This window comes from Melampsora larici-populina (genome assembly GCF_000204055.1).
Source record: "Melampsora larici-populina 98AG31 unplaced genomic scaffold MELLAscaffold_39, whole genome shotgun sequence".
NCBI classification, from domain to species: Eukaryota; Fungi; Basidiomycota; class Pucciniomycetes; order Pucciniales; family Melampsoraceae; genus Melampsora; species Melampsora laricis-populina.
Genome location: NW_006768803.1, coordinates 372,955 through 443,115, shown reverse-complemented (window position 1 = coordinate 443,115; position 70,161 = coordinate 372,955). Strand labels below are relative to the sequence as shown.

The 70,161-nt window shown below is 40.7% G+C and overlaps 12 protein-coding genes and 1 pseudogene across 13 annotated transcripts; 8 read left to right on the top strand and 5 right to left on the bottom strand.

Moving 5' to 3' along the window:
* Positions 1-12,377: 12,377 nt before the first annotated feature.
* MELLADRAFT_66069 (uncharacterized protein) lies at positions 12,378-14,517 on the top strand (the record flags this gene model as incomplete). The annotated part of the gene is made up of 6 exons (XM_007413902.1): positions 12,378-12,539; positions 12,602-12,937; positions 13,002-13,400; positions 13,426-13,617; positions 13,815-14,146; positions 14,205-14,517. The coding sequence occupies 6 exons, from the start codon at positions 12,378-12,380 to the stop codon at positions 14,515-14,517; spliced, it is 1,734 nt and encodes a 577-aa protein (XP_007413964.1).
* A 492-nt stretch (positions 14,518-15,009) lies between these two features.
* MELLADRAFT_66068 (uncharacterized protein) lies at positions 15,010-15,873 on the top strand (the record flags this gene model as incomplete). Its single annotated transcript, XM_007413903.1, has 4 exons — positions 15,010-15,057; positions 15,172-15,561; positions 15,614-15,766; positions 15,844-15,873. The coding sequence occupies 4 exons, from the start codon at positions 15,010-15,012 to the stop codon at positions 15,871-15,873; spliced, it is 621 nt and encodes a 206-aa protein (XP_007413965.1).
* Positions 15,874-16,797: 924 nt separating this feature from the next.
* Positions 16,798-18,787, bottom strand: MELLADRAFT_90672 (uncharacterized protein; the record flags this gene model as incomplete). Its single annotated transcript, XM_007413825.1, has 4 exons — positions 16,798-17,465; positions 17,557-17,936; positions 17,999-18,140; positions 18,205-18,787. The coding sequence occupies 4 exons, from the start codon at positions 18,785-18,787 to the stop codon at positions 16,798-16,800; spliced, it is 1,773 nt and encodes a 590-aa protein (XP_007413887.1).
* A 4,538-nt stretch (positions 18,788-23,325) lies between these two features.
* Positions 23,326-24,090, top strand: MELLADRAFT_124547 (annotated as a pseudogene; the record flags this gene model as incomplete). Its single annotated transcript has 4 exons — positions 23,326-23,533; positions 23,607-23,749; positions 23,822-23,880; positions 23,961-24,090. Coding segments are annotated over 4 exons (540 nt in total).
* A 676-nt stretch (positions 24,091-24,766) lies between these two features.
* Positions 24,767-26,410, top strand: MELLADRAFT_117481 (uncharacterized protein; the record flags this gene model as incomplete). Its single annotated transcript, XM_007413904.1, has 2 exons — positions 24,767-25,606; positions 25,701-26,410. The coding sequence occupies 2 exons, from the start codon at positions 24,767-24,769 to the stop codon at positions 26,136-26,138; spliced, it is 1,278 nt and encodes a 425-aa protein (XP_007413966.1).
* Positions 26,411-26,872: 462 nt separating this feature from the next.
* Positions 26,873-28,881, bottom strand: MELLADRAFT_109821 (uncharacterized protein; the record flags this gene model as incomplete). The annotated part of the gene is made up of 3 exons (XM_007413824.1): positions 26,873-27,015; positions 27,536-28,144; positions 28,530-28,881. 3 exons carry the CDS (start codon positions 28,879-28,881, stop codon positions 26,873-26,875), a joined length of 1,104 nt encoding a protein of 367 aa, XP_007413886.1.
* An 8,047-nt stretch (positions 28,882-36,928) lies between these two features.
* MELLADRAFT_66064 (uncharacterized protein) lies at positions 36,929-37,932 on the top strand (the record flags this gene model as incomplete). The annotated part of the gene is made up of 3 exons (XM_007413905.1): positions 36,929-37,055; positions 37,153-37,722; positions 37,805-37,932. The coding sequence occupies 3 exons, from the start codon at positions 36,929-36,931 to the stop codon at positions 37,930-37,932; spliced, it is 825 nt and encodes a 274-aa protein (XP_007413967.1).
* A 4,073-nt stretch (positions 37,933-42,005) lies between these two features.
* On the top strand, positions 42,006-43,433 carry MELLADRAFT_109819 (uncharacterized protein; the record flags this gene model as incomplete). Its single annotated transcript, XM_007413906.1, has 6 exons — positions 42,006-42,150; positions 42,220-42,446; positions 42,520-42,576; positions 42,653-43,176; positions 43,251-43,342; positions 43,423-43,433. The coding sequence occupies 6 exons, from the start codon at positions 42,006-42,008 to the stop codon at positions 43,431-43,433; spliced, it is 1,056 nt and encodes a 351-aa protein (XP_007413968.1).
* Positions 43,434-48,672: 5,239 nt separating this feature from the next.
* Positions 48,673-49,448, bottom strand: MELLADRAFT_66061 (uncharacterized protein; the record flags this gene model as incomplete). Its single annotated transcript, XM_007413823.1, has 3 exons — positions 48,673-48,914; positions 48,985-49,267; positions 49,329-49,448. The coding sequence occupies 3 exons, from the start codon at positions 49,446-49,448 to the stop codon at positions 48,673-48,675; spliced, it is 645 nt and encodes a 214-aa protein (XP_007413885.1).
* A 1,451-nt stretch (positions 49,449-50,899) lies between these two features.
* On the top strand, positions 50,900-53,738 carry MELLADRAFT_117480 (putative carboxypeptidase KEX1 precursor; the record flags this gene model as incomplete). The annotated part of the gene is made up of 10 exons (XM_007413907.1): positions 50,900-51,145; positions 51,222-51,367; positions 51,434-51,501; positions 51,597-51,665; positions 51,752-51,902; positions 51,972-52,134; positions 52,225-52,333; positions 52,420-52,492; positions 52,564-52,829; positions 52,915-53,738. The coding sequence occupies 10 exons, from the start codon at positions 50,922-50,924 to the stop codon at positions 53,524-53,526; spliced, it is 1,881 nt and encodes a 626-aa protein (XP_007413969.1).
* A 54-nt stretch (positions 53,739-53,792) lies between these two features.
* MELLADRAFT_109816 (uncharacterized protein) lies at positions 53,793-58,243 on the bottom strand (the record flags this gene model as incomplete). Its single annotated transcript, XM_007413822.1, has 8 exons — positions 53,793-53,863; positions 53,951-54,018; positions 54,229-56,173; positions 56,256-56,530; positions 56,590-56,745; positions 56,850-56,909; positions 57,245-57,334; positions 57,426-58,243. 8 exons carry the CDS (start codon positions 58,241-58,243, stop codon positions 53,793-53,795), a joined length of 3,483 nt encoding a protein of 1,160 aa, XP_007413884.1.
* Positions 58,244-60,344: 2,101 nt separating this feature from the next.
* Positions 60,345-63,440, bottom strand: MELLADRAFT_66058 (uncharacterized protein; the record flags this gene model as incomplete). Its single annotated transcript, XM_007413821.1, has 5 exons — positions 60,345-62,631; positions 62,706-62,852; positions 62,952-63,044; positions 63,123-63,266; positions 63,316-63,440. The coding sequence occupies 5 exons, from the start codon at positions 63,438-63,440 to the stop codon at positions 60,345-60,347; spliced, it is 2,796 nt and encodes a 931-aa protein (XP_007413883.1).
* A 3,541-nt stretch (positions 63,441-66,981) lies between these two features.
* On the top strand, positions 66,982-68,778 carry MELLADRAFT_66057 (uncharacterized protein; the record flags this gene model as incomplete). The annotated part of the gene is made up of 5 exons (XM_007413908.1): positions 66,982-67,134; positions 67,203-67,481; positions 67,558-67,839; positions 67,872-68,003; positions 68,074-68,778. 5 exons carry the CDS (start codon positions 66,982-66,984, stop codon positions 68,776-68,778), a joined length of 1,551 nt encoding a protein of 516 aa, XP_007413970.1.
* Positions 68,779-70,161: the final 1,383 nt, after the last annotated feature.

Genomic DNA, 70,161 nt, shown 5'->3' with positions numbered 1-70,161 from the left:
ATTGAGTAACATATTTGTATAATAGATGATATAACTATCACTAGCATAGAGACTTTGAATAGATAAACTGAATCCTTTCCTTTTAAATTGTGATACTAGTACCTTTCTTTTAATTTAGTAATTAATTTGATGAGAACCTATCCTTTTTTTTTATTTTTCAGACCTGCTATATAGGATTCAACTGCCTGTGACGCCTCCTCAAAAATCCCATCCGGCACAATTCCCTCTTTCATCCACGCTTGAGACCCCACCAGACGCTCCATTGTCTTTGGGAGCATACTGCCCCTTGAAGGTGTGCAAACATCGGCGGCCGCTGAGAAGGTCCGCTCACATGCGCATGAAGTGGCTGAGATGGCTAAATAATCGCGTGCAAGTTTAGCAAGGGTTGGGAAATGGTGTGCATGATCCTGTGAATTAAGAATGACAATACAAATAAAACATAAACAAATGAATGTTAGCTTGGCTAAGATCAACAATAAAAATACTCGGGCTCACCTTCCACCAACCAAGCGGTGTCTGCTCCTTTTTGATTGGGAAGCGTCCAGACATGTATTCTTCCAGCTCAGACTTATGCGAAGTCTCAGTGCCTCCGTTCGCCACTCCAAAGATATTGAATTCATCTACCTCGGCATTATCACAGTTGGTGGTGTCAGGTGGAGGGCTTCCTATGCGTACCTGTGATGCTTCTACCTCGGTGGAGTAAGCATTTTCAATAGCTGAAAGGGCCGAGGCTTCATAATTGGGGTAATGAATGGTGAAAAATTTCCCACGGAAGCGAGGATTGAGAATTGTTGCCAAGACAATGGCTTCAGTGTTTGCCGCCTCTTCTTGATACTTGGTAAGCCACTCAATCATGATGTTGATAGAGTTGTTGAGACTGGGAAAGGTGGATGATTCGTCTTGATGGGACTTGAGCTCCGATATTACACGTCGATACTCTTGTAGCAATATACAGCCAGTAGGGCCATTGCCCTCAACACAAGATGTTGCATCGACAAAGGTCTAGCAAGTGAAATTGTTAGTATATCACTTTCAATACATATTAAGGTAATGAAAGGCAGACTGACCTTCAGGACCTTGTTTACCATTTCAACAGCATGCCATTCTTCAGGTGATATCGTAACACCTTTGAAAAAACAAGCCTTCCGATTGGCGGCAATCATCGAGTTGATGATCTGAAATGATAAATATATATCAGCATAATTTAAGAAATGAATTGAAAAATAAAGATAGATTGAATGAATAGAAAAAAGGATGAAGACTTACCTCTTGAGCCTCCAAAGCTATCTGCCTACTCTCGTAATGGCTGTTCCACCGAGTCTTACAAGGTCTTTTAAGCATGCGACCCTGGTAACCCATTCGGGTTGCACGCGTCTTGAAATCATTGCGGCGAGCCGCACTACTAGCAATTTGGCCAGAGATTGTATCGACCTACATGAAAATGTAAAAGGTATTAGCGCTGACCTTTAGACAGGAACATACAAAAAGATTAAAATGGCTACTTACCTTGACAAGGGCCAACGCAACAACATCCTCGGGCACATCCTTACTGGCTTCATCAGAAACATCATCCTTGTCATCAACTCCATCAGGCTTCTCTGGAAGATCAGCTTCATCTTCTTCTGAGTCAGGATCATCTACTTGAACGTCGCCATTGCCATCATTTACCTCAAGAGCCGGAATTGGGAGAAGTACATTATTGGGAGTTGTTGGTTTTGATTTTCCTACCTTCTGACCTAGAGCTTTCAAGCCATGGCCAACTGTCAAGTTTAATTTGTGCGCATAACATCGCATGTGATGGCCGGAAGCATTCCAATAGATCGGATCTTCAGCTTTCAGGAACATCGATTGCATCTCGTCAGCCATCTCAGGTGGTGGGCGCGGCGCGATTTTGGCGCCCTGAGCAGCGCCTGGGAGCGGGTTTTTTTTTGAAAAAAGGGGTGGGAGCGCCCTCAAACCTAAGTAGGTGAGAAAAGGAGGTTTCCACCCTTTCTCACGCCCACCTTCAAGGAGTTCCCACTCTATCAGCGCTGGGGTTGGCACCTTTATTCATTCACCTATCAATTATGTCACCTAAAGCAACGTGGATTGAGCCTCCTTCAGGTAGCCAAGTGTTGTCAATGTAGTTTGCTGATGCGCCCACAAAGGCAAATCGGTTGCCTTTAGTGGTCCAGACGTCGTGGATAAGGCAAAACTTGCCTTCGTTTTGCTATTGACGTGCCAAATGAAACAATTTAGAGTTTTAGAAACATAACAAATTGAATGTAAGTGAAAATGTTAAGCGGACAACACTTACTTGAAGTGTTTCAATCACCTTGTTGTGCAATCCAGCAAACAAATGCACCGATTGCTGTGTTGCCCACGTTTTTGACCGGACCACAGCACCTCGATTTACGCTACTGAATGCTGCTCGTAGGAGCGGGTCTTCGAATCTGATCCAAGGTAGAGCATGCCGAACTACCCACATGACTAGGATCATGTTGAGGAGATCGGGTGAAAACTTGGGTCCAGAAAGATATGAATCTAATTTTGACTTTCCTTGCTTCTCTGGCTTCTTCTCAGCTTGCATTCGTTCTGTGTATGAAGGGGGAAGCTGGACACCGGCAGCAATCACTTTGTGACGGTTCGGGCATTGAGGTCGACCTTCGCCTCCATCGCGATGGCGCCAAAGACCCCAGAATGATTTGTCCCCGGCACTGTACGACTTAGGACACCATTTGCACTTGTACAGTGGACCCTAATGAAATGCATCTTGAGTCAGCTACGTGCATGACAGACTGAATGCGATATTGTTGACAAAAACAGAAAAGAGATGTACTTACTTTAGGCCGATGAAAGTAAGTAAGCAGGTCCTGAACACGGGCTGATCGAACCGTGTTGTATCCAGGTTCCATCTGACTGACAAACTCTACATCCGAATCCTGATCGAGATCCAACTTGTCTGGGACCTCAAAGGCCTAAATAAAATTGTAAAAGCAATAGTGAAATGAGATATTCAAAAAAGCATGTGAGTTGAGAGCCTTGACTTACGTCAGTTTTGTCCGATTTGGATCTCTTAGATGTTTGAGGTGAGGCTGTTCCTACACTACCAGACGGTGATCTGGTTCATTTGCTGGTTGAAGAACGTGACTAGAATAACAGTCCAAAACATAAAAGTTAGTCAATCAATATTGATTAACATATTGATTAGAATAAAAAGACTCACTTTTTGTTGTGAGGTAGGTTTTGCGTTGGGTTGAACTTGTGCTGGAGCGTCTTTTTTCTTGTTGTTTGATGAAGCCGGGGGTCGAGGTGAGGCCAATCGATTAGAAAGGGGGCCTTCAGGTGATCCCTCCTCATCTTCATCAACAGAAAGAGATGCACGTGAGTCTTTTGGAGGAACGATAAAACCTTCCTTTTGTCGGTCAGGGCTGGGTGGACGGAGTTGTCTCGATGAAACCTGACTGGGAACCTGGAGCGTGATCTGGGTTGAACTGTTGGGAGTTTTTTTGGAGGGTGCCATTGATGTTGATGATAGAGATTGGAAAAGAATAGAAAGAAAAGGGGTACAAGCAAAGGAAGATCAGATAAGTGTGTTGTTATTGAACTCTTATCAGATTCAAGCGACTCACCGAATCATTATTTTCAACCAAGAAGTCCAAAAAGAATGATAACCACAGGCCAGCCACGGTCGAGATACTTGCCAGGGGTGGTCCATGTATCCTAATTGGGTGAAGCGCCACGAACTGGTGTACTGTTGGTGTTTGAAGAGAGATGGTTGGTGGAATGGATCGTGATCAAGAGTGACGAGCCACCTGTACAAGCCTGTACCCTTGCCCCTGGGTACAGGGCTTCTGCTGCGCTCTATAGAGCGGGGAGCGCGCACCCGGGGCGGGGAGTGGAGCGATTGCCCCGCTCCAGGAATTCCCGGGCCCCGGGAGTGGCATGGAGGCTCCGCTCTAAGGTGCAGTGCGCGGACCGCCAAAAACAGCGCTCCGCTCCCACGCCTTTGAGTGGAGCTGTTCCGGTATTGCCTGGTGTAAGTCTGCCCAGGTTCCTTGAAGATAGTCCTTCTGGACTGTGTCTACATCCAAGTTATCCACACCCTGCATATTTTGTGAACACCCCAAGGACTTTGGTGGGGCTCTTCAGATAAATATCTGGGATGGCACTTGCTGATGAGGATGGTTCATTCTTCCTGCCTTTGATTGCGACATTTCTTTCTTTTGAAGTAGCTTGTGCTGGGATATGTTGAAGGTTGATGATTACCAATACTGTTTCACACCAGAGTTGTTTACCCAGGTATCTCCTCAAAAGTCCGTGGGCTTTGTTGTTTTTGTCTCTCCTTGACATAACAGCCTAATCCTGTGAGTAGCCTGTGCATGTTTTCCTACTTCTCATTTTTCAAGGGAGCTTTGAGTTCCTCTTTTTTTATTGTTGACTGGGTTGTTGTATTGTCAGTATTGTATCTACCCAAAAAGCCTTTCCTCTCACCACCTTGAGCTTCTCCAGGACTATCAGGCCAAGTCAAATTGTGATGGATGGTGAGACAGCTATGCATAACTACAATACAAGACATGTAATGTGTATAAGGTAGCTTTATTGGCTGTATTGGAAAATCTAGCCAGGACTTATTGTACCTCTGAAAAATACCCTAGCCCAGATAAAGTAACTTCCTTCAAGTCTTACAGGTATTGAAAATTGATAGCTTAACTATTTCTGCTACATGGCTCAAAATCACAAAGAAACACAACACAAGCACAAAGGCTGTCTTTGATTACTACCATAATCTATCTACAATGTTCTTGAACATCTGTACAAAGATTCCCACAAAGAGTCATGAAGATGGGTCATTTGTATTAGTGAGATTGTTAAGATATTTACAAAAAGATATGTAGATGGGAAAGAAGCAACACAACAAGTACAATGATGGTATAATTTCTGACTTAACTAAGTCCCAGCATAGGGGTAACCCTTGAAGTTTAATCTTCTCTAAGGTAGTAAAAAACTTTGTTACTTTGTCTCAATGTCCAACATAGAATGAAATGGTTTATTCTGTGTATGAAAAATGTAAATCTTGAGTCCATTTTATCTGACCAGAAGAATGGAGTCATAAGGAGACTGTACAAGGGATCTAAAAAACACCTTTGGGAATCTGTCCATGTGGCAAGTGCTCCCCAAGCGGAAAATTGAAATCAGTCATCTCTCCAAGCTCCTCTCAATAGTGCCTCATTGCTAATTCTACGGGTTGCCCAATGCTACTTCCATTATCACCAAATCCTAAATAGTATGATTGAAAGGATTTCACCTATCCTGTCTTTGAGCTTCTCATCACAAGGCATCAATTCCACTCTAGACTTGGACATCTGGAAATGAACTTTGAATCATTTCTAAGTCAATTATTCAAATGGATTGCAATCGGACCTTGACCCACTCAATCTTTTGGGGTATATACAGGACCCCGGAATGCCCCTACAAAGGGTAGCCACAAAAAAAGGTCTTTTTGAGCTCTCTTGGGGCCCTGATTTCCTATCATAACCCATAATTCCAGTTAACTATCAAATAACATCTACAATCTCAAGACGACTTGATTCAAAGCAAGAATCAATCAGGAAAACACTCAAGGGGTGCTTTGGCGAGCCACTAGCTGTTCCTCAGCATTGATGAGCTAGTTTCAAGTAGCCAATGTGTCTGTTATGATCCCTAACTCAGGATCACAGGGATGTCACAGAATCGTGACATGTAGAGAGTCTGAGCCGCACTTGTACCAAACCACATACCATCCAGACTTCTCTCCTCATGCTACAATAATCATATCACGTAGTGGTCACCAATAGTCTCTCTCCCTCTCTGCCCTCTCACGTTGACCCAGAGGCCGGTCATAACACATTGTAGCATCTTTTCATACAACAGACCGGGAAAGAAATTATTACAAGATAGATCACTAAAGAAGAAGAAGATTAAAATTTTTTTTAAACAGAAAAGAAGAAGAAGAAAAAATTGTTGTAGTAGCAAGAAGTCAAGCTTAGTTTAACCTCAGAAGAAGAAGTATTCCACAATCAAACCTTTCACATCACATATCTCACATCACATCCCCACCACGCCGTCCTTTCAACCACCATCGGAAGACCTCACGTCCACGGAAGACGATACTTGGCACGACGTCGGACAGGATACTTTTAGCCCTACATCCCCAATGGCCACGGCGGACGATGTCGCACGCATAGCGGCCCAGCTAGCAGATCTCAACACTCGTCTGACTGAAGAGACTGCCCTTCGACAAGCTGCTGAAGCCCGGTTCGCAGCATCTGAAGCCAGACGGACCGCACAACCTACTAGCGCTCCTGCCCCAGCGCCCACCCTTGTTGCTCCTGCCCCAACACCCAGCGGAGAGGCCCAAATCCAAGTCGCTCGTCCTGAACAATTTACCGGGACACGAGGCGCCGCAGCTGAAGCCTATGCTAGTCAAGTGGGATTGTACGTGGCAGTCAATGCCAGTTTATTCGCCGACGACAAGACGAAGGTGATGTTTGCTTTGTCTTACCTCGGAGGCGATGCAATCCAATGGGCCCAGCCCTTCCTTCAACGGACGCTAAACCCCGGTGATGACCAGCCTCCCACTTATCAGGAGTTTACCGAAGCTTTTGCAGCTGTGTTCTTCGATTCCGACAGGAAACAATGTGCTGAGAAGGCCCTTCGTGCCTTGAAGCAAACAAAGTCAGCGGCCGAGTATACGATCCAATTCAATCAACTTGCGCCTACTTCTGGTTGGGAACTTCCTACGCTGATCAGTCACTACCGCCAAGGCCTGAAAACGGATGTCCGGGTTGCAATGATTCGGGAGCACTTTGAACGTTTAGAAGACATCACAAAATTAGCCTGTGCGATTGACGGTGAACTCCGAGGCGAGACGGTAACTTACAATGCTCCAAGACCAGTCGCCTCCGATGCCATGGACATCTCTTCGGCTAGATTCGCCATTTCGTCTGACGAGTACGGTAAACGTGTGAAAGAGGGACTATGTTTTTCATGTGGGAAAAGTGGACATCGAGCAAGGTGGTGTAAGGGGAAAGGAAGGAGAACGGGGGGTGGAAAGGTGGCAGAATTAGAGGCAAAAATTGCAGCAATGGAAGTAGAGATGAGAGGAGGAGCAGGAGGATCAGGAGGATCAGCAGCCGATAGGTCGAAAAATGGAGACGCTCGGGAGTGACGGATGTGCCACCCCCGGGCTTAGGCAAGGATAACTTACTGGGAGATATAGATACCGTTAGTGACAATGCAATTCAGGGTACTGACCCACGCGTGTTCACCTCTATATCCCTATCCACGTCTCATTTTGCCACATCCCCTGAATCTAAAACCACCCCTGCTCGAGCCCTCATTGACTGCGGCTCGACACACGAGGTACTTGGTACCAAGTTTGTTGAGCGTAGTGGGTTGCCTGTGACGAGCCTTAAGACCGCCGGTGATGTATACGGCTTCGATGGTGCGCCTCGTACCGTTGCTCACGATACCTCCCTTTACATTGACGACGACGAATCCAAAACTCGATTCCTCGTCACGAAAATCAAGGATTCGTACGACGCTATCCTTGGCATGCCTTGGCTGCGAGAGAATGGTCACCGAATAGATTGGAAGACTGGAACATTACGACCAAAGACAGAATTTACTCAGATCGCCGCATTAGATCACCCACCTGAAAAGGACATCAAGACTGACAAATGGAAGAATTTACCTCGACACCTTGCTGCCATCGACCTGGCATCGTCCAACCCGAAAACCACCCCGGATCGCTCGATAGCTCGGAAGGGGAAAGCTAGGGACAGTGACGAGGGGATTGTTAGTTTTACTAGCGCTAAACCCCCGCAAGGTGAGTTCGATACAACCATGAGACATACCTTAATTGCCACAGATGACGACCAAGTACATTTTCGACAACAGTTATCAAAACAAACCGAACCACTGGGGACACAGGACCATCTTGCTGCCACTGCATTGGCATCGTCTGACTCGAAAACCACCCCGGATAGCCTGGATGCTCGGATGGGGAACGCTAGAGATCTTGACGAGGGGGTTGTTAGCTACGCTGACGCTAAACCCCCGCAAGGTGAGTTCAATACAGCATTAGAACCCACCCTCAGTGTCACAGATGACGACCAGGTACATTTTCGACCACAGATCCCACCGTACGAGATGCCAACACCCAGAACCGAAGAAGCCACGATCGCCACTGACTTGCAGATTGCACATGCAGTGTCGCCGGTGCCGAAAACCACCCCGAATGCCGTACGTATGCAGATGGGGAATACTAGGACACTTGGCGAGGGGGCTCTCACTTTGAATGAGACAAAGCCCCCGCGATGTGAGTACCACAACATTGAGACTACATCCCTCGAGGCAGTTGACAAGCTGGTTGTACCGGGATCACGTATAGGGAAAATTGCCTCCGCGAGCGCGACCTGGAACGTCTCAGCCAAGTTAGCAGCTGATGCGACGAAGGACAAAGAGGAGAAGCCAGTAGAGGAACTCGTACCAACCCGATACCACCGCTTCATCAATATGTTCCAAAAGACGAACGCTATGACACTCCCACCACACCAACGCTATGACTTCCGTGTCGACCTAATCCCTGGCGCCACACCTCAAGCTAGTAAAATTATACCGTTATCCCCTGCTGAAGAAGTCGCTCTTGACACCATGATCGACGAGGGGTTGAGTAAAGGCACAATTCGGAGGACAACATCCCCATGGGCAGCCCCAGTCCTGTTTACCGGAAAAAAAGACGGTAACTTAAGACCGTGCTTCGATTATAGGAAACTTAACGCACTTACCGTCAAAAACCGATATCCACTACCCCTAACAATGGAACTAATCGACAGCTTGAGGGACGCGGAAGACTATTCGTGCCTGGATATGCGAAACGGCTATAATAACCTGCACGTTAAAGAAGGTGACGAGAAAAAACTAGCGTTCATTTGCAAAAGGGGTCAGTTTGAACCTTTAGTCATGCCCTTCGGACCAACGGGGGCCCTAGGACATTTCCAATTCTTTATCTCTGACATACTTAGGGAAAAGATCGGGAAGGAACTAGCTGCTTACCTTGACGATCTACTGATCTACACACGAGCGGGGGTGGACCATGAGAAGGTGGTTGAGGAAGTCCTTGAGATACTACGATCGCACAACATCTGGCTCAAACCTGAAAAATGTAAATTTTCCAGGAAAGAGATTGACTACCTAGGATTGCTGATATCAAAAAACAAAGTCCGAATGGGTCCGTTGAAAGTCTCAGCCGTTACCGATTGGCCTGTCCCTACAAATGTAACACACATCCAACGGTTTCTAGGATTCTCGAACTTTTACCAAAGATTCATTGAAGATTTCTCTAAGATTACCCGACCATTGCATGACTTAACTCGTGATAAAACGCCTTTTGTATGGGGGGAAGCCCAAGACAAAGCCTTCCAGACCCTCAAGACCTCATTCACCACGGCTCCAATTTTGAAAATCGCAAATCCATATGAGCCGTTTATCTTGGAGTGCGATTGTTCCGATTATGCGTTGGGCGCTATCTTGTCTCAGAATGATGATGAGGGAGTACTTCATCCCGTCGCCTTCCTGTCTCAATCGCTGGTGCAAGCTGAAAGAAATTACGAAATATTTGATAAGGAACTGTTAGCGGTAGTGGCATCTTTTAAGGAATGGAGGCACTATTTGGAGGGAAATCCAAATAGGCTCGAAGTCACGGTCTACACGGACCATAAAAACCTCGAAAGCTTCATGACGACGAAACAACTAACTAGACGACAAGCCAGATGGGCCGAAACCCTTGGCTGTTTCGATTTTCACATTTGCTTTAGACCTGGAAGTGAGTCAACAAAACCTGACGCTTTGTCGAGAAGACCGGACCTTGAACCATTGGCGAAGGACAAACTCTCCTTCGGAAGTCTATTGAAACCAGCAAACCTATCAGAAAAAACATTCAATGCGGAACTTGATTGTATTGAGGCTTGGTTCGAAGATGAAGATGTGATCCATGAGGATGTCGAAAGCTGGTTTGAACAAGATGTAGTAGAACCGACATTTAGTGAAACTCTGGAGATAGATGCAATTGAACGGGCAACAGACTCACCGATTTGGACTGACAACCTAATAATTGACCGCATCAGAGAGCAATCCAAACTTGACCCAAGGATTGAGGAGCTGATGAAATCAACACTGGCATCCAAAGAAAGTATCAAGACGCCAAACGAGTACAAAGTTCATAACGAAATCCTATACAAAGACGGCCGAATCGAAGTACCAAATGATAAAACTTGTAAATTTGAGATACTGAGAAGTAGACACAGCAGCGCATTAGCAGGCCACCCAGGAAGGATGAAGACACTAAATCTGGTTCAACGGCAGTACCGATGGCCATCGATGAAAGCTTACATTAACAAATTTGTCGACGGCTGTGATTCCTGCCTGAGGGTGAAGTCATCGAACAAATTACCGTTTAGATCATTGGAACCATTACCAATACCGGCAAGACCCTGGACGGACATTAGTTATGATCTGATTACCGATCTGCCAAGGTCGAATGGAAAAAACTGCATACTCACCGTGGTAGACCAACTTACGAAGATGGGACACTTCGTGCCTTGCACAACCAAAATGACATCAGATGACTTGGCCTCCCTAATGATAAAGCATATATGGAGATTGCACGGATTACCTAAGACCATTCTTTCGGATCGTGGGAGTATTTTTGTATCAAAAATCACTGATTCCCTGAGTAAACAATTAGGTATAGCCCTACACCCGTTGACGGCCTACCACCCACAAACAGATGGGCAGTCCGAAATTGTCAATAAAGCTGTTGAACAATACCTACGTCATTTCACTTCTTATCAGCAGGATGATTGGGAGGAGCACTTACTGTTAGCTGAGTTTGCATATAACAACAGCACACACATGTCCACGGGGGTATCACCCTTTAAAGCCAACTTGGGGTACGACCTAACTTTTGGGAGGATCCCATTGGCCGACAGATGCATCCCGACAGTGGAAGAGCGCCTACAAAAGATCACCGAAATACAGAATGAACTCAAGGAAGCGTTAATTCAGGCTCAAGATACAATGAAACGAAACTATGATGCTCACGTTCGCCCAACGCCAGATTGGAATGAAGGTGACGAAGTATGGTTGAACAGTCGTAACATATCCACGACAAGACCAAGTGCAAAACTGGACCATTGATGGTTAGGACCCTTCAGCATAGTGAAGAAAATATCAAAGTCAGCCTATCAACTAGCATTGCCAATCAGTATGAGTAAAGTACACCCCGTATTTCATGTCTCAGTCTTAAAGAAACACTCACCGGACTTGATCGAGGAAAGATTCCAGGAGTTACCACCACCAATAGAGATCGACGGCGAAACCGAATGGGAAGTCGCAGAAATACTGGATAAACGACGTCGAAGGATGAAGGACAAGTACCTGGTGTCTTGTAAAGGATTCGATAGAACTGAGGATTTGTGGGAGCCGGCTGAGAACTTGATGAATGCAAAAGAGATGATCGACGGGTTCAATTTAAGGTTTCCGAAAGCATCAGAAGAACATCAAAGATCAAAGAGGATGCGGGGGTAAGGGAGAGGGACCGACGCTTTTTCCCGCCGGGTTTTTTAATGCCAGGTCCCGGGGAGAGACGCCCAGCCGCCAAGAGGGAGCCGGGGCGTAAAGGGGGGGATAGTGTTATGATCCCTAACTCAGGATCACAGGGATGTCACAGAATCGTGACATGTAGAGAGTCTGAGCCGCACTTGTACCAAACCACATATCATCCAGACTTCTCTCCTCATGCTACAATAATCATATCACGTAGTGGTCACCAATAGTCTCTCTCCCTCTCTGCCCTCTTACGTTGACCCAGAGGCCGGTCATAACAGTGTCTTAAAAACTGGTGTTTGGCAATGGTCAAATGGATGAGAGGAGGACAATGAGCGGGCTAAAAACCAAATGAGGCATGTGTAAACCCATGCTGGAAAGCCCCGATAGAGCTCAAAAAGAACTTTTTTTGTGACTACCCTTTGTAGGGGAGCGGCGGAGAATCCGGGGAATCTGGCTGGGAACGTGAGAATTGAGAATTTGGGAATACATACCCCCGGTATCAGCATATGTACAAGCATATGTAGCTAACATGCCATAAAACCCAAAACCCCAAACTATAAGTCAGAAACACCTACAGGTCACACCGGTTGAGATGTCACCGGCTCAGCATTTACTTTGTCGCCTCCGTGTTTCATCAAAAATTTTCACGCCCGCCGGTTTTCAATCATCACCCTTCAGAAAAAGACAATGAATATGTCCACCTTCACATTGGACACAAGTCGCGGTATCACATCCTGCCACCTAACATGGTGTGCCCCACGCTCATTCACGAATACTACGAGAAGGCGCACCCCAACATTCCAACACTACCCCAACCTGCCCGCCGAGGACCCACCGGCCTCCTATGTCCTGTGTGCTCCACCCAGATGATTTACCACACGGCCAATTACAACTCTTGGCTTATTGGGGTGAGTTGTACCAGTTGCTCCTGCGTTTTTCCCATCGACTCACTCTGGATGTCTCCACACAGTGTCCCACGGCCAAAAACGCTCACAACTGGAAGACCTGGCGGTGTGACCAGCTCAACCACGAGTTGGCTCTCATCAACCTCGGCACCCCAAGACCGATTATCTCGGTCAAAAGCGACTGGGGTCCACGCGTCTCACCAAACGGGCAGATCCTCGATGACGCTCCCGTGCTTCAACAAAAACACACCCGCTTTCAACCTTACACCAAGAAGGACTCTCATGGACGCACATCCCCGGCCAAAACAGGCTTGCTCTGCAAACGGATATATGAAGGCAAAGTGTCGCAGAACCACAAAAAGGCAGAAAACAAGGAGTACCCCCACCAATACTGTCTCGGTGTGGGTGATCAGCCTTTATTTGTTTTGGTTTAACTGTCAATGACATGTTTGTATCTTTGATCAGTGTTGCACAGCATACGGGACCATGGTTTGTTCAAAACACTCTCGAACCTCCAAAGTGGCGCCAACTCAACCAAAAAACCAGCCGATCACTCAACAAACACTCCGGCATCTGGGAATCACTGCTCAACAATTTACCCAGTTGAGCAAAATCCAAGGAAGTTCAGCGAGTACATCTCAAACTGCCACCAGTTCAGCGCCACGTCGATCTGCTCCAGCTCCAGCTTCCGCCGCCAACCCTCACCAGTGGGCTCAGTTCGCGAATACACTGGGACAGCAGATGCCAATCGAATCCATGGTCATGCTCCAGAAGAATCGTGCTGACAGAGCAGCAGCAGCAAACCACGAAAAAGAAACACTCATCGACACTGCCAAAATGGCTACAATCTCGTTATGGGTCAATGTGAGTTAGGTATTAGGTCATTCAGATTTCACCCCGTGCCTGGCTGATCCAATCTCAATCACAGTCAGCTGCCTCCAAGCCGATTGCCGCGTATTTCCCTCAGTGGCCGGTAGTCTACCTTAACCAGAGCGAGCTTCTCCTTCAGGCCGTCACCACAGCCGTTGGACCCGATTGGGACAGAGCTCTTACAGTGTGGGATCACACTTTGAAATCCTGGGTATGTGGTTCACGATTTTGATGTGGTAAAACTCCTAATCCATGCTGATCTCAGTAATTTCACACTTTCGTTTCGTTTCATTTTAGATGGACACCATGGTCCATTACCCACACCAGTTACCAGACGGCCAACGGTCCATCATTGTTTGACTTCCGCATGTGGATGTACCTCATCATGCTCTGCCAACATCCGGCAAGCTCTTAACCAGCGGAACACCTGGTCATCTAGCTATGCCAACCTCGGCGTTTTTATCAAAAAACGATCTTCCCGCCATTTGTGAAAATCAATCTTCGTCACAACCAAACTTATCAGCCTCGCTTTTACAATCACAAGAACCACAGTCATTACACCCAAACATTTCCAACAGCAGCGTCCGTGGTCTTTCATTCCAACAGACCATCACTTCCTTGATTGCAGGTGCAGCCACCCCACCCACTCGAATCGAAGTGGACTTAACTTTATCCCCGGAAGCAAAAAATCTCCAGGATGACGCTAGTACCGAGGCCCAACCAAAGGCAAAAGCTACCGAGTATGTTCCAGCCCTGAGTTACTACTTTATGTAGCTGACATACGTTTCAATGCTCTAGCACCTCAGCTTCTGCAAAACGAAAAAAAGGCTGGCCTGGTAAGACTGAACTCCTTTCAAGCCTGCTTTCCTGGTATTACAACACTATGGATGGAGACCCAAGGGAGACATGGGTGGTACATTTCGGGGATCAATGGGTACTCACTAAGACTATGTATCGATATCGTGCCTGGGTCGAATTAGTTGGGCCTGACAACATGAAACTCAAGTATGATACTCAGCCTACAGCCACCGTCGCTCAAGCTCGTGATTTCTGGTCACACGAGTTCAAGAAAGTTTCTGGCCATGGCCAGGGCGCTGCTGACGACGAGTAAAAGTGACAAGCAAAAAAAGTCAGACGTTGGACCCTCCACCCTTTCACAATTAAACCACCACTCCTTCCAATTGACTTAGTAATAATATAAGTGTTTGAAAATGTGTATCTTCTATATGTATGAGTTTCTTTTTGTACCCATTCGATTCGTGCATTATATACCTTAGCAACTGTTTTTCTCTTCAATCCGTTCTTCTTGCAATCCTACCTAATCCAACCTTAAGGGGTCTAGTCTAATTTGAACTTCACGAGCCGTTTGCCAGACAACACAATGACTTCTCTTGACCCTTCATCAAGGGTTTCGAAGACGGTTTCTTGTGGGAGAGATTTATTCCCTCACTGATAGTTCGGACCCTTTGAATTTTTGAGTATGAGTTTGGGCCTGCGTTGAATGTCTTAAATAAAGGGCACCTATCTGACTCACTCAATCCGCAAAACAAAAACACCACCTAAACATCGTATATCCTATAACCCAAACAACCATACATCAACCATGCCTAATTCTGTGTTGATGTCTGCCATTTTACCTACCACTGCCGAAGTAAGATTGTGTTATTCTGCGGCTATGTACAAACCATCTTTGGCTAATCCTGCTTGCCCCTCCATCCTTCTTTCTCCTATCCTATCCTATCCTATCCAATAACCTCGTTTTTAGGCAAGGAACATAGTCCAAATACCCAAGTTTGTTGATTGGCGCCTCACTGCGGCCGACCTTGTTTTGCGAGATGCGTTAGGAGAGCCTTTGAATGAGCCACTTAAAGCATACGGTTACTCCATGGACAACAAGAAGCTTGAACTGGGGCGTATCTATCACTTGTTTGGCCCCTTTGGCCAACATCCAATCTCCGGCGAAGCTATGATACGACATGATCAGACGGCTCAAAGCGACCTTGGTGCCCACACCATCAACCGGCAAGAAATTGCTGGTAACGCGTACATTACTTCGAAAGGCAAGGTGATGGATGCCGAGTATGATAATGTACACAATTCAAATGGATCGTGGAATCTCACTGTCGTAGCTGAACACGAGTTTGTTGTTCCTGAGGTCAGTACTACTCCATATGCACCTCAGATATTTTCACTGACTTGATTTCCAGCCTACCGAGGCCTTTGATTTTGAGGTTATCTATTGGTTTGGGTATTATACCCCTCACGGCTCCCAGTGGAAGCGTATCAAAAGTAATGCAATAATGTCTTTCAGTGGCAAATTGGTGGGCAAAGACCCTGCGTCAGGTCGTTTCATTGTTGATGTAAGGATTTTTTTTTCCTGCCTCAATGTATGATTTTGCAATAATTTTGCAAATAAACTGACATTCTTTCTTCCCAGGTCATTGATTACGCTTTCATCGAAGTGTAATATAATTCAAAGTGAAATGGGTTGTTCCATCCCATTAACATCGGTGTTGGCGCTTAACCCCCCAGAACCTCCCCTCACCCACCCTAGTCTTTCGTTGAATTCACCCTTGAGTTCATCATTTGTATTGTGACCATTACTGGGCTGTTTGTCCCCCGTCCGTTAACAGCAGTGACATTCATTTGAAATTGAAATCATTACAATTTCCGAACTCAAAACTTGTGTAAGGTACCTTCACTTTTAAATCAAAGTGAAAGTGCATCCATCATATGTCTATCATCTGGTCATAGTTCACCACATTAGTTTGAGGCCAAAATCAAGTGCTTTATGCATGAATTACGCTTTTAAGGTGCATTACTAGGTGACACATGTAAGATGACGGACATCACTACATGTAAAGTATAATTTCAGGTAGTTATACTTGGTTAAAGTTGGTCACTTCCAGAACAGAATATAGATCGAAGAAATAAGTCAATCTCATGGTTTGGAGGAAACATTAATAAAACCAATTGTCTTCACTTCAGGATCCCTATACCAAGATACTCCATGCCCTTTCTTTTGTCTAATTTTTTAGTCAGCCATCCATTTCGAAGGTCAACCATTTCTTCCAAAAAAAAATTGTATACTAGCGAGTGCATACCACGACACATAGAGGCAAAACCCCCGTACCAAATGTTAGTCAGCTCACCAACAGAAGCATTGAAGAACCAACGGGAGCCCTCTTGGATATCAGGGAAAAGCTTGGGATCAGTAAATCGCTTGCAGAATTTGTTGGTCTCTGCATGTGACCGATGGTGTAACGGATCTACCAGAATGACTGTTCCTAGGAATGCTGAGCGATCGGTGTCTCCGGCATAGATATGTTCCGTTAACCTACATGCATTATCGTAAAAGACCACCTCTGGCATACCACGAGGGAAAGTCTCTTCAAGGAAGGCCTGTAGGTATAGCCCCAGAGCAAGACAACATCAACCATTGTTGTCTTCCCCTCACCATGGGTGGAACCACACTCACCTTGACCGCACTGACAGACTCAGCGTTGTAAAACGTTTTCCTTCCCAATACAATCCCACAAGTCCCGACCACAAGTTGGTCATTGTGCGTCCGCATTCTTGATAACAAGTATTTCCCAGAAGACTTTGACTCGCCTCCATCCCTTGCAGCTTTGTGTGCCCTTTGCGATTCGTCAGCCTGTTGTAGACCCGCCAGGTCTTGAAATTCGGCGGTATCGGCATCTAGATGGACGGTTGGATCAGCTCGAAGTGAGGATCCTGGTCGGTTGAGGATGGAGGTTAAAGAAAAGTTTGATTTAATTTTTTCGTTGAAGTTGGCCCATGCATCGATGTGATCCTTGTCATTGCAGGTCCCAGTATTGCCAATCGCGGCATTAGGACAAGGTTGCGCTTGACATTTCCCTCCGAGGAGAACAAAGTGTTCCGGACAGAAACGATTGTTGATATTGTCAAGATCATTCGTACAAGGTCCTTCTGGCGCAGGGTGACCCAAGGATTTTGCAATCTCCTGCAGTTGCTGAGAGGAGGCACTACAACGGTAGTGTCCTATGGTTAGACCGTCCGTTACGACTGCACGGATCGCTGGAAAATGGCCATGTGCAAAGGAAGGATTTGATCATTGATCAATAAAAGATCTGAGAAAGAAGTAGATACACATGGAGGGATGACTTACATCTATAATTGATTTCTCCGGTCTCAGGATCGACTTGGGTTATTATTCGGACACAGCTGCTACAGTAATGATCACGATATGTGGTTCCTTCCACTGATAATCGCTCTAGATGATCTTTGATTGCAGAATCAAACCACATTGAGTTGTTCCCACTTGACACAACCGCCAGGTGAGTTCCTCGTCGATCGGCGTGTTTCATCAAGGAATGAATGATGAGGCCGTCGCGGCACACTTCATCTGACATGTAAGGGGTGAATTTCTGGTTGGGTACGAATTGTGCTACAGCTGCGTCTTCTACAAATAACTGGTTATACCAGTTGACCAGATTGAAATGAGATACACTGGAGATAGAGACAATTGTTGGTGAGTAAGTGACGCTGCTGCGTTGTGAAGTAATGATCAAATGAGAACTTACTGTGCTAACATTTGAATCACTCAGAACATGTAAGCCAAACGAGCAGTCATATAATAATGGCAGTGGATGTGGAGATAATCGGTTTCGCGTCCCATGGCCTGTGAGTCGTAGATCCGGAAACCATGGCTGGTGTAATAGCTGGGCCTATAGGAAATTCCACACGTGTCGTCTGATATAATCCGATGTCAGTTGAATGTGGAAGTCACTCAAGACTTTAAAGGTAAAGTACGTACTGGAGCAACACAGGATGACAGTCTGTACAGCGTGCGTACCGTCAGTGTCATAGAGGTAACCATTGATACGTGAATGAACGTGTAAGGTGGATTGTTCCGGGCAAGAGATACATTTAGTGAAAGGTGCACGTAAGAACCTTTCCAGCAGTTTCGAGGTCGACGTAAGAGTTGGTTGCAGACCAAATTCTCGAATAGCAGCTGAGGTATCAATATCACATCCGGGTAAGTGGGGAAATGCTAGCCGCCATAAGTCGGCCATTAAGTCTTTGGGGTATTCAAGTGATAGAGCTGAGGCAAGAAAGGGAATGACCGTGGTTCGAGTCGATTTGAGTCGTAGGGAATCACCAGCAACTTGTTGGACTTTGGCGGCAAGGACAGTAAATCGTATAAACTCCGTGACACTCAGGGTCAGTGCGAGCTGAGGAGATTCGCCTATGAGCTGGTTGACAAAATCACGTAAGAGCATTGCTGGGTTGGGGTTGGTTGGAGGAAGTGTGTTTGAGGGGTGTGGAGTGTGGTACTGACTGACGTGGCCAATGTTTGGTGGTTTGGTGTGAGGTCGATCGAACGTAACCTGAGGCATACCTGATGTCAATTGCTTGAAAGGTGTGGACCGCGTGCAAGCCGGGCTGGTTTTAACACTTGACTTAAAGGCCAAAAGGTTTTTGACTTTGCCTCTGAGTCCCAGGCCTAAGAGCATCCGCACTCGTTTGCGGTTGTTAACTTGGTCTCTTGCGGTAGCAACCGCTACATTAAGTAAAAAAATAGTTACCTCGACCAATTTTCACACTCGTGTCGAGGTAATGGCAGAGTAGTTAACTATCTTCGAGGGATAATTTGAGTTTCCACACTGGTTGATAGTAATCAAAGTTTACTAACTCAAAATATCCACCATCCACGCATTTGCACAATCCCCCACCAAATCCACACAGCTTTTTTTGATAAATCACGATGGTAAAGAGCACGTCCTTCTCAAGATACCTCAAGAGAGCACAAGAGTTTATTCAAGAGGACCTAGATGATATGGATGAAGACCTCAGCTTAGAAGATAACTGTGATGAACGCCCAAAGAAAAAGAAAATTATGGTATACAGGGATCGAGAAGAAGCCTATGCACAACTTCACAGAGACTACCTCGCCGAAAACCCAAGATACAATGAAGAGACCTTCCAACGTCGATTTCGAATGCCCAGTGATATGTTCAAAGACATCTGCGCCCGGCTAGTAAAGCATGATAAGTACTGGGAACAAAGACCTGTGAGCTTGATTGAGTTGCTTTGTTTTTTTCACTCTCATTCATTCTTTCTTCAAATAGGATTGTACAGGACGATATGGTCTATCAACTGAGCAGAAGGTCACTGCCGCTCTCCGTCAGCTTGCGTATGGAGTACCTCCGGACGCAACAGACGAGTATCTAAAGATAGCTGAAAGTACATCTCTCAAAGCGCTGAAGAAATTTTGCTCAGCAATCATTGATATCTACGGTCCGGAATTTCTAAGACCCCCAAACGAGGAAGAGTTAGTGACTATTACGAAAGAATATGAAGAACGGGGATTTCCTGGTTGTAAGGGATCCATCGATGGAATGCATTGGGCATGGGAAAACTGTCCCAGTGCTTGGCAAGGACGGTATCAAGGCAAGGAGAAATCACCGAGTATAGTACTAGAAGCGGTTGCTTCAAAAAGTTGCAGAATTTGGCACGCTTTTTTTGGATCACCTGGATCTCTCAATGATATCAATATCTTGAATTCAAGCCCTTTGTTTTCAAGATTTCTCTCGGGTGTGTTCATATTCATTCTTTTGATCAAAATGGTTAGGATTATATTTACAATTTGGTTCATGTATCTGCACAGGAACGGAAGACAATCTTCACTTTGAAATCAATGGAAATAGATACACACGAGGATATTATCTAGCTGATGGTATCTACCCCTCATGGCCGGTTTTAGTCAAATCAATTCGACATCCGGGTGATCCTGCAACATCTTTCTTTGCCGAAAGGCAAGAATCCGCAAGAAAAGACATTGAACGCACATTTGGAATTCTTCAGGCTCGTTGGGCAATAATAAAGCAACCCGGTCGGCTTTGGAAGATATGTGATCTCAGGCAGATCATGTATTGCTGCATCATACTACACAATATGGTTGTCGAGGAAAGATTAGAAAAAGACCCAATTATTACGGACTACGACAGTCAAGTACAAGTAGTTCCCAATGTTAGAGACCCTTGTCTCGCACCATCACTTACCACTTACATCAGTGCGTCTCAAGAGCTTCAGGATAGTGAAGTCCATTTAAGATTAACTCGAGATCTCATCACAGCTGGATGGTTGGCACACGGGGGTTTGTAGACAAGCAAGGAAAAATTGATTTCTTCAATTCTAACAAAGGAAATTTTTAAATACAATTCTAGATATCAATAACAAATGTAGATAATCATTCTAGATATTGAAAACAAATGTAGATAATCAACCCCTTTTGCAAAGTTCCCCTTTATCAATGATTTAGTTGAATTGAATTTTGATCGTTCTAAAATAGATCCAAACATATCTTTAAATTACATTTCACAATTCAAACGACAAGAAATCAATCTAGATCAATAAAAGCAATCAATCCTTCTAAAAGCAATCGGTCCTTCTAAAAGCCATCAATCCATCTAAAAGCAATTGATCCATCTAAAAGCAATTGATCCATCTGAAAGCAATCGATCCATCTAAAAGCAATCGATCCATCTAAAAGCCATCCACAGGATGGCTTTTCATCTCGATCAATCTAAAGTTATCTTCAAAATCTATATAACTAGATGTAAAGTAGACTAATATCAATCAACATTGGCTGAAGGGAATAAGATAGTCAGAAACTTAACATACTCATGATTTCAATGAATTAAAAGACAGCTACACATGACTAGAAGAGCCATCTGCTTCCCCATCTTCATACTTGAGAAGGATTTGAGCCTTCATCTTCTTCAAAAATTTTTTAGACACCTCGTTCATTTTGGATTCATCTTGATTCAAAATCTCCATCTCTTTTGACATGATCTCGGTGGTCTGCATCTCTTTGGCCAATCGATTAGCTTCTTCCATGGCAGAGACTCTTCTTTCTTGAAGGGATTTGACTTCTGCCTTGGCTTCAGCTAAAGCCTCATTGTCTTCTTCGCGTGCACGCTTAGCCTCGCTCAGTCGGTTACGCTTGCAGCTCTTCTTTCCCAGAGGACGAGTCGGGCTAGAGGCACGAGTAGCGGTGTGTTTGTAATCGTCTGCTGAACTGGAATTAGAGAATGGAGGGACTGGGCACCACTTGGGTTCGTGTCGTAGAACTTCCCATGCGAGCTCGCTCCTGAATTCACGTTTCTTCTTGTCTTCAGCTTTGTATAACGCCTTTGCATCTCATATCATGTCGATGAGATTGCTCCCACTCCGGGGAGACTGCTTGATTCTAGCGTAACAACCCGAGAATTTCAAAGTTGAAGTTCGGAGGGCATTCCAACTTTGTGAAACAAAAAGACTTAAAAACATATCAATCAAAGACGAGTTAAGATTTAACTTACCCATTTTGAACTTGGGCTATTGAACGCCCAGGAGGATCAGTGCCGGGAGGATCAGTGTGCAGGTTGAAGTGTTTGGTGATCTTTTCAAAGAACACCTCGGAAGATTGGCCGGTTCCGATTTCGGCTTGAGACGAGATATGAAGGTAAGATTTCGCAAGCTGCTCCTCGTCTTTCGCTGTCCAGTTTGCACCACGCGTGCGAGTTTTTGATTCTTCTGATTCTTGGGTTGCCATTGTATGAATCTCGAATCGGGTGTTGTGGGTTGAGAGGAAGCAAGTTGGAGTTGTGTTGAAGTTGAGTTGGGGAGTCTTGAAGTTAGTGACAGGGCTACCCTCGGATACCGCATGCGGTAGCCAATTGGTAAAGTTACCGATTGGCTAACGCAAATCGATCAAAAAATAACTACCGCGGGGCTAATTTCTCACCAGTGTGGGAGAGGCCCCGCATTTGCGGTAAAATTTACCTTACCGCACTCGACTTACCGCACGAGTGCGGATGCTCTAAGCACAGTTGTAAACCCATACCTCATGGGCCTAGGCAGGATTCCCAGATTCCCAGAGCGAATTCAGCGGTTCCCCGGATCCTCCGGCCTACCGCTTTGTAGGGGCATTCCGGGGTCCTGTATATACAGCTTACTCCAGTCCACAGGGCAAACATGGAGCCGGTACCAACCATTCTGAGGCCGGGTCAGACCATTCTTCAAAAGCCTCCTGTGGTGTATTCCTTGAGTATTTTTGACTGCATGATCATTGGTCAGACATGTTCTATTTCCTTCAGGTTTGTTTGTTTTTAACGTCTTAAAACGATGTTGTTTATCGGGCCTTCTTCTGGAAAGCATTTCCCATTGAGTGAAACCCCATATCCAGACTTCTGTGAGCTTCTGGGAGAGCTTGTAACATGGATAGAACATCGAGTCACAGAGTGAGAGCGGAGTATCTCCGAACTCATATGACGCATTCTTTTAAGTCAAGATTTGAGGATCACCCAAGTCCCAAGTCGGCACTGCAGGGAATCCAGCCAACAAAAAGCAGGTCCTTTTTACGTATGCATGACGACACCGAGCTTCTGATCGCATCACGTCTTACGCAATACATTGGTATTTTCCTCGGCCTGAGTAGCAAACTCGAACAAAAGATAATCTATTATACTTCGAGCTATTTTCCGCGCTTCTGGTGCATAAAGAATGTAACCGTTCGGCCCGTCCATCACAATTTTGTATACGACATCAGAGTGATTTTAATCAAATCTATCTTCATTTCGAGTATTAGGCGATGGAAGAATCGGTTATCTCCAACAAGACGAATTTGTTCGAGATGGAAAATGCAAGATTAGAACTTATACCCATCCCTACATTGTAAACGTTTTCATAGATCCGATCAGGTACTTTGTAGTATATAATTCTTAACGAATCATGTCCTTCATTCCTTACCAAATCTCCAGTAACATTTTTTATCTCCTTTGAGACTTTTGAATAAACGACGTAGAGCTACACCCCTAAAATCCGTCTATTCTCTGAATCTCAGTGCTTTATCTATTCTTGAGTCCAGCTTCAAGCCATATTTTAGAAAAATATGCCTGCTTTCTTCAATCGTCATTTCCTTCTGTTTGCCTTCATCACCCTGATCCTTTCAATGGGATCCCTTGATGGTAAACCAAAGAGATTTCACGAGGAACATGGACCTAAGCCTGTGCCTGTGGGAAACGGTGCTAAAACTTTACATGCTACGGGTCATTATCTTGGTAAAAAACCTAATGCTAATTGGATTTCAAAGAATGGAGGTGTGTACATAAATAAATATCATGGATCAGAAATTAATTCACGTTCAAATCTAATATATCTATATATTTCTAGTCGCCAAGCAATCTAATGGGATCCAAGCTTGAGAATGTGCATTCAACTTGAGAGTCACAGGACAAGTTTTTGCCTACTTCAAAATCGATCCTTCTAAAGCTACGTATCATGGGGCACCCTATGGTACATGTTATGCCACCAGAGTACGTAGAATCCCCAATCTCTTCGTTCCTACCCCAAACCCTTTTGTTGATCCGATGACTTTTTTTTATCAGTCTGCTCCGGATGTATCAGACTTGGAGGTGGATAAGGACTACGATGTATTCTATTGGAAGTAAGTCTTTTCAATATCAGTTCACTTCTCTTGAATCTCCAATCGCTAATCATAAATCCAAAAATTTTAAACTTCAATAGTTACTTGGGAGGTGAACCAGGTGTAGGAACTGGTCCGATCAGAAATCCACAAACTGGTAGAGCAGGATATGAGGATAGACACGGAGTTTATAGTGATGGTACAAATCCTGATACTAATCAAAACCTTTGATATAAGGATTTTCATTCTTTTCTTCATTCATTCAAGATTGAATTCGAATCAGAAGCGGATCTTCCAGGTGAAGGTCTGGCTACAAGATTTGTTGGCTAATCAAAACTTATTGAACTCCATAACACGATATCATTACTGTTACTCATTTGTTCAACCCGCATGCGGTGGTTTATTGTGAAGATGTTTTCTTTAATTCCTTTGAACTTTCTTGAAGTACAGCGTATGAAAGATATGAATTTTGAGTACATTTTTTATCTCATCGGAAGAATTGAGTCTTTCAATGGCATTATTTCAAGTTCCTCTGATTAATGCTTCATTGATGATTTATCACCATCATTGACCAACTCTGATATTATTGAGATAATATGTAACAACCGATAGTATCCTTAAGCTTGTCACTACAAAACACCAATTCCACTTGACTTTGGATCACTCCTAATTCAATTTTTTAAAATTGTGATTTGAGACCACTTTTGGGGTGATCTTGAACCCGCGCAGTTCTACCCCGAGGCGCGAAGTGGTGTACCGACACCCGACCCGAGTCCTGTATCCGCTCTTCGTGGGCCAGAATGAAACTTTTTTCAATCGAGTGAGTCAGACTGAAATTGCAATTGACCATTTACCAACTTCAACCACTCAACTCAACTCAACTCAACTCAACTCAACTCAACTCAACATGATCGATCCTCAATCAAATAACGATATGGACTTATTCCAAGTAGACACCCATGGATCTCAATCAATCAGACATACACTTTTACATGGTACAGCATCAGGTAGAGCACGTAAAGGAGTCAAACCATTAAAAGTAGATGAAATCTTAAATGAAGTTGCTAACAATCAAAACACGACAGCTTTAGTTTCAAGAGTTAGACAACAAATCACAGATCCAAAAAAATCAAAAAACTATAAAGTTAAACTTTTAAATCATCAAGAAAGAAAACGATTAGAAAAGATGGTGTTGAGAAAAAAATATCAATCTACTTTGATTGATGAAGGTCGAAGTAGTACTGCTGTGGCTATTAGACCACCACCTGCACCTGAAGATAATTTATGGTCAAAAGATTCGAGTTTAGAGATCCCAATTATACCTGTCAAAGCACCATCATATTTAAGAAAACATGAAATCTTGGATAAAGTCACGGAAACTTTAACCTTGAAATCAGAAGCACCAGGATTGATTTCGATCCCAGCACCACATCCAGGTCAAAGTTATAATCCAAGTTTTAAAGACCATCAACAAGTTTTAAACTTAGCAAATCAAAAATTAGAAATCGAAGAAAATGAAACTCGGAAATTAGAATCGGTTAAAGAAAACATGAAGAAATCTTTGGCTGAAGGTAGAACTAAAGAATCATGGGAGTTTTGTGAAGAAGATGTGGATAAGCTTATGGAAGATGATGAAAGTGAAATTGATGATTCTAAGAAAACAGATGACCAATTCGTTAAGAAAGTTAAAAAACAAAAGAAAAAAACTACCGCTCAACGTAATAGGAAAGCTAGAGCACTTGAAGAGGTAAATTTTGTTTTAAAACTTTCTTTGAAGTTTAATGAGATCTTGTCAGGATTTGTTTTTACTCTTACTTACCCGCTTTGTTCATTTCTTTCAGGCTCGTCTATTGGCTAAACGAAGACAAGCGAAAGTGATCTCTAAATCTTTACACGAATTACCCACAATAGTGAATTCGATCACTCAACAAAAAGCGAACTCATTAGAAACCAACCTAAACCAAAAATCCAAACGAGCTCAATTAATTTCAAAATACGGATTAAGAGCCGTCAGAGGAGGAGAACCCAAAGGATTAAACTTAATTTCAGATCAACATACTTATCAATTAACCGAAGATTTAACTGAGACTGGTTTACGTGGATTAAAGATTGAAGGAAATCTTTGGAAAGATTGGGAATTGAGTGGGATTAGAAGAGGGAAAGTTGAAGGAAAGAAATCGTTGGGTAAATCAAACGGGTTTGTTTCTAATGCTAGATCTACTAAAGGTAGAAAATTAAAAGAAGTTGAAAAACATGCTTGGAAGAATTTCGAAGCTTAGGAAAGCTTTTCTTTAATTTGGATTTGGGTGATTGAAGTGATGAAATTGATTTAGTTCAGGAGAATCTTTGGGGTTGGTGGATCGTGAAGTTGTCTTGTGTCGGGGTTTCTTTATTTTGATTTGAAGTAAATTAGATGCTCTTCATGTTTTAACTTGATATCTCTCCGATCAGTGTCTCTCATCTTCGATTATGGAAGTTGAGCCTTTTCTTTTACTCTTTTGTTACTCAAGATTTCAAAAAATGCGTCAAATTTTTAATGTAAGATATTCTCAAAAAAGTCCTTTAGAAAAAAAATCCATCGAATTTTGACGCAAAGAGATAAAAACGATTTAAAATAATCAATTGTTTACTAAACAATCGTTTAAAGAAAAAATATTTAATTGAAAACAAATACAAAAAAAACAAGAACAAGAACAAAAGAATTTCATATCTACATTTTTTGAGTTCCATTCTTTAAAAACATTTTATAAATCTAATAATTTTTTTTTACTTTTTGTTTCCTTTGGTTTACAACAAACATATATATAAACAAAAAGCAATCCAGTTGGTTTGGTAGACTATCATAAAAGTTTCAAAAACCTTAAGCTAGTTAAGTTAAACAAAAAAAAATCCAAAGAGAAAAGAAAATCAAAAGTTCCAAAGAGAGAGAGAGAAAAAAGAACGAGTTCGAAAAAAAAAAGTTCCAAAGAAAAGAAAAAAATCCAGTAAGAGGAACAATAAAAGTGAGGGGTATTTAATTCGTAAAGTTTCTTCTAACTCTTTTAACTTTACCTAATACTTCACTTGGTAAAGGAATTCCATGGATATCTTTTTTATGTCTTCTACATTCTGATACTCTTTTATAAGCTTTCTGACAACCTAATATATCACATTGAACTAATGAACAAAAGAAGCCAAACCAAATCAATGATTGATTGAAATTATGCTCCTCAATTGGAAGAAGATGACTTACTTTTCTTTTCAGTTGAATGAGTGTCTCTTAAATGAGCCAAAAGGTTACTCTGACGACTATGAGATTTATTACATTTAGGACAAATGAAACCTTTAGTGATCGGAGGTTTACCTAGGTTCAGATTATGATTAGGATGAGTTGAAAGGTGTAAGTTGGTTGAAGGATGAGGTGATAAGAATTGATTAAAGTCTAAGATGGGTTTTAACCCGAATTGAGAATCGAAATCTTCAAAACTCGGGGTGAAATGAGGGTTGAATTGAGCAGAAGAAGTTGATGAATTAGTTGATTGGATTGATGATGAAGTCGTAGGTCTTTGGTTTGGGATCGTTAAATAATTTGAAAAACTCGCATTGAGGGTGTCTTGTGTTAAATAATTAAATTCGGTAAAGGTTTGTTGTAAAGCTAATGATAGATTCTCATCTTCATTCTCAACTTGTTGTATACTTTCATTCTCAGTTTGATATTGGTTAAATTTGTTTTTTTTGATTTTTAAAGTTGGACTTTGATGAACTTGTTCAAGAGTTTCTTCAAATGATCTTTTATTAGAATTCCTTTCTTCTTCTTCTTGTAATACTTGATCATCATTTAAAGTTTTCAAGTATGATGAATTGTTCATCAAGTCTGATGGATTGAAGGATGATTGATCATACATCGATGGATTGTAATCAGTTTGAGTCGAATCTAATTGTTGGGCTTCGAAAACGAACTGATTCAAGTTTGCAAGGAATTCCTCATTAAGCTCGATTTGATGTTTGTTAGGTGTACTATATTGATTTTGATTGTTAGTGACTTTGATCTCGTTGAAGTTGATCTCATCATTAGAAACTGAAATAGTATTAGTTTCTGGTCGTGGTGATGATTGATAAGATTGATTAAATGAACTTAGATCATAATCTTCTTGAGACGTTAAGAATGAGGAAGGATTGGTATAACTCGGAATAGAATTTAAATCTAAATAATTATGAATAGATTGGTTTGATGAAGTTGGAAACATATTTAAAGAATTCATTGAAATCGTTGGAATTAAATGTGGTATAACTCTTTTCTTAAGACCTTTATATAATAACAAAATGATTATATATAAGAATTAAAGAAATGATTTTTAACAATGAAAAGAAAAGAAATATCAAACGATTGAAGATAGTGTTGAAATTATAAGTTCAAAGAAAGAAAGATTAATTAAAGAAGTAAGGCGATTTAAATTGTATTAAGGGAGAAGAGTTTATCGAATCAATCGAAAAAAAAAGTTATGAATTAGTTTCGTCAAGAAAGCAAAAAGAAAAAGAAAAATGATTATATTAGTTTAGTAAGTCTAACCAGTAGACGATCAGAATTAATTAAGAAAAGTGATAAGAGGATGAAGATTTTTGGGTAGAGAGAAGGAGGAAGAAGAGAAGGATTTATATAGAAAAGCACAGAGAGAGAGAGAGAGACAAACCATTGGGTATAGTATTAGAGTTAGGATTGGATTGATTCCAATTAGGTAAACCGATGATAGGATAATAATAACTAAGCTGTTGAGTCAAAGTATTGGTATTGGTGGGTTTGATAAAGAATGGATTTTGATTTGAAAGGGTACTATAAAGTTGATGATGATTCTTAGTAGCGGTAGATGGTAAATCATTTACCCTTTTTTGATTTAAGATACAATGAGAATCGTTAATTGGTGAAATGGTGGTGGTGGTTGGAGTTGAGGTTGAGAAATTCGAATTACTGAGCAAAATTAAAGGTGAGTTTGATAACAAAGGTCTTGATTTCGAATGATGATGATCAAAAACTTTTAAAGTCATGATCAATTGAAAGGGATTATTTGAAAGGGAAGAAGTTATCAAGAAAACACAGAGAAGGGGTATTGGAAAGGATAATCACAAAGAACCGATGGTTTATCTATAACTTGTTTCTATCCAAAGATACGAATCACAAACAAGTTTATCAGAAAGGAATCAAGTAATTTGTATATAATATATTTATAAGGTGAAGATCAATCAATCAAGAATTGATAAAAGAGAACCTTTGCTTTGGGAGATTGAAAGAGATAAGATAGATAGAAATCCCTGAATGGAATATAAGTGCGTTCTCCTTAAAGCTCATGATGAAGGGGGATCAACTAAAGTATTTAGGTTTTAGTTTTGTTGGTAATGAAAGTTTCTTTAGAAAAGGTGATGAAGAGACGATGAGTGAGGAAAGAGAGAAAAGTTTAAGAACTCTCTAGCTAAGAAAATCTTGTTAGTCCGAAAACTTTTTTGCAAAATCAACATCAGAACTAAAACTTGATGAGATTTAATTTTGTAGGTGAAGAACTCATTCAAAGCTGATTGAATCAATTCAATAACACGCGAAAGATTGAAACTCATGATTGGTTTCGGGATTGAGTTGATTATTAATTTGTCCGAATACAATTTGATGAGTTGGTTTTATAAACTTCAATTTGATGACAATTCTAGTTGTATATAGAAAAAGATCTCTGGAGACTTATTGGAAGAACTATATCAAAGGAATCATCCCTCAATCTTCACATATCATATATTACTTCGGGTCAATTCAGATCAATCTTCTATCTTTAATGTGTTGAAGATTGATTTTTAGTTTCTCTTTGGCAATCTCTCATTCGACAGAACTTCGAACTGGTCCTTTTACAACAAAAAAAAAGTTAAACTTGGTCACTTTTGATTTTTGTAAAACCTTCAAGCTTGGAACAGGCTGGACCTCCGGAGAGTTGTTTTCTTTTTTTGAGTTTCTGAGTTTTTTAATTTTTGTACAACTTCGATAAATCTCCGAATCTGATCATCAACTTAAACTTGAAAGAGTATGTATCTTTGATTTTCTTCCATACTTCAATTTGTTGATCACACTCGCAAAGTTCATTTTGTACTTAACAACTTCTTAGACTAAAGAACTCAAAACTATAGTTTCTTTTCTCGAATCACAAAATTATGTTGTACACGATTCTTTCGCTGTCGCAATCGATTATGTTCCTGTCTAAAAGCGGGGAATGCTGGACACAAGGTCACAAGAGGTTTTGGTACTGAAGGAAACTGTTGATCCGATTTTTTATGAAGATTATTAAACTCTCCATCAAATTCATCTGAGTGGAGTGTCTTTTAATGTGCTTTGTACGACGAACTGGAGTTTTATGTTTAAACGAAAAAAATTGATCAGGATCTTATATCAGTAACTCAGACTCAATCAGGAGTACTGGTGATGCATTTATGTGAGCATCGTTTGAGGAATTTCTAAATCGAAAGTGTCATAAGTTCAGAAGCGATACTTGAAGTACATATACCATGTCTCTATCGTTGTAGTTAAAATGTCTTGATAGTAAGTACTTCATCAAGTTGTGTTGTATACCAGTTTAAAAAAATCATCCATTCGCTAGGTCTATATCGACGCCTTGCCGTCCGCATATATCTTGCTGAAATGGTTACTTGCAAAGCGTTTTTTTCCGAGTCAATCAAGTACAAGTGTCAGTGTGAGTGGCGATTACAAGGTCCTTGAGCTAGGGAATTGCCTAAATGCAAGAGAACTAAAAGGGTTTATTTGCTTTGAGGATTTCCGATTGACAGCCCACGGGGCAAACCAGAGTATAAGCACACGCAGGTGGGTAACCAGTTTTTTTTTGACATTCCGATGTTTGCATGAATTTGTTGATCAAGAAACCCATCTGGAAAGGTTTTTTTGATGAAAATGATCTTGAAAAACTTGAGTGCTTCTTACATAACAATATTTGGACTCTGTGGAAACTAAAGAAAAGAAGATGCACACCCTTTTGTCTTTTGATACCATACTTGACATACATATGTACTGCAACTCCAAAAAGATTGTGGCAGAGCACAAAAAACACGGGTATTTTATTATCAAATCAATAAGAAATCCACATAGATATTCATATTCACCATTGAAATTATTGTGACTCTGCCGGGACTTGAGTTCTTTTCAATTTTTGGTGTTTTGTTTCTAAGATTGTGCAAAAGTTACAAAATCTTGTTCATATGCTACACTTAATACACCTGTATGGACTTACCTAGGGCTGTGACCCGGTCCCGGCCCTGCCCGGCCGAAGGTGCCCGGCGATATTTTCAACGCTGGCGGTCCCGGCCTCGGGGCTCTGAAACCTAATCAGAATAGGGTGCAAAGCCCTGCGGGCGCCCCGGGCGCCCGGCCCGGCCGACTGCCCGATCCTGTTTTCGCCAAAAATAATATAAAAATTTCCCCTTTCCAAGGGTTTTTTACTTGTAAATCTGGGCCTGGCCCTGCCTGGACACCTAAGGCCTGAGATTCGGGCAGGCCCTGGTCGGCCCTGAGAAGTTTCCAGGGGACCTCGGGTCTACCCAGGGTCGGGCTTGGCCCCGGGGCCGGCCACGAACTATCAGGGCCGGGTCACAGCCCTAGACTTACCTGTATCTCTTCAGAGGTATTGGGGCAGAGAGTATAACAGCAAAATGGTCTGTGTGGTTACTATAAAGTGGTTGAGGTGTGCATAAGTATATACACGTCCCCACACCTAGAAATGGTCATCATTGGGTTTGGAACAAACCCTTGCCCCGTTGCTGCAGAACTCAAAAGATTAGGTAAATCACTTGGAGGGGACTGTACAAATCCCCAGGTTGGGTCCGTGTTGATACCAATCCTTCTGAATTTAACAATCTGATGTTGAATTCTATTAGGATATTTTGGTGCCTCTTTGAATATCTCTGCGATTATAAATGCTTGCTTGAGTTTGATGATCAGCAACACAGTATAATAATCAGGACCCATAGACAATCAAGTTTAAATAAATCACTGTGAACATCAAACAACTTCCCAAAGTGTAAGAGGGGAATGTACTTGAGAGTCAAGTTGGACATAAACTCATCATTACTGTACACCTGAGCCATAACACCCACACTACATATGTGCATACCACTGGACACATTGTGAACTATGATCTACAGACAGGTTTGTTCAGTGATCAGCTCATCAGAAAAAGTGAATCATATGTAATACCTCCTGTAACACTTTTTGGAATGAGAAAAACATGCCAAAAATTAAATACATATAACTTCATGGATACCCGGGCAATACTCACACCACGGGAATTATTAAGTTCAAACCCTGATTGAGCAGAATTGCAGTATCTGAGTCCGCAACTTGCCTCAATTGCGGATCTAGTTCCCATTACATTCACATTATGTTCACAAGTTTCCCCCAGGGTTCTTTGATAACACTTTGTCACAAGACATATACATACAAAGGCCCCTTTCAGACCATTGAATGTCTTTCATATCACATTCCCTGTCCTCTCTCTTTACGCTTGCCATAGACATTCTGCCAAGAATGTTTGACAAATCCAGATTTGATGACTGTGGCATCTTTATATCCAATGGAGTCAGGATTGAGAAGGGTGAGGCCTGACCCGTCCTTGACCCGTCAGCCCACATGATTACAGCTTGAGGGAAACTTATGAACCTAATGTGAACAAGTTGTGAATGAGATCTGCAATTGAGACAATTTGCGGACTCAGACACCACAATTCTGCTCAATTAGGTTTTGAACTCAATAATTCCCGTGGTGTCATGAAGCCATCTGACAGTAACAGAAAGGGTGTTACATCAAGTTCTGTTCATGAAATTACACCAAAATTTGAAATCAGGCATGTGGTCAACTTTTTAGATGTCTTTCTCAATCTGCAAAAGGTTACAGGATGTATCACATATGATTCACTTATGAGCAGATGAGCAGATAGCTGAGTATACCTGTATGTAGATGACATGTAAAAATTTGCCAAGTAATCTGCATATATGTAGCTATGGATTTGAGGCTCAGCTGTACCATACTGCTGATTTTATGTCTAACTTTACTCTCAAGCAATAAAAGGATAAATGAATCAAAAGAGAAAACAAAAACAATTGATCATGTATTTGGAGAGATGAACAAAAATTCACCATGTATATGAGGAGAAGAAACAAAAACAAGTCATAGAAGATAATTAAAAGTTAAAGGGTATTGCTCCACTATATAGCAGAGAAACCCTGGCCTTGGACCATTGCACAGCGGCCACTATACAAAACAAAGAGACATTTTCCAATGGGAAGGCTGATTACACTAAAATGTAGAAATAACACAGAAATAATGCCAAAATGATACATCTTTGGCTCATTGACTTTCCCACAGGAAAATGGCCTCTTGTTTCACATGCATGTGCTATGGGTTTTCTCTGCATCCATAGTGTGGTGTGTAAGCTCCACTATATATAGTGGGGATATTGTGGACCTAAAAACTTCTCTGCAAGTGTTCTGCAATGGCAAACAGAGCAGAGCAATTTCAGTATTGGGTGAGGTTGTGTGTATTGTGAGATTTGTAAGTTTTTGTTTAAAGTACAAATCAAGAATACAATGAGAGTTTTTTGGGGGTAGATATCTGTGAGTAAGTCACAGGGGGTGAAACACATATAGATCCATGGAATAATCCCACCAGGCACTAGGATCCTCATTGTCTTGATGTTTTCCCTTAGAAGGAAGCACTAACCCAATAAACTCTCTCCTTTTATTGCATAAAATACTCTCTGAATATGTTCTAGAAAAACCTTCCATTGGTAAGATTTCCCTGCCTGGCCCTTGTATCTTGGTACATTTTGGCCTTAACTACTCAAAATTGTCATTGTCTTTTGGAGGCAAATCTTTGGACAGACATTGTTCAAGGTAATTATCTGGGATGAAAACCTTGAAAAGCTTATGTCCACAGTTGTGATTCCAAGAATACCTGGGATTGAAAAATACAAGGTAAATATGTTGGTAGTGCAGTGATGTGATAGACCTGGATGAACCTAAGATCAAAAAACCTCCAACTTGCTGATGGATCAAAAAAAGCAAATACAACTGTGGAATAGTTGAAATGACTTCGATTATTGAACCCTCAAGCCTCCTCAAGCTCGAGAAAGGCACCCAGGACGAATTCTCCACACCATGTATATTGACACCTTCTTCTTCCTCTTTCCCAGATCAATTTGAGATTTATGATTAGTCACTATTGTCATTGTCATCCATTGAATGACATTCTATATTGTGATCTTCACTATCTTACCCCACTGTGATTGGAGGCTGGAGCTGGAGATGCAAGTATGTGTATAATCACATGCAAAAAGCTTGACAAGGGCTCATTGCCAGTTCATGATAGACTGACTCAGCCACATTAAGCTTGGCCAGAGGGGGAACATCCATACATATGAAGCTGACAGCCCCAGTGAAAGCCATGTTGCAAGCTGAGCCAATGTGTTTCAGCAGATCAAGACCTGTTTTGCATCCACTGATCATTAAATCAGGGGGAACATGTTCTGTCATCATGGGTTTTTAAGAGATTCTTGGATCAAGGCTTAGGTGATCAACCACTCTCACAGTGCTTGATTGCCGGTACTTTGAAAAGCTCTTGAAGGCCGGATCAGATTGCAGTACTTCTGCGGGTACTCCCCCGGGGCCAGCTATCTCTCGGTGGAACCCCGTGACACCCGTTCCTCAACAAAACTTGGGTTCTTGGAGTGAGCTAGCAACAACGATTTGAGAACGTGAATGGTTCTTTGAGCCCCGTCCATATTCATATATTTCTGAGGTCTTTCTTGAACAGTTAGACCTTTCTCAATAGCTTTCTTGACTCTCATTGCTCTGAGGTATGGTTTAGAGCCATACACTAGAAATCAGTACCTGCCTCATAGTCCTGCTAGTACAGATGCAGGTTGAGTGAAAGGCATCCTTTATAATATCTTACAGCTCGTAGAGGAGCCAATAGATTAGATGAACTGAAGCACAATAACTCAACTTTTCCGCAAATGTACTAAAATAAATACTGAGATTACAAAAGTAGGCTTGTATCGAACAAAACAAAGAGATACTGAGTTAATGAAACCTTGCAACCGCAACCGAATGCAACTTAATAAAAGATATTTGAAAGGAAGTTCAATAACCCAAGAAGGGTAAGCTAGGGTTTGGGTATTCAAACTACTCCACGTTTCGTTCTTGGTCCTTTCCTTCCGCCTCCACATCGACAACAGAAGGCGTTTCCGAGACATCCACTATAGATAGAATAGTATCCTATATCAGCTCAAGAAGTTATCGAAGAGAGAACAGAAAGTACGAACAAAATTCCAGTGAAGATCGAGGTGATAGCGGCTATGATAGATTGAAAAAAGCCCGCAATCACAGAGACTAAACCTGATAGTGCTCGACCAATTGCGCCTATTGAAGAACAGAATGGTTTTGAAGGTCAGCTGTAGATAAAACAAAACTTTTGAAGGTGAATTGGATCTTGTCTTAACCAACCAAAGACGTTTCCGATTGCTGAAAATACGACACCCATTGTTGTTAACTTGTTTTGGTTATTCAGAGGGGAATAATTTGAAATTATTTGTGTGATTTGGAGTGTGGATTATGTTTCAGAAAATGGAGTGTGCGGGGGGGTTTTCTGGAGTTTTGCGGTGGAGATGATTTGATGAGACTATATATGACGTCAGAGTATGTAAGCGGATTCGATTATGTAAGGTTTTGTTGAGAATTGATTTGACTCCTGCGATCAGATGAGGTCATTTCTGTTCAGGTGACAGGTCAAGTCAGGTCAGGTCAGTAAAAAAAGAATGTTCTGAGACGAGATCAACAGATTGTTCTGAAATGACTGTTTGGGTCGAATGCCGTATGGAGAGTGAATATTACAGAGAGCACGAGACCAAAAGATGAGCCAGTTGATTGATCATAGTCGAAGTGCTTCACGGCTTCTTCATGTCCTTTTCTCATCGCTCCGGATAAATGAACAGCTTTAATGCTCAAAGGCATTGTAAATTCACCTCACAACGTTTGCTGGTCACGATGTTCAAGCGCAACATTACGCGGGGAAGTCAGTCATTCATTGAGCAACCGATTTGATTTGACATCTCGTAAGACTCGTGGTCAAAAATTGCCTCACTTCTTGCATAGTTCAGAAGCCTTGACGAGGAATATCTTGTTCTCGCATCTCAAACCTGTTCGTCAATGACGTTCAAGTTTATTCGCATCGGTTTTTTTCAGGTCTCAGAAACCGGCAATCGCAACTCCCCATGCGATGCCATTGCAATGTACACAACGCATTGCAGGCTCAAATCAATAAAAGAAACAAGATTTCGTTATTTTGATATCATCAAGACACCACTGTTTATCTTGGTATTTAATCTGTAGATATGTTTGGGAACAACCCGTCAAGGGCCGTTGCAATGGAGTGCATCGGCCTTTACTAAGGCCTTCAGCAGGCATTGCAGCGGGTATCGGCATGACCCAATGCGTCACCTTTCGCAACATATCAGCCCAAGGTTGACCTAAGAATCGCAGAAACTGTTACTGTAGCGTCGCAGAAGCTCGCATACTCAAATAGATACAGTGTCTGATAGCCTTCCGACTCCGGCCACACTCAAAGTAATGAATTGGATTGAAAGTTTGCACACGCAATGGATATATATTTCCAGGGATCCTACTCCAATCTTTCAATCGCAGTGAGATTTTGTGCAAAATCCGTGCTACCGAAACCACGAAGCCAAGACTGCGACATAAGATTGTACAAATAAAGCTTTATAGTGAAATGTGAACCTCGCATACTTAGTCTCAAAAAAGTTTAAGGAAGAGAAGAAGTGTATGAGAATCTTATTAGGGTGGAGCACTTACTCGGACTCCTCTCCTTGACCCCTTGCTACGGAGTAATTCTGATATTCAGAATTCTAGTCAGTAGTTACTTAGGTGTCCCAAGAGTCTTCATTCAGTCGGGCTGATCTTCCAAGAAATCAAACAACATACATCAGTTTGACTTGGCTTCGGCACTCATTCTATTACATCTGCATACCTTCTTGTGATGTATTGGAAACATATTTCATTCTTGGTATGGTCCCCTCTAACACTCGAGCTGTATAGTGCCCTTGGAATGATGGGAAAAGTTGAACCTGGTGACAATTGGGATGTTGCAACGTTGGTATATCATGGTATGAGTTGTTCTTTCAGGAGAATATGGTGATTCGGTGGCCTATGACTCGAGGGTGTGTTGATATTTTCTATCCTATGGTACCGTTCCATTTCTAGGCAAGGATACGTGGCCCCCCAAAGACCAGGTCATCAAGAAAGCTACATCCAATTTGATTCAAGCGGGGCGTTTACCGTCGGCATCGAGCTCTCTAGGCCCATCAGGATTTGATATACCCCATGGATATACGTCACAACTCACTTACAAGAAGAAGCTTCCGGAACAAGAAGTATGGGACCTTCCACCTATGCACTTTGTAGATTACGTGGCAAGCTTTGATCCCGATGTGAATGCTTTAAGATGTCGCCATCAACAACATCTCGATACTTTTTTGCAGACCGGGTATCAAGTGTACAGTATGGCTGTTAAAAGTTTACACAATCGTTTAGGTTCTGCTTCACACCAAATCCTAGAAACAACCCTTGAGAAGATCAAGAAGGAAAAAACTTTCCATCACATGTCTGAGCCTGAGAGAGACTGGTATACCAAGATTTTTTTCATCCTAGGAGAGGCAGCGCATGAAGCATCTCCCATTTATGAACCTATGGTCAACTTATATAACTGTGTGGCATCTTTGCAAACTTCTTGGTACACCTTATATACACTTGCAGAAAAGAATTTACCGGAAAGTATGTGTTATGACGTGTTGAAGATTTGTTCTTGATTTAAAGTGTTTGAAACTGAAATTTATGTCTTGGTCATTCAAAATAGCATACAGTTTCTGGGATAGAGCTGCAAGCAAATTGAAAATTGAAGCAAATTTAGAACATATCCTTCAGTTCCCTCGTACTTTAAGGAATGGCCTTAATCAACTTGTAAAATTTAATCTATACAATTAGGATTAGCATGAATTATTACAGGGACTCTAGTTTGATTTGACGTCGGTAGTCCTAGATTTATCTTCAGATATTGGCAATTGTTGTCTTGCAAGGTTGAGGATAAGGATACTGTGGGCTTTGTAATGTAATAAGCTTCTAGGATTTTAATCTGATCTTTGAGTTTGTCTACATTTCAATGTTATATGTTTGAGTTTGTTTACAATTCATGATGAGGCTTTTTACAATCTTTACCATAATAGGGGGTTTCAAGTCAAAAAGTTTACGGTATTTTGCAATACAACAAGTTGTCCAAGACCGTAAAATTTCACGTAAATTACAAAAATTTGGGACACCTTTTTTGGTGTCCTGAATGCTGTTGACCGTATATTTTCAAAAAAACATCATAAAATTTAAAAAACTTGTCTGTTTTTTGAAAAGTTTCACAAAAGTTTTCTGACTTGAAACCCCCTAATATTAAGGGGTTTCAAGTTGTGTTTTTTACAGTATCTTTACAGTACAATAACTTGTGCAAGATTGTAAATTTACCGTAAATGTCAAAAATTTTGTTGACCATATATTTCCAGAAAAAAGAACATCATATAATTTTGAAAACTTGTCCGTTTTGTAAAAATTGCACACAAAAATATCCTAACTTGAAACCCCTAATGAAGTTTCCCGCTATAGCATACTTTTAGATAATCTTTACCAAGCAAAATCAAAGACCTCACCTTGACTGCTTCACCCTTGGAAACAGGTGTGCTTGATAGTGGATGCAAGTACAACCTTGCAGCCTCTTACCAGTCCTTTTCTCATTACTGGATGGATAACCGGGGAAAACATGTGCAAAAGCCTTGATTGTGGTTTACAGGTGATTATACAAACTCAGGAAAGTTGGTTTACAGTTGGGATGTGAAAACTTTCCCATGCCATAGTTGCTGTTGTGAATATTCAAACACAACACCCCCTATCATGATCTATGATCCATATGTCCTTCTTCTCTCTCCATTAGTCTCAGTGTTACACTTGTGGCAGTTTATGCATTTCATAGTTTTCTTTGTATTCCCTATGTTAGTAATTACTGTTTCTATCACCTGTACACAAAAAGAATTTACAGGTCTCTTTGTGTTATCTTACTCATGCTGAGTAAGAGATCATGTGTTTTGGGTGATCCTGTCAGGGTGGTTTTCTGCTACCATTACTGGGGACATGACGTCCGGAGCCTATGGAGAACCATCCTTTCAGGGCACAAGTCTTTGAAGGTGCTCTCTAGTCTCTCCCCACAACATTTCTTCCTTCTCACATCTTGTCACTTCTCTGGTATCCAAAAATCTCTCTCTTTTCATTAATCAATATTTCAATTGTAACTCAGTGCCTCCTCAATAGTGATTTTTGAAAGAGTGATCATTTGCTGCTAATTCTTCCTAGGATCCTAACAATTCTACTTCAATTCCAAGGGTCTATAAATACCTCAATTTTCTTCAGTCTCTAATTTGAATAAGATATCCTTTGCCTTTGACAATTCTTTAGTTGGCTGATCACCTCTCTGACCATTTAACTTCATACTCATCCACTTTGCGTCTTCCATACCTGTCCATACCTGTTTTTGTGTCTCTAATCTGGTCACTAGAGTATTTCATCAACTATGTATTTCTGTACAGTAGCTTATAAAGGCTACTCTGGGCAACATTGCTTCATGCTACCTCTCACCACCAGATGTGTGACTGGTCCCAAATGTTTAGACTTTGTTCAACAAAAATATACTATGGTTGGTGATAACAAGAAGCATGAAACCACAGACCAGGTATTTTGTAATCACAACAACAAAAAACCCAAATTGATCAGTCTTATAAAACTAAAAAAAACAAGACTTTTGAAATGTGTTCTGCTGAGGATAGTTTTGAATAGGTCTCAATGAGATGGTCTCAGAATAATTCAATTGGTTATGTAAATGATTTTTGCAACTTGTGAAACAATCTTTGAAAAAATATCAAATTAAGTGGTTCTTCCTGTCAGTTCACCAACCATACCAGATGGATGAATAGTACCATAAGCTTTGTACCCAAGGCCTTAGGCTGAGTACATAAGGTGCCAAGATATCAGGTGGTGGGTGCTGATTTGACAGAGAGCAGCACACCCAGGAGCAGAATCCATTGTCTGGGACACGCCCAAATAGCAGGGGGTATGTGGGTGCACCTTTGAAGCAAAAAAACATTACACCACAAAGACACTTTTGAGTGGAAGGACATTGGGACTGGCCAAGATTGTACGCTTCCGTTGGCACCCCTGTTTGGGCTGTTCCCTGGATGTCAGTGCATGCAGATGTCTGCAGCACACACTCAGGATGCCTGGCAGGGCCTACATTTAATTAGGAACACCCTTGGAAGCCTGTGGGATGTCCTGAATTTTGATTCTGACCTGAGCTCCTTGGATCAGTTTTGTCAGGAGTGTCCCTTCCCCTGCAAAAAGCCTGGTTGTCCCTAGGACATCTGTGTGCCCTTGTGGTGTAGAAACATGAAAAAACCTTCTCAGAAACAGCAATCAAGGATGTGATGAAGCTCAAACACAAATGGTGATGAGAGAAAAGCTGTTTCAAGTCAGGATGACCACACTTTCAAGATAAAAATCACAAATTTTTTTGTTCATGAACTATTTTAAGGGTCTTGCAACTCAGATGAGCAATTGATAGCAGAAATATCCCAAGTGAGGCTCATCTGTAGGGCTTTCTCTGGCTTGAAAGCTAAACAGACCAAAATTACAATTGTGGGATACAAAAGGGGTTCTCAAAGTTGGCCTGGTTTCAAGAAAACCCAGTTGACTTGGTTGCTTTTTGGCAGTAACCTTGTGTATTAGGGACTGGGCGAAGCTCTGCAAAATTGCAATTCAACCGTAGTTGAAAGCGAGTTGCAAACAGCTAAGCCACTGTTCAATCAGTATGAAATTTCCTTAATTTTTTTTGTAAGCTTTATGGCACTAAAAAAAATAGGGTGGCGCACAGGCATGACCCTCCCTAAGACGAGCTGTCTATTCAAAATTTCCCCCGCCACCTCAGCCAAAAGCCTATGGCAGAACGCTTCTGGATAGCCAGATATACCTTTCACAGGTTGCTCTCGCTCTAGATTTGGTGAAATCATCTGACAGTCGGGTCTCTTGGGCTTGCAGGAGTAATCCTGACACCTCCTGTTTGCATAAATCCCTTCGGTCGACTTCCAAGGGATTCATGCGCTTATTGAAAAACCCGGTTGACCCAGTTGACTTTTTGGCTGTGATCTGTCAAAAAATGTCAACTCGATACACAAGGTTACTGCCAAAAAGCAACTGGGTCAACTGGGTTTTCTTGAAACCGGGCCAACTTTGAGAACCCCTAAAGATTAGGCCCAAGAAGACCTTCTACGCTTCAGATTATCCAAGTCTTGTGTATGGGCGCGCCTTTTGACGGTCCAAGTGCACCGCGCCCACCACCTGAGTGAAGTGCCTAAGTAGTGGTTTTAGGTACCTAGCCCATGTCCGGTCCCAAGTGTTGACCATCAAGAGAGAAGAACCAAAAAGTGCTTCAGATGACCTTGAGAAGATATAGAAATATCAAGCTCACCTGCTTCAAGTTCTACCAATCTATGTAGATATTCCCTGGTTATTGGTATTGAAGTTGCTATTCTTAGCTCAAAAGCACAGTTGGCAGGAGGGAGTGTAGTACAGTTTAGCTACTGAATACGCGTAGCTCGCGTCCCAAATCGAACGCGAAGTCAAATGAGTACAGCAGGGAAGGAGAAGACTGTATTTTGATTTCTTTCCTCTTCTCAAGTTTCAAGTTTGGATGAGAAACTGTGACTGAGACTGAGACTGAGACTGACTTCAAGCCAACTTCCACGATTCATTTAACAAATACCATCACCACTACACCACACCACACTACAATATTCATAAACCATTGTAGACCCTTTTCAATCTTAATCGACGACGTCCTAGGGTCTCATTCAAAATTAAATAAAAAACTATTCATCACTCTGGTCTACTTCATCAAACATATTCATTCACATTCAAGTCAATTTAACCCATTCATCCAAAAACACACAATCAAGACGAAACACGAACCAATCATGATTCCTGCAGTATCACCACCACCATCACAAAATACCATTCCACCACCATCCGATACATCTGTTCTTCCATCTACCACCCCTTCTAATGTCAACTACGTATATCCTCCTCTACCACCAGTCGATAATACTATCAATGGTCAACGTAAGTATTCTGCATACATCCATCAGGCTAGGAAACAAAACACTAATATTCCATTGGTTTGCGCTCTAGGACGACCATTAACGGGATATGTACCTCCAGCAGCTACGCCAGTACCTACGGATACCAAGAGTCAACTAAAAACGATTTCAAGTCATATCGAAAGTATTATTGAATCGATTTCGAAACCATTGAAACCACATTTACCACGCTTTGGGAGATTCTTATTGGTTTCTACTTTTTTTGAAGACGCACTTAGGATCCTTAGTCAATGGGATGATCAATTAGAGTATCTTGTGGTAAGATTCCTTCTGGAAAGTTTTCTTCTTTGAAATTGCTCTTTATGCTTACCGTTACTTTCATTTTTCTTAGGAGGAACAAAAGTATTCTAGAACTTTCGGATTGAGTTTTTTGTCTTTCAATATTATTGTGAGTTTGATTATATATGGTTTTTTCGAAAACAAGAGATTTGTATGACTTACGAAACGGGTTTGGGTTAAAACAGGTCATGGTTGTTTGTTCGATTCTAGTGATCATCAAGAGATGGTCATGGGTTTCGTTTCCGGGATTGATTAGTGTTATGATAGGTCAAGGAATCGTTTATGATTTATTTACAGATCTAACTTTTCTTTGTTTAAACACTTCATTATTAGGTGGTTTATTACTAGGATTATCAGATACATTAGAAGTACCTAATCAAGTTAGATCTTTTGCTGGTTTACCAATCGATTCATCTGATCATGATGCTCAATCTACTCATCGTACTTATTTACAATTAATGGGTCGGATCCTTTTGATCGGTTTCTTTGTCGGACAAATGATTTTGACGGGTCTTAGACTTTCGAATGAGGTGACTCTTCTTACTATTGGAATTGCAGCTTTGGCTATCATGGCTTGTTTGTTGGTCGTCGTGGGCTTTAAGGCTAGAGGATCGGCTCTTTTCTTGGTCTTGGTTTCGGCTACTATTAATGTGATGAGTAATAATTGGTGGTCGAAACCTAAAGATCATCCTGAAAGAGACTTTCGAAAGTGAGTGATTCGAGGATCCTTTCTTGTTGATCTGCGATTTTGATGGTTCATTGGGCTTGGGTTTCTTTCATTAGGTATGATTTCTTTCAAGTGCTTTCGATTGTGGGCGGTTTGATCTTGTTGATCAATCAAGGTCCAGGTGGGATCTCAGTGGATGAGAAAAGGAGTAAGTCACTTTTGATATTTCATTTCCCTAAAAAAAGGTTTCGTTACTAATCGAATTTCTTTGCCTCATCTTTCCAAAAGAATTACTCTGAGAGCCTCATTTCTTTTTCACCTTCATCTTCATCTTTTCCAAAAAATGTCAAATTCCTTGTTAATATTGTTCTCTTATATACCAATCCAAAACCTTGAATCATCAACACCACTTTTCAAAAAGTTTCATGGATCTCTTCAAACATCTTTCTCTTCTCTTGTTTTCTTTTTCTTTTTCTTGCATCAAAGTCTTCTTCTTCATCTTTCATCTCATTTTTTCTTGACTCTTTTATAATCGGATCGTCTTGGAGACATGCTGTGAAATACACAAAGGTATATAACATGAGTAGATCATTTGCTTTAACATTCGTTAGATTTACTATATGTATGATCGTTACCACAATTTGGCGTGCCTAGGGTATGCCCAGTGCTGGGGCTCAACTTATGGCAAGGTTTGATGGAAGCCCAACCTGCCGAATGATGCTTGTCTAAGTTTTGTTTTCCCTTGGCACTTTTAACAGCCTGAGAAATCCTTACCAATCAAGTGGGTTGTGAACGTCTCTCACGTGGAGAGGGAGGTGCGATAATTTTGAGCTCCCCTTGACTTTGTCCGAATGTCGACACAGCCTTATCTCATGAGTAATTTTGCTCGTTTCATACTTGTGATCAAGATTATTTCCTAAGTGTTTAACAATATCAAGACAGCTTTCTCAAAGAAAACAAGGAAAAAAATTCAGTTATAAGATCGCAAGAAACATGCATAAAGTTTAAAATCAAATTAATTGTTTAAGAAAAATGCAAAAAGAGAAAGAACGAAAGATGAGAGAAAAAGAAAACAACCAAATTGATAAGTGTTGGACGATTCCAAACTAAAGATCAAAAACGATTTTCCTTCTTGGCGTAAGAATCAGATGATTAATTATCTTTTTTATCAGTTGGATTAGGTGTAACATTAGTATTTGTATTAGTAGTGACTGAATTAGTAGCTAAGTTATAAAATGTATCTTTGGATTCTTTTTGATCTTCACGTTTGTTATGAAGTTGAAATGATCTTCTAAACCTACAAATAAATGAATCAGTCAAAAAAATCAGACGATTTGAGTATGTTTCAGGATTGGTTTGATTCGTTTTGAAGTTTCACTCAACTTTGTGGATTCTGGTTTGATTTGATTGAAGTCATTTTGTAGTGGTGAACTAGTGATCACTATTTTTAAAAAAATATCGGCAATTAGTCTTTAGAGGTTTGAAAGATGAATCAAGAAAATACAATGTTCATAGATGCCTCAACTTACTTGCAAAGAATGACAAAACCAAGACAAAAGAAAATTGGAGACTAGAAATTGAGAATCGCATGACTTTTGAAAATTGGTGGGTGTAGATAAGTGGATTGTAGGTAAGATGGTTTTTTGAAAGAAAGTCGTTGGTTATAAGGTTCAAAATGAAGATTTGTAGGGGTTGTGAGTAAGGGAAAGAAAGTGATGAAGAGCTCGACTTTAAATACGTTTCTAGAAATCGATCATATCTTTTTTTCAACTCGAAAAAGACAGCCATCTTGATCTATACTCCTAGGTCAGATCCAAATCAAATATGGTCGAAAGTTTTTTCAAGACCGTAAGGTGTTCAACATCTTCAGATGATATTAAAATATCAGCATTGTGATAATAAGATTGGTAGAATTAAACCAATGTTTTATTAATTCATATCAATTCCATTCAAGCTGATTTGAAAATGTTTCAAAGTTGTCTACCTTTTGCCACCTTTAAAATTATAGCTTGAGTGTTTTTGAACCATTGCTGTAGGTGCTGTCAGTGTTTCCCGCCGGTTCAGGAGTCAACAAAGACCAATGGTACTATACTCTGGTCGTTTTCCTCTCATGGGGAGGTTTCGGGAAATAGATATCGACGACCTCCTCAAGAACTTCTCCGATCCTTCTGATGAACTGATAAAACATCACGCTGTTTTCGATATATCTTTCACATTTCTTTGGCTCCGTATTCCTTGACATAACCATTAATACAGACCGTGATATTTGCCACAATATCAACCTTTCTTCATAATCATGCTTGTCCAGGTTCACCACAAGATCAATATTTCTTGACATGTGGTTCTGATACTACATACTGTGAACCGTCTTTCTTGTACTTTTTTTTACAGGATACTCAGGTTGATTTTATTAATCTTCTCCCTTTTTAAGATAGGTTCCTTCGGAGCGAGTGACGCGACCGTAGCCCGTTGCACTAATGCCCGAACTTATAAATGAGGTTCCATTAAATATTTCGGATGGGTAGAATTATAATTCAGACGAACTAGCTTCACACCTGTGCAGAGCCCAGATCACCTACATATATTTGAAATTTCTGAATCTGGTTTTTGTATTGCTAACTCTCCTCAAGTATATATACTATACGAGGGCTAACTAGAAAGTAAAAACCCCTTGAATGTTTTTTCACAAACGCAGAGGATCAGATCTGCGGTCGCTTTATGAATCCATGATGTTACTCTACATTAACTGAATTTCTTTCTTATATGATTATTGAAATATCTTAATAAAAAAATTACAAATCAGATTGATCACAAACTAGACAATAATTGGAAACCTTTGGGTATGAATTAGTCAAAGAAGCTATACCTGACGATAGCAAGATCAGAGATAAATTACTCATCCTCTAAAAGATGTGAAACTTTGACTGACGTATAGAAATGAGTCGATATATTTCATCAGTATTTAATCCCCTTGAATACACGATTTGATTTCGAGCGCAGTGTTGTGTGCAAGTTATGAGCCGTCCGTCGTGTGAAACAGCGCTTGCTTTGTTTCTCCAGATCGATCTTCAATAACCTCAAGATAACTCGAAATTTTTGTGGGCGACGACTCAGTATATACGAAAAAGCTTGTCGGCCGAGCCTGAAGAGGCCGATCAGGTGTTTATGAGCTGTTTTATAATGTATATATTGTCTTCAACTACAGTGCGTACCATGTGATCTCGAAAGCTTTGATTGAACAGATTCCACCTGCGTCAATTACATATTTTTGTTCTGATTGTCTCTGTACACTGGTACAGAGGAAGTTGATTATCTTTTCAATGACGTCTAGTAAGACCCGTTCTTGATCAATACTTGAGCTCATCAAGGGAAAAATTTACGGTAGAACGTAGCGTACCATGGAAAAATTTATAGGACCTGACGACGTTAGCCTTCCAATCATTTAGATAGGCCACATATTTTGTAGCCACAAGAAGAAGGGCTTGATAGATGTTTAATCGAACGGTCTCTGCCGAGTTTAATTCTGTATCAAGATAAATCATACTCATCCGTACTCGCACAGCCCTGTATCATTGTGTCAGTCACAGGATTCGATTTAAATGGGATAGACAGCAACGAACTGAAGCATTCTTTGTCTAAATGATAGACCCGGTGATTTTGACATATCCACAGTCAATGTGTCCCCGATATCTACAGTATTCAAAGTCATAGTGTGTTCAGTGGGTGAGAGTATTGGTAGAGATGTCCGTGTAACTTACGAGTTCCGTGGTAGCGTCCATAGTCTATTGTGAAGTTCAACGTCTTCGTATTGATGAGATGTCCACACCAAGGAAATTCTACATCAATGGGTCTATTCTATCAGTACCCAGCTCGAAATATAGAATGAAGCGCGGGAGGCGAAAATAAAAGATATTCCACTGACCCGGGCTTTCAAGTACTTTCGTGTCGCTGTACTTGAAATTGGTCAAAGTTTTTTGAGTGGATATATAGCAACCATATTCTGGCATCCCCTTTTTCATGACCTCAAGAAATCGCTCCGCATCACTCTTGGAAGTTGTGATGAATAAGAAATCGTCCATCAAACGAAGCAGTAACTACATAAATCCACAGGCCTATCAATAACGGTTTGCTACAACAGGAGCCAACCGAACAATGAACATACTGAATGCTCTCGATTTGTAAAGCCGAGATGGTTTTTGTCCATATCTGCGTAGAACAAACTAAACAGCGTCCATCAGCGGGATCTTCGGTTGAAAGGGCTATCTGGAAGTCCGATAAATCGACTACTTACCTGCATAACAATGGGGAGAGGATAGATCCCTGAGGAATTCCAACTTTTTGCTGATACGTATGGCTGCCAATCTATGTGAAAACAACAATACTCAGGTGACAACTTGCGCTGAACAGTTCTTGAACAGTTCTTGAACTCAAGAAAGCGAATCAACAAGAATGAATCCTTACTTTCACAAAGTTCTCAGTAACGTGCTCTCTTAACAAGCTCAGAAGATAGCTTTTATGTATGTAGGGGTATCTAACTTGGTCATTAAAAATCACGTTGCGTAGAGTCTGTGAGATCTGATGAACAAAATCGTCAAAATCCGGATGTTCGTCTGCAAACATATGGAAAAACCATTAGTGGGACAACTCGAAGAAGTATCATGAAAAACAAAAACGAGTTTTCGAAGCATGACAAACCACTTGGATAAGCTTGTCTTTTAAACTGCTTATTCACTTTGCCTTCAAGCGATGTACCCGTCAATTTTGTATACCTCTGGATCACATACTGGTCCTTCAGTTTCAAAGGATGTTTAGCAGCCATGTCTCTTATGAAGATATTGAGAACTTGAATTTACAAGACTTACTTCTGTTAACAAACCATTTATGATCTGGAGTAGTTTCTCTTGTTGAATCGTATCAAAGCACGCTTTAACGTCTACCTTCACAAAATACAACTTTTCATTGGCTGCGGGTTTGAGACGACTTTTGAACTCTTTGAATCTCTGGTAAATATCATTCAACCCTAAAACAGAGGATCCCATCAAGTCCGGCTTGATGTCCTGGAATAATATGGGGTTTGTCAGTTGGGACAGAAAGCGCTATCTGGAAAACAAACTGATCACCACTACTCGCACTTTTTCGTATGTCAAAGTTGCAAATAAGTCTTGCAGGACTGAATTATTTGACAATCCACCTCGAGTGGGTATCTTCCGTCGAAAGTTTACAATCGGCCGAACCCCACTCTCTTTGGGCAGTAGTCTCATAGACGACTTCCCGAGCTGCAAGTGACCTTTAAAATATGACTGAATTGATTGAATCTATCAGCGTGCGGTACGTTTGAGTCTACCACCTACAGTGTGAACCTCACCTCGTCCTGTGGCTCAATGCGTATGAATGCGTCAGTTCGTAGATTTCGAATCAAGGGCGTGCACAACTCTTCCCAATCGTCCAGCCTAAAATATATCGTCCTGTTCTTGAAGATTGCCGATTCGGTCACAAAGAAAGTGTTCTTTTCTCAAACGGATCAATTGTCGTCTCAAGTCAGTAAAGCCATGCGGTCTTAAAAAACACTATCTTACGCTCGAAAGATGAAGGAAGTACCTTGATGAGACTGCAGATGAATGATTCATAGAACCACCAGACAAAATCGTGAAACATAGCGCGGGATGTGATATCAGTGATCGATCCAATCAAACAATGACAGTCTTTCATAGTCATATCTTGAACAAGCTGATGCAAAGATATCTTTTCAAATTTGCGCAGCTTGATGATGTGGGTGATATCTGATAAGTATCATAGTCTCAGTTAGTTGCGCATATACTTGAAAGAATGACGCCGATAGTGTTGACGTACTTTCGCGCACGACATCCTCGTTTTTCGAAGAATCACCCCACCAGTTACCCAAACCAAGTGAATGGATCATACCCCATATATAGCTTTCAACTTCATAGTATGAGCAAACAAATTGATTAAATTTTGGCTTCGTATCAGCACAGGAGGTCTTGCTCTTCGATTCAGTGACTTGATCAGTGCATGTTTGAAAGGGTGAAGAGAGTCGTGTGTGGCTAGCTTGACTAGGCTCTATCAGTTCAACAACGCTTAACTTCTCTTCTTCAGTCAAGCCCTGATTTTGATACTAACACGATTCATGTAAGATCAGACTAGTGAAGCAAATATTGATCAATGATCTTGCGTACTTTTTTTGGGCAGGACTTTTGTAGGATTTCGTTGGTCCTATCTGAAGCTGCACTCTTGACGATCCGAAATATCAGGCCAGAAGGACCGATAAGCGGTTTGAGCCTCTTAGGTGTCTTCATTGTTGATAGTTTTTCAATGTCTTGCTCGATGTTAGAAAAAGGCAGAAGCTTAAAGCTGGATGGAAAGATACGCTTTGCTAGGTATATAGCCTTGAAATGATTTTCGAGCAAAGAAGGTGATGAACTGTGTATAATTTTGAGAGGGTCTGACGGTAGGTATTATCAGTCAGTCTCTTTCTTTGAGAACCTGCGGTGACAGCCAGGGACTTATATACCAACGTTCGATGGGAATCCCCATTTTAATCCGGCCAGTCTTGATTCGGTTGGCTCGTGAGTACATCAGTGAGCTTTTCAATATGACTACATTCGTAAGCTGCGGCGCAGAGCTTTCAACTCTCGGTGCAGCGATGACGTCGAGGTCCACGAGAGGCTTGCCGCATACTTGAAAATAACATCCATTATCTTGTGGTACGAAGATTGATGTAGTCGTAAGCAGCTCAATCATGGCTTTGGCACCTATTCTGATTTGCGGAAGACAAGCTTTGAAAGTCAAATATCATAGTTAAAGCTAATCACTACTAATTATCTCAACATACCGTTCGAGTAGCGCTGAAAATACGAAAGATTTGACCACAAAATTGGCCAATGTGTTTTCGATCGACATGTGTTTCGCTACCAGATTGTTGGCGTAAGGACCCAACACTGGAATGGCAAAGGACGGCAAGTCTCGATGGTTCTGAACCGGATAATTACATCAAATCATGTAAGAACTAGCCACGAGATAAACTTGCGGTGGATATATCGCACCATACGACATCCCAATGTCAGCACATTCTGTTTTGAACCCGTGTCTTTCGAAGAGGGACGCGAGGAAATCCACAAGAGACGTGTCTGAGCCGCGTCAACAACCTGCAGGGAGACACGGCACACCACTTCGAAATCAGTTTCAGTCGAGGAAGTCCGGGTACGATGCAAATTCATCGTCAGGAGATTATGGCGGACCTGCGCCATGGTTATCTGCGGCTCAGCATCATCAGCGCCTGTTTGGAGTGCGCACGCCTGAGGCCGTGCGGGCTGCTGATGGAGTTCGAGTGAAGAGGTAATTTGCAGTCCCACAAGATAACTCTTCAAGGGAATCAGGTTCTCATCCTCTTCATCTCTGAGTTTGAGCAATTGCCACAATGAGATTGTCGAGGGAAAATACTTTAAAAGTAAGGATTTGATCTGATGAGGACCTTCGTCGTTCTTAGTTCGCTTTCGTTTCATGATTTGATCGAAGCTCTGAATCGACGGATGTTCGCGTTGATGGTTCGATACAATTCACATTGAAGCCAAGTGAGTGGAACACGGTATCACTAAGCTGTCACCGGGTCAGCTCAAGGCCTGATCCGACACCTGATCCACCCCGGATAAAGGCGGTAACCTCGGGGTCTGGCCCTGTGATCGACTGAATGCAGTTGCGGAGCCAAATGCTGAGGAGAGGACTTGAAATCGTATCGTTGTTGAGGTGATGTTCTTAAACTTCAAATCATCATGTCAAACTCAATACCATTCGTGCCACTTAGCACTGCCGATTTCTACATCAACTCATTACCAGGTCAAGAATCAGATATAACTCAATACTCTGGTCATATATCTTCTCAACCAATCACCACCACTTCAGAAATCACTTCAACCACTTCGACTAGTTCATCAACAAGTCAATCTCATCTCTGGTTTTGGTTCATAAGACCTAATCATATTCCAAATCGACAAAAGTAAGCTGCTGTGGTGAAAAATCATATCTTTTCTATAGTCTTACTGACTTAATTTGTTTATTATTATTCTAAACAGGCTTGTGATTTGGTTCAATGGAGGTCCAGGATGCAGTTCTCTAGAAGGTGGCCTGATGGAGATCGGTCCGTTACGAGTATCTAAAAAATCTTCTAAGCTTACGAATTCACAGTGGTCTTGGTCTCAGTATGCGAATTTATTGTTCAGTGAAGTGGTTTTTTTAGTAGCTTTGTTTTCGTGAGGGACGAAGGACTGAGATTTGTTATGGATAGTTGATCAACCGGCTGGAACTGGATATTCTTTTGCTGGAGGTGGGGAAACAATCCGTGAATTGGATCAGGTAGGTAAGCTTGAGTTTTTCTGTTTAGTTTCTCGAATGTGAAAACCGACAACTTATAACAGATGACGTAATGGTTTTCTTTCTCTTTTGCATAGGCTGCTAATCAGGTCGTTAGCTTTCTCGAACGATTCTTCAAACTTTTCCCCGAATTATCTAATCTTGATGTAAGCTACTTTCGTTTTTTGGTTTGGAGGTCAGATTACGTGTGTCTTTGCTCAAATCATTGGGTTTTTTGTGGTCTTTGAGTTAGACCTATCTAGCAGGTGAATCATACGCGGGACAGTTCATACCTTACATTGCACAAGCTATCAAATCTACGACTTCTGTATCTTCAAACCTCAAAGGTTTGCTCATGGGCAACGCATGGATCAATCCGCAGGCTCAATACCCTACATATATTGGTAGGTTTCTCTTCTTTACCTTCCCCTATCTTTTGTTTGAATCTTCTTTGATGATTTAACCTTCTTTAGAATTTGCTTATGAAAGAGGGATGATCGTGAAAGGTTCAAAGGAAGCCAAACCAGCAGAAGCGGCTTGGCAGAGATGTCAGTCAGTCTTGGAGTCCCACGATCAAGTCCTCATAAGTGAATGTGAAGATATGCTGCAGCCAATTCTAGATGGGGCTTCTAAGAAGTGCGTTCCTTATTCTTACTCCTTATGGGATATGCTTGAAAGGAACAAAAGTGTTGCCTGAGCTGATTTTTGGTGGACTTCGTGACTTAGGATCAATGGCGTAGAGATGAAGCCAGTGGCCTACAATATCACTGAGTCGAGAGCAGTCGGTGATGAAGATTGGCCGGATGTAGTCAAGCCTGTGACAAAATATTTGAACGTGTGTTCTTTTTGATTTCTTTCCATCTTACCCAATATCTGAAATTGAGTTCGATTCTGAACGCATTGGCGTGATATCGATTTTAGAGGCCAGAAACGATTGAAGCTTTTCATGCCAAGCACAAGCCAGGTCATTGGAAACAATGTAACGATACAATAAGTGAACCTTGTTTTACTCCCCCTTTTCATTGATATACACATCCTCAATGATGATCTTGCTTTTTCTTCAAGCACGAGACATGTGGTCACCCAACTCGAAACCATCATATAAACTCTTACCCAACTTATTGAAAGAGATGAAGGTACTCCTCTACGCAGGTGATCAAGACTTTATGTGTAATACGATGGGTATCGATCGATCTATTCAGGCTTTGACTTGGGACGGTCAAACGGGTTGGAGTCAAGAATCAGAAACCAAGGATTACTTCGTCAATGGTCGTAAGATTGGTACCTGGAGAGAGGAGCGAGGCTTAAGTCTTGTGGTCTTTGATAAAGCTGTGAGAATATTTTTATCATTTGTTTCTCCAACTTTTGTCAAGGGGAAGAGCAACTCGCAATTGATAATTCAGATCGACTTTATAGTCTCATTTAGTACCTATGGATGAACCGATTGGTACGCAAGATATGCTGCTAAGATTCTTGGAGATCGATAAATTGGATCTAGTCGGACCTGCTCGATCAACCTGGTCACAGATGGGAGATGGCCCAACCATGGAAATCGTCTCGAAGACCTTTGAAAACGGAACTTTGATTACGAACGCTACGGGTGTTGTCGAAAGCGAAGGAAAGAGTGAGAAAGGAATAGAAAATATTGCAGAGCTGGAGCGGGTTCGTGAAGCTTATTATGGACCAAGGAGAACATTGACTCTGGTGTTTTTCCTGTTTGGCATCATCATCGGGGTGGTTGGTGTAGTAAAGTGGAGGGCTAGGAAACGGATCAAGAGTCATATAACTGGAGAAGACAATTCGGGAGGAATCAGGTTGAAAGATTTTGAGCTCGGGGACTCTGTTGACGATGATCATGATGACGATGATCCTGAAGGAGGTGCGCCTGTGAAGGATTTGGAGCTCGCTGAAGAAGGTTGTCAGCTGCTTCAAAGAGGTGGTTTAGCTTCAAATCAGGTAAGAAAGAGTATAGATGATGAAAGAGTGAGGCGGGAGCACGAAGTCTTCGGAATTGGGGAAGATGATTGATCTTGGACACTGTTAGATTGTTTCTTTACGTAGACTAATAGTGTTATCATACATTTTTGGTATTTTTCAATTTGGTTAAACTTTTGTGTACTCAACAGGAAGATTTTTTTACGGTAAAGTTGCTACCTTGAATGTATTTATTTGCATTTTGTTTATTTGTGCTCTTCAACAAAGCCAAAGGCCCTATCGAAGAGATTGATTGAAATATCGTCAATTTCTGTGACTACGAGTGTTTGTCATTGGAGATTCGTCTTTGTGAGTTTCTTTCAAGTCTCAAATTGATCAATTTCATATGCAAATGTATTCAGAGTGAAAGCATGGAATGCGGTGGCCATTTCTGATTAACAGATTGGCTTTGCAATATCAGTCCTGAGGTGTAATCTGATTAGATTCCATTAGGGGGACATGTGCTCCTCATCCTCACCTGTGGCTTTGACCTTTTGCAAGGTTAAAAGGGTTGCATGTTTGACAGGTCGAGGATTCAGGAGAAGTCTATACAATGAAAAAGGAAAGAATGTATCAAATAACAACTTCTTGAAAGGGTATTCTATGACACCAAGTGGACTGGCCATGCGGAATTGTCTAGAATGAATCAAGACTTTTTGGTTTCTGACAGAACCCAGCACAAAATCAAGAGCCGGAAGATAAGGTCTTGGAAACTTGAAAGGGAGAGTTTGGAAAGCAGCTTTTGAATTTTTTTACTCAAATTCTACAACATAGTTTGTAGAATCAGTAATTGAATTGGTGTTATCAATAAAAAGCTTTTTATCATATATTTTAAAAAATTGCTTCAAATTCTCAAATTGGGTTGTAACACCCTCCAGATGGATGCCCTTGGACACGTATACAGATCCTATGAACTGCTTCCTTGGTTTGATAATGGTTGAATACTTTTTGTGATGAATGAGTCCTAAGAAGTTCTGTAGGTTCAACAAAGGGATTCCATAGTGTGCTCCCACCAATACTTGACCAAATGTGATCCCTTTGTTGTGGAGTTGAACATTTTTGACCATCTCTTTCTCATGAAACCAATCAGATAATCCTTTCAAAGGTAACTTCTCTGCATCACAAACCAGCAGAGCAAACCGTCTTTTAAAGATTTTGGAGAGTTCAGGCTCATTCAACATGAAATCCCTTTCACGGCCATCATACCAGGTATTGCGCATTTGAGAGAGCTTTTCCAATTCATCTTCAATCAAATACCTTCCATGCATTGCAAATACTATGTTCTTAACTCTTTCTCTGATCTGATCATCATTCATTTTGCTCCACTCTGCTTCTTCCATACCAAATCCTAAGCAATGACTTATTTCCATGACAACTGAGAGCTTCCCGCCTTGCTTCATGAATAGCTTCATCTTCTCTTGTGTGATGATGATTGCACGTTTGTCAATATGAGACATTATCATCATCTGCTCAAAACGGCTGTCCAGATCAAATTCACTAGATGCTGTTGCAAAACCAATATCCTCAAGTGTTTCAAGAACTTGAGAGATCCCTTGAGCCTTCTTAAAGGTAGATTTATCAATGTCTGCAAATGTTGGAAATTCTTCTTCAACTTTCAGGAGATCCAAGAGCTCCTTTGACAGGGGTGACACTTCAGTCTTCATAGCAGACAATCTGGAAACTAGTGCCTTCTCTGTGAACTGTACTATAAAGGCTGTCATCCGCTTTGAGATATAGTCCACCTCTTCATATACCTCACTCAATTCACGGAAAATTTCAAAGAATTGAGTTGGAATATCTGCATGGGTTACAGAAGTGGTAGAGTGTTTGTTGTATTCTTCATCAATTTTCTTATACATTTCATCATCCAATTCAACCTCAAATTTCTTGGATTTGATTTTGATTTGGAGGACTTCTTGAACCAATTTCCCTAGAGATGATTGAAGAATTGACGATGTTTGAACTGGTAGACTGTTTTCAACATTTGAGTTGCATACATCCTTGAATTTCTTTGATATCCTCTTGTTCTTAGACTGCTTCTTGGACTGCTTCTTAGATTTCTTCTTTAGTTTGTCTTGGTGAATAAATGTAGTCTTAGAAGCTTCTTCTTCATCTGATACTGTACTACTACTGTGGTCTTCATTTTGTGAAGGGGCTTTTAAAATGTCGTTTCTGGAAGATGGAGATTCCGACTCTGTTGAAGGTTTGTGTGGGAGGGAATTGAAAAGTTCTGGAATACATCCAGTCCCTTCAGAGACTTTTTCCAGTTTACTTTCTTGACTTTCTAGAATGATTGAACCCTGAATACTGCCTGGAATAAGTTTCCCTGAATATTCTTGATCTTCAGAAATGACCCCATTATTTTCAAGAGATGTTTTACATGGGTAATGCATATGAAGCATGGGGTCATGTGTGATGGGTTCAACATTTTTATTTGGCAGAACATGTGGGTAAAAAACCTTACAACTGCTATGATTGATTTCACCTGCAGACAAATCCTTGGGAAAGTCAACATTTGCAGAAGCTGCACCATCTACAGTGCTGTGGATGTCTCCCAATTTGGAGGCCTGCCATTCTATCTCCATGTTCTGTGGATTTGTAAAATGCAAACTGTCAGTTTTCCCTTGTGCAAAGGATTTCCCTCTCTTTTTATTTCCCAAAGATATTGACCATTCATCAGGTTTAGAAATTTCCACCAATTCTAAAAACAAAGAAAGTAAAGCAAGATGTTTCATTGAGTGAATAAATTGGATTCTGTACATTTATGATTTGTGAGATCTTACTTTTGGGAGTATTGTTGTCAGAATATGTCATAGAATTGGGTTCTTTCATCATAGAATTTGGTGAAACACTTGATACTTGTGCTTCTTGATCAAAAATAAAACTTGGTGGCGTCTTTATCTCATCTTCAAAACTGGATGATTGATTTTTTTGATGAGACATTGACTGCACAGATTTCTGTGTGTTGGCTTTTTGGCGCCTAGATGATCTGTGGAGGATTTTTGAATGTCCAGAGCCTGGAAGATCTTCAAGTCCAGCTCTATTGCTCAAATATAGACTTTTTAGAGCATGAATTTATTGGCCCCAAAGGATCTTCAGTACAATATTATAACATACCTTATTGATTTCTTTTCAGCAACATTTTTCCAGGAGACATTGGTATGAGATGGGCTTGATTTTTTTGATAATATTTCTGGATTTCCTTTCTTTTCTGAAGAAGTAGACAATGGCAATGGTGTTTCAAGACTAGTAGTCTTCTTCTGTATAGACACCCTTTGAAAAGAGCAATGGAATATTAGGATAATATCAGTGTGGAGAAATAACTTATCTCATAGATTCATTCACATGCCGTAACAAGGCCAAAAAACAATACTTACTTTGATAACTTTGGGAAGTTTTGTAAGAAATTGGGTTCAAAGTCCTTTTGGTTAGGTACTCTGGTTGTGATGTTGGGCAATACAGGGTAGAATGGACAAATATGATTTGTACAAGCATTTAGGGATTGAGGTTAGAAATATCTTATTGTGGTGGACTCAGATAAAATTGTGAAAAATATATGGCAAACCCTAATTTCTTTTCTATTTCAGGTGACCAATCAAACCTGCCCTTTTCAGTTTCTACCCTCTTGTTCTGATTTCTTGGCAATAACTCTTCCTTTTGTTTGCTTTCTATGACAGGTATCTTTCCATTGTACAGGTCCCTGTTCACATCAATGCATCAGACTTCTCTATATAGTGAGTGTGGTGAGGTGCACACATAGTCTTTTACTGACTTGTTTGGGCTACTAGATTTTCCTAATCTCCCCCTTATGTTCATTGGTTCAAAGGTGCCAAAGCTATCAGTCCTGAGAGGCGCATTTGACCTGGAGTTGGAATAAGGGTTGCATTATTTTTTGTGTGTCATTCATCATAAGTTTCCCAAACCTCACATAGATTTAGAGGTGAAATACTGACCTCATGAATGAGACATTTTGTTCATCATCAGGTAAAAACGTGCCTGGAATGGATGGAGCTTCTGGAGTTATTCCAGGGTTTAAAAGGCTTGATTGAGATGTTGGCACACTGTTATAATTGTAAAAGTTGTGGACTTCATGGTCCTGTTGAGTAGGGAGGTGTGGATGGGAGTCTTTGGTGTCTGCTGTACCAAAACTCTGTGGCTGTACAACAGTTGAGGTCATGGGATTGAACACCATTCCCATAGATGACCATTTTGCAGCATCTTCAGGATTGAAAAAACATGGAACCAAGTATGGTATAAAAAAATTAGGAAGAGGAAGATGCCTCAATGTAGAATCAGGAGCTGCAGGATGGATGATACTGTGTTGAATATTATTTTGACTTGGTGTTTTGAGCCTTTGTCCTTTGTGATAGTTTTCAAAATAATTTTTAGACTGAATACCATCATCTACAACATATTGATAAGGGCCACCAGACTGGATTCTTGATTGCTTCTTTCTTCCCACTTGTGATGTAGTTCCTGTTCCACGGTTTGTGGATTCCAAGGTTGACATACTCTTTGCAACACTGCTGGGGAATGCCTTTGAGTTTTTGACTAGAGTTCTGTATTGGTTTCTGGAAACTGACTGAGAGCTTTTGAAATCAGCTGCTGATGCATTCAAGATATGACTACAATTGTCAGTGCTTCCACTGTCAGAGTTTTTCTCAGCCACTGAGTGGAGCTTGTTTATGATGTTACCTGAGCATTCTGAAAGGAGTAAAAATAAGTACAGAAGCAATTGCCAGGTAGTCTTCAAAAAATGGATAAGGTCCATTTGAACCATGAAATTTGGAGAGGGAATGTTTAAATTATCATAAAGTTGATGGAAACCTGGACAGAATTAACAACAAGGATAAGACCGCTGCATTAGAGGCCCTCATATTATATCTATGGTATCCAGATACATTCTTGGGGGATTTGTTTTGAACACCTTGCCCATGTAACTCAAAATTTTGGTGTTTAACAGGATTGATTGCCTCAAGCACTGCATCATGACATGTAACACCAAAGCTAGAATATGATGATCCATTTGTCATAAAGCATGTGAGACTTTCAACCCCTCCCATGTGATGTATTGCTAGTTTTTCTGATTGATAGTTTGATAGTGCAACATGTGTGAATGAAATATCCATGGGCAATCAATTCATTCCTTGTTGATAAGATCTTATCAATAAACACAAAAGTGCATTTGAGATTTCATCAATACAATTGATCATTGTCTCAAGTGGGTTCATCTTTATTGTAAAAATATCACTATTTCAGGGTAGTGTTAACTCATGGACAAGCACACAGAATGTGTCTTTTTGCCTCAAAGGGAGTTGATGCACTTATTGACAATCAAACACCATGTAGATGTGGGTTCTTTTTTCTATAATTGCAAATCAATATCTCATGGGTTTGAAATTGTGATTTGGTTTATTGGCATCTATCCAGGGACCCTGAAGTGTAAGAGACTTTTTTACCACTGGCACTACATAAGTGATGATTGAGCACAAATTTTGGGAGTTTTGATGCAAAAATATACATCCAAGTTGGAAGATGTTTGAGTGAAGCAATATGCAATATTCACAGGGTTAGCTCCAACTGTTGAAGTAGTTCTGGCTCAATCAAAAGTGAGCATGCAAGCCTATCATGAGGGGGAGCATGATGTGGTCATGAACTGCTAAGCTGTAGAATTATCTTGGTGGTCAAATTAGTGGCTTTTCCACTGTTCTATGTAACACTGAATTACTTTGTCATCCACGCTACATACAATGAATCAAGTTATCATTTATGCTACTTTATCACTATCTCTGGTTAGGATTTGCTTTTCACAAATATTACACACTCCTTCTTTCTTCCTTAAAAGTATTTGAACTTCTTGATAAGAATACACTGCAAAGAAATAGGGTGTAATGAATCCCGTTGTTGGGTAAGGAGAAGGAAGTACAGTTGAAGCACTGATACCATATTTATTTAATTAATCTGAGGATCCTGGGGAGTTCAATCTGTTTTTTTATTTTCTATCTTATCCAAAGGATATGGGTGTGAAATATAGAGAAATTTCATGCTCAGCAGACAAATAACAATGTCATTTGGTATGTTCATCTGAACAAAGACATCAGAGTATCATCACACTTGAATTCAAAGAAAAACATGAACTGGATGAGCAAAACTGTTCCAAATCAAGTGCTGTAGTAACTCCAGGATCAGCTTCAGATAATAACTACAAGGATAAGATGGAAATCATGAAGAATAAAGAATAGGAGTACAAATTCAGATAAATATTGTAGAACATACATGAAATGGGCCCAATGGCAGCACTCAAATCTTTCAATATTTCCAACCACATCACAAGTTGTCAATACTGTTCACTGCTCAAAATGGCAACAGAAGATTGCCAAAAGTACTTATACAAACTCAACATTACTGTTCGTTGGTGTGGCAAAACGTTCCCACTTAATATATAGGAATTTATCTTGTCAGGACTTCTGATAACATTCTTCCACTTATTTAGAAAAAATCTAATCCTCTGCTCTGACTTTCTGTTTATGAAGCACAGCAATCTTTGAAAGTGCCTTTTATCCAGTGCACAGCCTGTTACTCTTGTAAGAGCAAAGTGTAATTCAACAAGGGGTATAATCCACGAGGATTTCCACTTTGAGTTGTATATAAAAGGAGTTGGTCTGGAGTGAACACTGAAGAAAATTCCATAAGAAAGCATTTCCTGATTTTGCAAATCATTTGTTTCATTTACATGGTGTTTGATGTTCACAAGATCAAAGGGCATACATATAAGAGAATATCTTGGATTCCATCTCAAGCATAGCACATTGCAAAGATTTATTTTTTAAAAAAGATGTATGGAGTTCTCAATTTGATTCCTGGAGGTAATTTCAGAATTTATTAGTAAGTAAGAGTCGTTTTCCAAAAAATTCAAAAAACTTCTTGAATCGTGCAAATTGGTAATCCATATTAGCTGGTAGGTTCAATGGCCAATATAATGGTTTTTTGTCTTTGATACCTGGTCTATATTTGAGCTCCACCTTATCATATATCAACACCAACCCATGCCATAGGTAAATCAGTGGAATTCCACAGTGCACTCCCACCATCACTTTGCCCCATTGGAGCTGACTTTGAGATATTGTACCCACCTCTGAAGCTTCCTTCTGTGTCATCCAATTGCTCAACTTTGTTGGTGGTAGCTTCTCAGAATACTCAACAAGAATTCCAAACCTTTCCTCAAAAATATGTGATAACTGTGGTTGTTTGAAAAAAAAATCCCTTGTGTATGTCCCAAACCACTGTTGTGATACAGACCAGAGAAGTTCTGGAACGTCCTGTGATATAGACGTCCCTAGCATTGCATATATGATGTTTAGAGCTCTTTCTTTGGTCTTGTATTCTTCCATTTTCTTCCATATCTTTTCTTCCATTCCAAATCCCAAATTGTGCTGGATCTCTAGAACACTTTGTAAAGATCCTCCTTGCTTGAGAAAATCTTTCATCTCATGTGACTTGAAGAGGATTGAACTATGATCAATGCGTGACATGATACTCATTTGGTGAATACAAGTATTCAGCTCTTCTTTACTACATACATATAAAAGTTTCAAACTATCTACTTCACTTAGCTCAGATTTCAGTTTCTGGAAATTTGAATATTTTGCAGAATCAAAGTCCTGGAAGAGCGGGAATTCTTCTTCAACCTTCAATATCTCCAATACTTTTAGAAGAGTCTTAGATAAGAAGTCTTTCATCTCTTTAAAATAAATTTGGTTTGTGTTTTGTGAGAACTGTGCTAGCAATGCAGAAACTCTCCTTTGAGCTTCACATTCATCTCCAAATTGGAGTGTGAATTCATGAAAAGTCTTTACCCAAGCCAGTCTCTTCTCTTGAACATGTTCACCTGTCATTTTGTAATGAAGACAATCATCTGCAAGTATCAATGTGCTCTGTTTGTCCAGATTGATTGGCAAAAGCCTCTTCTTTTTTGGAAACTGAAGAGTTTCTAAAATTGCTTTTCCAACATGTGTCTTCATTATTTGTGAAATTGATTGTGGTAGTGGTTTTTCAGATACCTTTGATACCTTTGACTTGTTTAGGTTTCTATCTTTCTTCTGTTTCTTTCTACTCTCCTTGTTTTTTGCATTTTCTTTATTCACAGAAGAGCCCCCACCTTTATGCAAAGAGTACACACTACCATATTCTTCCACAGTACCACTCTCCACAAAGTTCTGGTCATTCTCTGTCTTTCTGTTTGGAGATACAATATTGACATTAGGTGTAACTGGTGTTAGGATATCATCATCACTAATATTTGTGAAGTCTGTCTCTTCTCTGGTTTGACTTGATTCCTTGAACCCTGGACTTTGAGGTTCACTGCCAACCATATCTAGACTCTTGTCTTCTTCAGGTCTGCTTTCTAGCTGGTGATTCTTTTGGGATATGGGTCTTGAATTGAGTGTAGTAATCAAATTCAAGTTTTGATCTGGTTTGCTGTTGTTGAGATCTACAATTGGATCAGATGTTGTCAGATCTTTATCCATTGTGTTTCCAGATTTGGATTCTTCTGACAGTTTATCTGCCAAAGTGTTTTCCCTGATATTAATTGGAATTCTGTAGTCGTCTGGATGATTGTGATGAGGTAATAGTGCATCAACAGGCCTATTGGAACCAGGTTGGCTGCCTTCCAGTGCTTTCATTACATTTGTTCCCTTATATTGAGTAGTCAACCATGACCCCTTGTTTTTCATATTGTACCATGGTTTTTTCCCACACAGTCTTCTTCCATGGCATTTAATCCACCCCTCATGGTCAGAGTTTTCTGGAATGGGATTCTCTGAATGCATCACACCTTTGGATTTCAGTGTTGATTGCTGTGAAATTGAGGATGTATCCACAGTTTTGCACTTCCTGTCTTCAGTTTCTGCAATATCTGGGTATGTTTTATCTATGCAGTTGTCTTTATCAATTTGAGGCTTACAAGGAACTTCTGACATGATGTCTCTATCCTCATGCTTTGGTTGTATTTCTTGTTCCTGACCGCTGGCAATATTTTGGGAGGCAGGAAACTTTGATTGGGACTTTGCAGATTTCCTTTCAGCTGAATCTTGATTGTTTTTTTCATATGTGGTAGATTTGGAGTCCTTTGGCATTTTGGAATGTGTTACTGAAAGTCTTTTGAAAGTAATTGCCCACAATCTCAGAAGAAATGCAAAATATTTTGAGACAAAACAGGAAAGATGTGTTACCTTAATGAAACCTCTGCAGGCACAGACCATGCTTTGTTGGTTTTGCTTTCATCTTTTTTTTCAATGACTATTCCATTTTCATCCTCTGCCTTGTCAATACCCATTTCTTCAGTGTTGTGTGAATGCGGCACTTGTTTCTGATTGGATCTGCAAGAAAAACAGGCAAGTTGAATTTTTGGACAACAAGTGTTGATTAGCTGACATCTTTGTTTAAAAGGATGCATCTCATGAGAGGATAGGATATACTTTATAGAATCTTGAGGACCCAGTTGTTTATTCTTGATGACTTTCCTAATCTGGCTACTAGCTCTTAGATTTTCAATAAATTCATCATTTTCTCTGGATCATACATGAAGCATCAAAAACCACTCTGAATGCTTATGTTTGCCACCACATAGAGACAATCATTCAACAAACCTTGCCTTTGGTGCCATGTGGAGTATTTGTGCAAGTGGCTCCTCACATTGTTGCATCACTTCCCCCTTCTGCAACATCTTTGTATCCTGTGGAAGTTGGATCTTCAACTTGAGTAAAATATCTTTGTCCACCTCACTTTGTGTTCTGTATTTTAGTACTTGAACTGTTGAGCAACAAAAGAGAAATGACATACAGTTTTGAGACTCTGGAGGCACTTTCTGTGGGCTTTTGCTGTTGATGTGCAATATGAGTGGAATGTTGCATTGAATTTGTGAAGCAATTGAATGGCTCATGGTTTGGTAACAGAGGGGTGTTCATTCTTTGTTTTCCCGGTCTTTGAGAATAAACATTGTCAGTGAGGGACTCAGCATCTTCTGACCCAAAGGAAGCTTCAGTTACCCTGTACTAAGAGGAGGCCCAGTAAACACATCTTTTTCTCTATGTGTTGTTTTTTGAGCCTGAGTGTTTGAATGTGTTTTCTCAAATTGGTTGAGGTTACCTCGAGTGTAAGCTCTCTGCCCATCTTGAGGGACCAAGTCTGGTGTACCAGACCCAAATAATGTATGCGGAGATTTTGCTGAGGTGAGTACTGAATCAGGATGATACAGCTCTGCTCCTGAAGCAGCCCATTGTGCAGCATCTTCAGGTTTGAGAAAACATGGGACAATGCCAGGTAATACAAAGTCTGGTGTTGGAAGACACACCACTGGAACTTGATTAGTGAGTAAGTCTTGAGGTGTCAGCCCTGGATACATATGTATGTACCCAAAGACTAACTTGTAACATAGATAACCACCTTTAGACAACTAATTACATGTACATAAACCCTGCAAAACATATGTAACTTGTAATAAACCATATATACAACCTAATTACATATACATATACATTTAAAATCATATGTAATATGTAACAAAACACTCATAACACCTCATAACTCAGTGTCAAGAGTTAAAAATGCTTATACTACATAAATTACATAACAGGTATATGTAATTATGTAGTATTAATAATAATCATAAATAACAGTAATAATTAAACCCTAAACCACTGCAGTGATATAAACAAATATCACTACAGTTAGGTCTGGAGAGGAGAGTATATAAACTCCTCCTCTCTCAGCCTTCAGAGAGGGATCCCCAAGCTTTTATTACACATCACTTTTAAAGAACATCTTTAAAGTAATATAGAAGTTCATAATCAAGGGTCTTATAAATTAAGACTAGTGATTTACTTCTCTACTTTAAACAGTTCCTGACTAAAAGTAAGTAATACACCCTTCAACTATTTTCTGGATCCTCTACTTTCCCCAAGTAGATTATTTACTAGGTTAGTGACCTTCAACAACTCACAGGGTAGTGGCCTATATATAAGTACTTAGGTTGGTGACCATAAGAACAACCCAAGGTTGGTGACCATAAGAACAACCAGTGTAGTGATCTAGACCTCACTCTTCATACTGTCAATAGAGGTTTGAAGGAAAACCTTGGATCCAGTTTTCAGTTATAATTAATTATAATTATATTTAAAATCTCCTTTTCAGGAGTCATTTAACTGTAGTCTGTCTGGATTTATCCAAACAGACCAGTCTTCTCTCCCCCCTTTCTTTTCTTTCTTAGATTTCCAATTGTAATTACTTTATAATTGAAATCTAAAAGATAATTATTAAAATTGCAAACCTTCCTTAGCCATCTAGTGAGCCTTGAGTCCTCAACTGAGTACCCAACCCTCACAATTGGGGGCCTCATCGTGTTGAAACCCAAAAACCTCAACCTTAAATAACCTTTTGTTAACCAAAAGTGTGAGATTTCATAATAAACTAGACAAAATAAGAAATAGTAGATATCACAAAACAAAATACATAATAACAAAGTGACTAGTAAGATAAGTCACTACCAACTTTTTACTCATTTCAGTTCATATCAAACATAACACCCATTAAAATCAATCATAAAACTGGATTATAATAATTACAAATATTCTTCCAAGTTATTGATTGTTCCAAAAAAAAATTCATATCAATTTTCACCATTTTTTTTAATAAACACACTCACAAGTACAGTGTTCTATAATCTCAAAAGTAGCAAATCTCTCCTTTTCTTTACACATTACACTGAACAATCGAGCAGGTTCTACTACAGAACCGACGAGTCGGGTAGTTACATATACAAGAGCTCAAATTTCGAAAATCCCAGATAAAGGACTTACGTAGATCCTAAAATAAAAGGAACTACTCCTTTCAACGCATCATATCGACGACAAAGAAAAGGAATATTGATTTCAGGATATCGAGTTGGACGAACGTTCAGAAAAACCAATCAGCAAGAAGACTCACCAAGGGGAATCAATCAAAACTGAGAAGTTTTTGGAATTTCCGGGATCGGAGCTCACCAGTCCTTCGATTCAGTAATTAAAATAAAAATCAGTTAGTATTTTTTTTGGAAACCTGACTTCTCTCAAGCCACCATATCGAAAACAATTACTTCGAAGAAAGAACACTGACCATTACTCTAATCACTCGCCACCAGATCAGGATCGATTCCATCCATTTTACATCCGCAAACGTATCCTAACAACAACCTTTCCCAAACAGCGACGAAGCAATAATAAAAGTGAGTCAGCAAGAGATTAATACCAAATAAAAAAAAACAAGAGAAACCTAACGTACGTCATCCGTAACAGTGATTATCGAACAAATCGACATAGGAATTGAATCGGATCAAAGATTTCACTCATATAAGAAGACTACGAATCCCGATTCAAATCGATCCTCAAGCAAAGTGAAAGAGCACAAATCAACTTGCTATCTACATCCTACTTATTCAATCAAATTCAACAGCCTTTATAACTTCATAACAGTTATCTATAAAATCAAAAGTAAATTCAAATCGATTCATATTTTTTTTCCTTTAATTTTTCTTCTTCTCGCTTCATTTTAATAGAATCAACATTAGCTTTGTTTATCTTGTTATAACCCCAAACTAACTAGTCTTGAGTTGAAAGAAGTAAAACTAACTTCCATTTTTTTTTTCTCTCCACCTTACTTCCTCTTCCTCTGACTATTATAAATCTCATCTTTTTCACTTGTATCGTTACAGTGTCTTTCCCCCATTTGTTTAACTCATTAGACCTTGCGAACCAAGGAACCCCTCAACAACAAGGCACGGAAGCGAACCGTACACACCAATCTACGCCAGCTCTACCCGAATCGAACCTAGACGGATCAGTTCTAGAGTTCGAGGACGCTTACGGAAATACGAGCCACTAACCGATTGTGATTGAATCCACAACCACTACACCGGCTGCTGACCCGTTATCAAACATCGAGATTGACTCACCCGGATCTGACGATACCGCGAGAGAATACGAGAGATCCCAAGGACCTCCACCAGAAATCGTACCACCTGAGTATCACAATAACAACAATCATCATTCGGTCATTCAAAATCCAGGACAGCCAGTAAATCAGCCTTATCGTAAGTCATCGATAAACTAATAATTCAAAAGAAAAATTTCTTCTTCTGTTTCTAAAAAAGAAAATTCCTTTTCGTTTTCTCTCCTGATCACCGAAATGGGAACGGTGGAGGATCCAACCTGGCGGGAGAGGGAGACTCCACGGGAGACTTCACGGGAGACTCCAGCAAAAAGTACAGTTTGATACTGTATTTATGTTCAAAAATACAGTGTCATACTGGGCCACCCAGTGCCACAAGTCTTTGCTGAGCGCCACCTATCTTTCACAGCTACACACGATGTTTTTGTTTCATCACCTTTTTTGCTTCATTCTCAACACCAACAATCTCAATCAAGAGGACCAATTTGCACACAAATTCCTCTCAAAACAAAATCAATTTCGAAAATGTGGTCTTTATCAGGGTTTCAAATACTTCAGAAGCCTCTCCCCCCTCCAAAACCGGGGGTCATGTGTGGTTTTGTTTGTCCTGATGTGGGATGCAAGCGTGAATGCAAGTACTTTAAAAAAACTGGATATGATCAACTCATTGGCATCAGAGTGAGTATCTTTTTTTCATCTTTCCTTCCTTCAATTCAACACAGCGCTGACTTATTTTACATATCCAGTGTTCGTCTGGAGCTCGAGGTGCATATATTGTCAGCCCTTTCTTGGAGCACGTTGAAAACGAAATCAAGAAGTACAACTTGAGCTGGAGATCAGATTCACACTGGAACCTTCCCTCAACCCTCTCCAACCTCCTCTTACCTCCACCTACTCCAACACTATCAGACACCCAAGTCCCAATTGTCCAAGGAACATGTCTCGGATTTGATGGTCGTACAGCTGAAGGACATCAAAAAAGTCGAAAGATCAGCCCGAAGTGCAGGAATGCTCTATGTGCCGCAGTAAGTAAGGTTTTTCTTACTCACCGTTATGTTGACTGGCCTGACATGGTGATTCAATGTCATCTGTTCATTCTAGTGCTGTCGCAAGCTTGCTATAACATGCTCGTATCATCAACCACCAAACCAAACACTAGCTAACTCAACTCCAATTGTAGCATCTCAAGATTTAACTGGCCGAGCTATTGCAAGCCTCCCACCCCGACGAGTTCGCCCCGTGTTACAGTGCGCACAAGCAAATAGACGCATTGGCAAGTACCTGAGTCAAGAGGAAGGTGATCTGATCAATTCTAGTCAGTTGAAGCTTCAACAGGATCAAGATCAAGAACGTTTGGGTCCATCAACCGAGATTACTCTTCGAGTATGGCTCAAGGCGAGTCTAGTTCCATCTAGTTTCACCTCCTTTTCGCAAAATGGCCAAGGTTTTCGCTGAATGAATCCGAGGTTCTACACGAAGCTGCTGAGGAATCACTTGGACCACGGTGGGGATTGAAGCTATGGGTCTGCCAATCACCTTCAGATTGGGTAAGTTCACGTTCAAAGTGTATGTACATGTCGATTTAGAATGGAACACTTCCTGATCTGATCACATCAGTGTATGACTGATTCGAGCATGAGTTTCAACTACAAACCTACACCAACCGAACTCTTAATTCGAGGAGTCAATGTCAGCTTGGTCGATTGCAACCTCCGGGAAACACCTCCGATCTCAATCCACTTATCTCCACCTCGCTCCAGTCTCGATACAAGCGATCTATTTGCCAGACAGGTCCCATTGGATGGATGGGGTTCGGATATTGAGTTAATCGATCCACCAATCGCATCTACATCCTCTACATCTTCCCATGCGACCAACAGACGAAAAATCGATGTTATTGAATCGAGCGATCCACCAATCACTTCTACATCTTCCCATGGACCTAAAAAACGAAAAATCGAAATGGATCCGACTTCCGATTCTGAATCATCAGTTATAATCGTTAAAAGAGGTAAAAAAAGCAAAACTAACAAGACTGAATGGCCAGGTACAACACTCAAGCTGTCAGAGCTTTTGATATGGTGTTCAAAAGCACCCAAATCATCTCCACGAGGTGTAGGTGTTCAAGCCTGGGTGGAGTGTTTTGGTGATCGGTTTGAGCAAAAGATGAAGACAGCCTATGGTTATCGCGAGTGGGTTGAACTGGTTACAATCAAAACATTGAAAAGGTGGGATTTTAATGGGGATCGGACCGTCAAAGAAGGAACAAAGGCCTTCCATGTTGAGTTTCAGATGGCAAAGCGCTTGGCAAAATCGATCTAAAGGTATGTCCTTTATTTATTGTAAAATAAACAATACCACTTGTACTTTGTGTTGTTGACCACTTACAACCTCTAAATCATGTAGATTGGTGGACATGGTTAATGTTGATACAATCAACTTGTCTCAATTTAATCTCAGGAAATATATGAAATATCATCTTCAAGTCTAAAATTATATGCAACTTCATCTTAACTTCTCTATGCATCAGATTCTCAAATGATATGCAACTTCATCTTAAATTCTTTAGGCATTAGATTTTCAAGTTATGATCATATTAAATTCTCAAATTATATGCAACATCATTTTAGATTCTTGTTTTTTAGTCATTCTTTCAATAAGTTAAATCATCCTCACAATTGCAGTTTAATTGTGGTGGTGGTTATTGGTGGTTATTCAATGACTTGTTCAGCAATGACAATACCTGTCCAACAAAAAAATGATAATGATATATGACAATGATTTGATCATTGGATTGTCTGAATTGTCTTAATTTTGCCACTTAATTGAGAACCACTTCATCATCAACAGCCTATTGAGAGTTAAAAAATGTGTTATAATGATAATTTCTCATAAAGTTTTTCCTATATAATTAAAATATCCACCCCTTTGTAACAAAGTTTGCATCCTTCCTTGCCTTAAGTTTTTCCTCCAAAGACATATTCATCAACCTAACCATTTCCTCTAAGAAAAAATTGTAGCGTATAGCATGCATTGACCTACACATAGATGAGAACTTTCCATACCAGATGTTTTTAAGCTCAGCAACAGAAGAGTTGAAAGCCCATTTGCCATCCTTTTTGAGTTCAGGGAAGTTATTGGGGTTAGTGAACTGCTGACAGAATTGATCGTCTTCTTTGTGTGAACAGAAGTGAAAAGCATCCACTGGAATAACTGTGTTTTTGAAGGTTTCATAGTCCTCATCACTGCTCCAGATGTGGTGAACTAGCTGACACGCATTATCATAAAAAATTACGTCGGGTAAACCATGAGGAAAGGTGTCCAAAATGAATTGCTGAAACAAAAGAATAAGGTTAAAACATATTTGGATTCAATCAATTTGTAATATAATATTCACATACCTTGACTGCAGAGACTGATTCAGCATTAAACATAGTAGTACGTGCCAGGATGATCCCACATGGACTCACAATCAATTGATCATTGTGAGTTCGACGCCGTGACAAACAAAGACGGGGTGATTTCTTGCTCTGAGTTTCAGTCTCTCCTCCATCACGTCCCATTTCATGAGACCTATCTTCTTCATCCTGTTCATGAATTATATCTAGATCTTCAAGCTCAGCGGTCCACACATTTTGATGAACAGAAGGATCGGCAGGAAGTTTAGCCCCAGGTCGAGTCAATTTTGAAGCAAGCAAGAAATTT